Genomic DNA, 72,089 nt, shown 5'->3' on the forward strand with positions numbered 1-72,089 from the left:
GTCGCGGCTGATTTTTCGCTTACATACGCCAAGTGCTCCCTAAAGCAGAGGCGGGTGTCGATCCATACTCCGAGGTAGCGAATCGCACGCTTTGATTGCACCGTGTTTCCGTCGATTAGGATTGTGGCGGTCTCTACGATCTTTCGGCTACTAATCAGCACCGCTTCGGTTTTTTGTGCTGCCAGGCTCAGTCCCACGGAGCTCATCCAACGCATGATGGTCGCTATTGCAGAGTTCGCCCCATCTTCGGCCTGTCTGATGGTCGTACTCACCACTATGAGGGCCATATCGTCTGCGTATCCTATAAGTTGGCAACCAGCAGGCACAGCCAGCCTCAAGACGCCGTCGTACATGGCATTCCATTATGTTGGGCCTAGGACAGAGACTTGTGGTACTCCAGCCGAAACATTGTACGATTCGCAGCCCACGTCTGACCCATACACAAGTCGTCTGCCGTGGAAGTAGCTCCACACGATGGTGCGCAGGTAGGCAGGAACGCTGAACGACTGAAGGGCATCCAGAAAACGCCCCCAGTCCGCCGTGTTGAAAGCATTTTTCACGTCTAGCGTGACGACGAGGCAGTATTTCTTCGAGCCGCCTTTCCACCTCGAGCCCTTGATCGCCTGCGAGGCCGTGTCTACAACCCTGGCTATTGCGTCTGTGGTGGACAGGGCCTTCCGGAAACCGAATTGGTTCGTAGAGAGTCCGCCACCATCTTGAATCGCCTGCTGCAGCCTTGCCCAAAGTGTCGATAAGGCATATCGGCCTGTAGGCAGACACGTCGCTTGGAGGCTTGCCAGGCTTCGGGAGAAGCACCAGTTTCTGGAGCTTCCACCTTGCAGGGAAAGAGCCCTCTCGCAGGCACTGGGTGTAGACTTCGGTAAATAATTCTGTTCTCTCTGTCATCGCAAGTTTTATGGCGCAGTTTGGGATTCCGTCTGGGCCGGGTGCTTTGCCGTTTTTCAGCCTTTTTGCTGCCGCGCGTATCTCCTCCCGCTCAATAGGCTCCACTGCGAATGGGAGATTGCTGCTGATCCGTCGACTCACTATGTCTCCTCCAGTATGCGGGAACAGTCCTGCCACGATGTCTTTAAGCATTTCTGGATCCGTTGGTGGTCGCTGCTTCGAGGCATAAATGCGCTTGATCACGATTTTGTATGCCCTGCCCCATGGGTCATTTTCCGCCGAGTCGCATAGGTCAAGGAAACAACTCCGCTTGCTCGAGTGGATTGCTTTCTTGAGTGACTTCCTAGCCGCGCAGAAAGTTTCCCTCAGGATGGGCCAAGACGGGTCGCCGCTCTTTCTGGCACGCTGATACCGCCGCCTTGCAGCGAAGCAGGATTGCCGCTCTCCGGAGATCGCCTCATTCCACCAGAAGACCGGGCGGTGGGGGCCTGCGTAGGTCCTTCTTATGTTCATGCTGGCGTCGCATGCCGAGAGGACTGAGCTAGCCAAGCAATTTGCCATATTTTCAGCGCTGTCCACCTGAATTGTAGCTTCGTTTAGAGAGCTTTTGAAAAGGCTCTCTCTTAAGCTGCTGGTTTTGTGCGCTTTCTCTTGCGGGATTGGCACAGGCAGGATTTCTCTGGAGTCGAGAACGGTCAGTATGGCCTCGTGATCACTGGCGGTGTAGAAGTTGCCGACCTCCCAGGTGCGGTTTCGGCACAGAGAGCTACTGACGAACGTCAGGTCTATCACCGAACCTTATCCCGCGCGGTTGAAGGTATTTCTACCGCCACTGTTTAGCAGGGTTATGTCCAGTTGGGCGAACGCTTCCAGAACCGCTCTTCCCCTTGAGTTGGTGTAGGTGCTGCCCCAATCAACTGCCCAGGCGTTGAAATCACCGGCGATAAGGCAGGGTGTGTGCAAACGGGCGTCAGCTGCCAGCTCGTCGACTTTCTCGCAGAATGCATCAAACGAGAGACTCGGGGGAAAGTAGCAACTGTATACAAATATCTTGCCTATGTAATGCCTCGCAGCTTTCACTTTCGTCAGGGGTGGGATGATGGCGGCCTTGCCTGATCCGCTGCACACGCTGTTCCCGCTGGGTTTTTCCTGTATGGTTCGCTAACAAGGGCCACGTCGCTCTTCTGTTCCACTAGAGTCTGCAGCAGAAGGTCCTGGGCTGCCTCGCAGTGATTTAGATTTAGCTGTAAGAATCTAATCATGCTGCGTCCGGAAAAACAGCGCATTTGGTCCGCTCTTGGAAGCCGATGGGCAACGCTGGCTGCCGGCTACATGCGCTCTATTGGCTATGCCTTGGGCCTCGCATAGGCAGCAATTCCTAGACCTTCCGTAGATCCATCAAAACGTAGATTCCACTTGTGCATTACATTTGCAATTTTTGCATTTTGAACGGTTGTAGGGCAGGGCGAAGTGATCATCGATTTTCTTTTCACAGGGTCTAATGGGACTTCTCGCTGACCAAAATTCATAGGTAGCGACGATTGTAAGACCGGATAATCAATCTCTCGATAAGGATGCGTATAATTACTACCTTTGGAACTTGCTCTTCGCTGATTAGGCATGGTTCTAGGTAGTTGAGCTTCAGGGTGATTACTACTGTCACTGGCATCTAAACATGATGCTGATGCTTCGCTAACTGATAAAGCTGGTGTGTTGGGCTGCTCTGCACTGTCTATTGGGACTTGAATTACCGTTTTTGCAAAATTACGAGTCCATGCTCGGTGCCAATGACAAATGTTTTTGCTTCGCTTTTGGTGAACAGTTGCCTACTACGAGCTTTAGACATCTATCTTATTCTCACAAATTGAGAGAGATTACAAACATGATTTATGAAAAATGTGTTTACAGGGAGTACAGAAATATGTTTGCGTGTTGTCCAAAACCCAGGAACAAATTTTGCATATGTTTTCTGTTGGACTGTCTGCATTTGGACAGATTTTTGTAACGCACAGAAGGAGACGTTTCCGACCCCATAAATTATCTATATTCTTGATCAGCATGAGAAGCTGAGACCATATAGCCATGTCAGTCCGTCCTTCCGTCAGCAGCGGGTAATGCAGCGGCGAGTAAAGCAGTGGGCACAGCAGCGGCAGGCGCGGAAGCCGTGGTAACGGCAGTAGCGGACACAGTGACAGCGGTGGGCATAGCAGCAGCTGCGGGCGTGGAAGCGGCCGTCTTAGACGCAGAACGTGTGGCCTGCGTCCCAGCCGATGAAGTTTCACCAGGTTAGGCGGCAGGCGACAACAGCGCTGATTCTTCGCTGTCTCTTGTGGCGGTGCCCAAGAGAGCGTGCAGTCGCTTGCCCGCAGAGCTCACGTCATCTCCTTTTCGGTGATTCCCATTGTGGAGCTGGTCAGGACAATTTGACCTGAAATGATAAAAACTTGACAAAATTGGTGGCTTGTAAAGAAATATGTATATTTCTGAGTAGTTTTCAAACTTCTGAGATATTTTTTTTTTTTTTTTTAACGTTTAATATATATTTTTTGAATCTACTCTTAAATTAGAGCCTAACAACAAGTTTGAGATATTTTTCTTAACCTAGTACTTAAGATAAATCCTGGAGATATTGCAGGCGGCCCGAATCACTTGTTATTGGGTTGGTCTGTCATTTCTTTTAAGACGAGTTCTATTATTAGTTCGCGTAAGGGAATTGGCAAGAACATTTGGGTGTGCATCCAGTTTCGCAGAATACTTTAGTTGTTGACTACCTATTTCAGATTTTACGCTAGGTATATTAAGATCATTTTGAATGTAGTCGTAGTCACGGGGCCCCCGTGATTGATCTTCGACTGCGCTCTTTGTATAATATCGACATTGCTGGTACTTGCATTTCCCCATAGTACGGCTTCGTAAGTCCAGATGGGTTTCAGTATGGAGTTGTATAGGAGGACTTTATACTCCAGACGTAGAGGGGACCGAGCATTGATGATCCAATGTAGGCTACTCGCTTTCAGTTTAAGCTGTGACTTTTTGCTTCGATGTGCTTGCGCCAAGTTAGTCTTTTGTCTAGGTGGATGCCAAGGTAAGTGACATCCACGGCTTGAGGAACTGGTACGTTGTTTAGCATTAGAGCTGGACAGTTTCTTCTGTTAAGCGTAAATGTAACATGTTTGCGTTTCTGCTCGTTGACCCGGATACGCCAGGTTGCTAGCCATTCCTCTACCACCTTGAGGTGTTCCTCTAATTTTGCAGAGGCTTGTATTGGGCATTTGGATCTGCTGAGGATTGCCGTGTCATCGGCAAAAGTGGACGTTGTAAGTCCTAAACTCGTTGGTAAGCCTGCAGTGTACAGTAGGTAGAGCAATGAACCGAGTACACTGCCTTGCGGTACACCAGCTTTGATTTCAAAATCAGCCGAGACGAAGCCATTACATTTTACAGCGAATTGCCTATTGTAAAGGTAAGATTCCATGAGTTTGTGGGTGTACTGTGGCAGTTTTTGCCGGATTTTGAACATCAGACCCTCCAGCAAAACTCTATCGAAAGTATTCTTTTAGTTCGAATGTTGTTCGTATTTCGAATGTTATGCGATTGACTCGTTTAATTGTACAATGTTTTTCGCGGAAGCCGAACTGGTGTGAAGGGATTGTGTTCTCCGATGCCAGAAATGAGTTTAGTCGGATCTGCAGGACCTTTTCAAAAAGCTTCGAAGTAGCCAATTCTTATTATAGCGTTGAACAGTTTGCAGATGTATTGAATGGCAATGATAGGGAGTTCCAGGATCATTTTCGGTGTTATTAGGTCATGGCCAGGGGCTTTTTTTGGCTTTATGTGGTTTTTAATAACTGCAGTGATCTCGTCCGATTGGAGTTCCGAGTACTCACTATCCGTTAGTGTGCTCGAAGAGGGAAGTACAGATGAGTTTGATGTTGGATTTGGCTGGAAAACCATTTTAAGATGTGTGGCAAATACGGATGCCCTCTCTTTGTCACTGCGGGCCCATCCACCGGTTGGACTCCTTATCGGTGAAATTGTCTCTGAAGGAGCGCTTAAAGTTGGGTGGGCTTTCCATAGAGGATGTTTAGTGCTAGTTGGGCTGAGCTTTTCTATGTATTTTCTTTGAGCCCAGCTTTCCTCTTGTCTTAACGCCTTGGAGAGGTTGCGATTAGCATGCCTTAGGCGAAGTTTTGCTGCTGGTGAGCGAGTAATCTGCCATTCTCTTCTAAGACGTCGTTTTTCCGTTACTAATTGTTCTATCCGCCGGTTCGTAGGCCTGTCAACAGGTTTAGTGTAAGAAGAGGCAGGTGGAGTAGATACTTTTGCTGCAGCTGCCATCATAGACTCAAGTGCAGAGACGCACATATCAATGTCCTCTGCAGCATCCAGTTTCGGCGAACAGTCAATGTGGGCACTCATGTACATTTTAAATTTAAGCGAATTTGTTTTGTTGTTTGTAAGCCTATATGGGCGATCAAGTACTTGAGGTCTTGTTAATAGTGTGAATAGTACTGGAGAGTGATCGGAAGTTAAATCTAGCAGTGTATCCGCAGTGATCCGATTACGTGGAATCCTCTTGGTTACTGCGAAATCAATCAAGTCAGGCCCTTTCTGTGGATCTGTGGGCCAATAAGTAGGCCTACCCGGTGAGACGCAATCCATCTTATTGAGAGGGTTGACTATTGTGTTGTACAACTGCTTGCCTTTACGATACGAGTGTTTTATACGGTTTTTGATTAGGATACCAGTCCCGCCATGAGCTTTTCCGTCTGGATGGTTTGTTGCATAGAAGGTATATTTTGGTATTTGAAAATTATTTTTTGATGTTAAAAGTGTTTCCGAAATCAGCAAAACGTCGATTTCACTTGAGTCTAGGAATAGTTGCAGTTCATTTTTGTGCTTGGAGATGCCGTTAGCATTCCAAAGACATAGACGTAGGGAAGCCATTATTTATTCTTGATAAGCTTCTGACAAGATCGGTGCGCTAGGTTGCGGATTCTGTAGATGGTGGAGTGACGGGGTCTCTTTTGCGGGCTCCGTCTGTCCAGTTCGGAGCACACTAGCGAAGGATACACTAGGACTGTATGCAGCAGGCATGTTAGATGATCTAACAGACTTGGCGAAGAATACCTCCGGTGTAGTTTTAGAGGCGTTGACGGTGGCTTTTGGTCCAGCTGGGTGTTTGCGCCCGTTTAGGTGAGATTTAAGATCCTTAAAAACAGGACATCCTCTGTAGTTGGTTCCCTCCACAGTTACTGCATAATCTTAGAGCGACATTGTTTCTGTCCTTGGTGCAAATGCCATCTTTATGATGTTCGCCACAGCCAACACACACTGACATGAGATTGCAGTTGTTAGAGATGTGGTTGTATTCCTGGCAGTTTTTACACTGCGGTGGTTGGTGTCTCTTATGGGGCTCCTCTACGGTGATTCTTCTGTGCAATAGGAGCTGTAGGTTGTAGATTGGGTGCACTTCATTTGGCTTCGACCGCTTTGCATCTGGTTGGAGCTCGATTTTAAAGAGCGGCTGTGCGACTTTGTTCCTGTTGATGATGTTGACAACGGATTTGACCGCAAACCCTTTTTCGACCAACGTGTCTGCTATTTCTTGAGTAAGGACCGATGGCTCAATCCCCTTCAACACAACTTGGAGCCCTTTTACTGCTTTTTAGTTGGTAGGTATGAAAGTTGATGTTAGCATTACGGAGGTACTTTTCGATGATGCGGAAATTGTCCTCAGTTTGGGTTTGACATTTAATTTCTTTAATGTTACCCCTATTGAAAGGGGTTACAACAAAGTTATTTGCCCCTACTGTTTCCACTAGCTTCGAAATCAGGGCGCTGCAGTTGGCTCCACGGATGTATAAGGGGGGTGGTCTAGCCGATTTAACTTTATCTACAGCTCCGGCTTGATCATCTTGCTGATCGGCAAGAATTTTAAAACGATTCCCGCTAAGGGGTGCTACTCGTTCATTTGGTTTGGTTATTTTCGGCGTGTTGCCACTTTTTTTCTATTGCGGGCTTAGCTTCCGCTTAGTTATTTTAATATATCTATCCAGTCCAGTTTGGACAGAAGTCGTTGGGTTTACTATTGTGGCTGACTCAGGGCGACTTGTCGTTGACGGCTTGAGGCAGGTCAATACTTCGGCAGATGTTGCAGTAGTTGCTGTCAACGAGCTGACGGTGCTGGTCGGTGCTGGTCGGTGCAATCGGTGACCCAGTTATCGTTATTGATGGAGAAGCACACTGCTCTCTCCACGGTAAGTTGCTTTTGATTGCTGAGTGGCTGGCACTTTCGGTGTTATTGCTTACGTTAGCATTCAGTGGGGTCGGCCACACCACCGAAAAGTACGCGTTGTTGCGTTGTACCGAGAGTCGACGCTCACGTTGTTGTTGTACAATTGGTTCTTGTAGCTGTTGCTATTGGGGATCGAGAGAGCATTAATTAATTTGAGATATAATTCTGAGATATTAAACGTGAATAAATTAAGTTGAACTCGAGTGCGTCTACCTTAGTTTAGCGTCACCGAAAGAAGACCGATATTTCCCACATACGGGCTTAATACTAACAATCGATATATAAAAATACTAGATTAATACTAATAATCGATACTTAAACATACTGACAGCGATATATGTGTAAATATTTAACAGAACGATAATTCATAAATAACTGACATCTTACAGTTGCATCTTAAGTCACAATAATCGAGAATTAAAAAGACATCTGGATCAAATTAGAAAACAAAATCCCGTCTCAAATGAACAGAACGAGAATGACATGTGTGAAACTAATGTGGAGAGCAATACCTCAGTATGAAAGTATTAATGAAAATAATTCCAACATAGCTCAAACGGAAAGCCAAGGACTATACCCATGGAAACTGGAAGATGTTTGACTCAATTGGCACTCATTAGCGATCGTAAAGCTTTCACATGCTTTACACTCACATGTAAAACACTCGTAAACTTAAACACGTGCTAAGTATTAGGCACAGCGGAGTAAGTACTCAAACTGTCATATAGAGAAAAGATCTACATATTAAAGCTCACTTATTAAGCTCTTGAGTAAAACTTAATGCATTTGAGTGTTTTTATTTTAAACTAAACTCGTTTAGCTCACGTTTAATTCATTTCTAACTTGCTACATTTCTTTCGTTAAGGACCCAAAATGCCTCCACCAAATGAAACGCAGCTTCTACCGCTTGGACAACAACGGAATCAACTGCAATCTAATATTCAAAGCTTAAGAGCTAGAATCGATCTTGAAAATGACCCTATTATATTAGGTTGTCAGTCTCAAATTGTTGAGTCGTATTTTAAGCAGGCATTACAAGTTCTAACAAAAATTGAGAAGCTAGATCCAGCAGATGCGAATAGGGCAGAGATAGAAATTCTTTTTATCGAAACAAAGGGAATCATATTACGGCGCATTGGCGCAAGTAAAAAGGAAAAACCAGAAGAACTTAGTTTCTTTAATTCATCGACTTATCACGGGGGACATCATAATCGGCTTCCATCCCTCAAATAACCTAAATTCGACGGCAAATATGGGGAATTCAAAAAATTTATTACTTCATTTACAAATATGGGACATAAAAGACAACTCATTGTCCAATGTTGACAAATTTAACTATCTATTAAGTTGTCTATCTGGCCAAGCGCTAAGCGTAGTCTCGCCATTTCAAGTATCAGACCAAAATAGTCCAAAGGCGCTAGATCGCCTTAACGAGCAATGTGACAAGAAAGTTCTTATTTTCGTAGAACATATTTCAAGTTTATTTAACATTGCTAGCATGAAAAAGGCAGATACGGTTTCAGCTCTACGCGGATCATTGTTGTCTCTTGGGTCTTATGCTGTACTTATTCACATTGTTATGTCAAAAATTGATCTTGAATCCAAACAAGCATACGATCGGGTTCAAGAATACGATATTTTACCTGACTGTGCCGACTGTTATCACATTCTCAGTCAATACTGTCAGTAATTGGAAGGTAATGGTAATGCTCTACTTGATTCGTGCTTTGAGTTACTTTTATAACTGAAGAATTAGACAAAAGGCTTCAGCTTCCGTTTCGTTACGATCATTATGAGATTGCTGGAATCGGTGAAATACGTACACATATGAAACATTCCGTATCTACCAAAATTCGTTCAAGAATATCTCCAGATGAATGGAATATGGAGTTTATCGTGACTAAATCTATATCGCTACCTCACCTGAAAAGAGACTAGATATGTCAAATTGGGCCATTCCCAAAAGAAATTGAGTTAGCCGACCCATTCTTTAATAAGCCCGGAAAGGTAGATTTATTGCTTAGCGTAAAGGAGTTTTTTTAATCTACTTAAGACTGGTAAAATTAGTTTAGGAATTGGTCTTCCTCATCTAGTGGAAACTGCATTAGGATGGATCGTCGCTGAACCTCAATCAACTCAACACTACACTTGTAATTTAATGCAACAGCAAGAACTTAACATATTATTAGAAAGGTTTTGGAAAATGGTTGAAATGCATGGAATTCAAAATAAAGATATTTCGTTCATCTTAGAAGAACAAGCATGTGAAACTCACTTTCAGGTGCACACACAATTCCTGGATTCAGGGCGCATACAGGTTCAGGGGCCTTTCAAGGAATCGCCTGAGCAACTTGTAGACTCGTTGTCCTGTGCAAAAGACGTTTTCTTCAACTCGAAAGACGGCTTGCATCTCAACACCAATTAAAGGAAATGTACATAGATTTTTTTAGATGAATATCTTAAGTTGAATCACATGGAGATAGCTTCGTTAGATAATTCACCATTCTGTCCTTAGAACGCAGAGCTCATTAACTAAACTTCGCGTAGTGTTTGACGTTTCGTCTAAATCATCATTAAAAATATTATTAAAAAAAATTTTTTTGTTTGGTCCTCCTTTTTTTAAAAAAATAAATAATAAAAATATTCTTTTTTTGTTTTTTTTACGGTTGTAATACCCCTTTAAAAAAAAAAATATAAAAAAAATTTCTTCCCCCCCCTAGGAGAAAATATTTACAAAAAAATTTTGTGAAAAAAAAAAAAAAAAAAACATTTAAAATTTTTAAAAAATTTTTAAAAAAAAAAAAAAAAAAAATTTTTTAAAATTTCCGGCAATTATTTATTGTTCTTAAGGTGTATTCTGCTATTCGGGGCAGAGACAAATACAACAAATCAATAACCATAAAATTTGCTTCAGCAGATCTCGAGTTGAACAAATCGGACTTTTTATACAATACACTCATAGGGTGAAATGGTATATTAAAGTCTCCAAAATGTATGTAACAGGCAGAAGAAAGCTTCTCCGACTCTATAAAGTATATATATTCTTGATCAGGATCAACAGCCGAGTCGATCTAGCCGTCCGTCTGTCCGTTTGTCCGTCCGTCCGTCCGTCTGTATAAACACGCAGATCTCGGAGGCTATAAGAGCTAGAGACACCGAATTTGGTATGTATACTCATGTAGTATGTAAATGTATCACATAAAAGAATCACATAAAACTATTTTTTCTTAAAAAGTATAACAGCTAGAGACATCAAATTTGGTTCATATTTTCGTTTAGTTAGCGCGCAGAAACTAATTGTTCACACTTTTTGCCACGCCCCCTCCGCTCCCGGAATTTACATAAAACAGATTTTCTTAAAAACTATGACAGCTACCGACTTTAAATTTGGTATGTAGACTAGTTCAATAGACGCGCAGATATTGGCTATTTAAAAATTTTGCCACGCCCAATTCCGCCCCCGCAAATCAAACAAAACTGATTTTGTCAAAAACTAACAAAGCTAAAGTCAAAAAATTTAGTATGTACACTGGCTTAGTATGCGCGCAGAGTATACATCTTCTCATATTTTGCCACGTCGACTTTCGCCTCCATAATTTGTAAAAAACCGATTTCCTTCTGTAGTTTTTGATTTCGCATTCAAATTCGCCAGACTAACTATTTCTACCAAACTACCAAATCGGACAAGAAACATGCAAAATATGAGTATGAACGTGCATAAGGCCAGGATTGGCCGTTGGCTAGTAGCGGCGCTAGAGTGCTCGTGTGTTTGTGGAGTGAGCGAGATAGCACATAGTATGAGGCATGTAAAAACAATTTAATAGACATACATCTGGTTTTCGAAATTTAAAATATTTGTTTCACCTGGTGAAACCCAAGTCGGCGAGTCGACTTACTTCATTATATATATAAGATTAGATACCTATACAGATCGGCTCTGCTCAACCGCTGCTACTACGTGCATACACACAAGCGCAGCTCTATATAAACCATATGTGTATGCGTGCCGTGCTTTGTGAACTTATCTTTTCTTTATTACTAGAATTGCTTTACTTTCAGTTCTTCTAATAGTGTTATGGTTTACTAATCCTAATAATCCTTTCAGTTTATGTCGAAAAGAAATGTTACTGCGACCAGCAATCCATTCGATGGCCGTTATATACCCCGAACTGAGCATCTGGAGTGGATAAATGGAAAACTGAATTCAAATTATATGCATCTAAATGACTTGTGTTCCGGCCTATTTTTAGCTCTTTGATATCTTTAAATCTGATGAAGAAAGTGAAATGGGCAACCACTACGGATTTTGATCATATACAGAAATTCTGATTACTAAAGATGAGTTTCCATCGCACGTATGGGCAGAAGAATATTCCTGTACACTTGCTGATAAAGGGTACTCTTTAGGATCATTTGCGATTTGATCGTTGGGTTTACAAGTTCTTCTTGATAAAATTAACAATCATCTGCTGCAGTTAATTATGATACCCCGGCAAAAAGTACACGCACTCTCCCAGTGGAGATCGTAAGCTCAGTCGCAATGCGAAGCGGACTACAACACAATTCTCGCTTAAAATTACCTAATCGAAGATCTTGAAACCGGCTGCTACCATGCAACTTAGCGAGAGACCACAATTGAGAATCGCTTGAGTGCACCACCAGTTCAGCGCAAGCTAAGAGTCAGCAGATCATCAACGAGGACAAGCAAAAGATTTCCAAAACAAGTCGAAGACGGTTTCAATGAGGTTAAATTGCCTGAAATATGGAATAAGTCATAATAATCCGATTCCATATATATATCATTACATTCGACAAGCAATACTGATCAAGAGGTATCTAAACAGGTTAAGTCCACCGATGATACTGTGATAAATAAACTAAAGAAGGCCCAAAATACTAAAACGATTTGGTACAAGTAATTAAAACGCGCCGGAATTTAATTTTAACCTAGTTTTAAACACAATGATTTATTTACAGGCAAGTATTCACCCACGATATGTTTCGGGCTAAAGTAAAACTGGAGTTAAAAGTGCGGGTGGTCGGCGTAACCGTATTCGCTTTTGGAAAAACATTTCTACCACTCCCTCCCTGCTGTTCACTCAGTGGCGTGAACACTAATGATGACAAATCAAGGCAACATGAAATCGCTTCGAAGTGGTTAATAAAAGGATTAAGCCACTGATGGAAGATATACACGAATAGACCAAGCTAGATTTCATATTTCATATATTATCTAAATATCAATGTAAAAATCCTCTTTGAACCGAGTTGAGATCTTAACTATGTTTTATGCACAAGAGTCTATGGATTCCAAAAATTATTTAGTTTTTCCAAAATTAACAGTTGTGTAGAGCAATGCTTATAACAAACACCATTTTAGAATAAACTAACATTTAAGTGTGATTACATCAGCTACTTATTTTTGCACGTCCGCACTCTGTAACGTGAAGCTATACACTGATTTGTCCCTAATAAATGCCTGTATAAATGAGCGTAGTTGTCGGTATCTACCTTATTACTAAGTCTTATATTTGTCAGGGTATTTTTTATCTGCAGCATTTCGAAAGTGAACCGTTTGGTGTAATGTTTTTCTTCATTTACCATGTTTGCTGCAGTAAAATGGAAGGTGAATGTCCACCGCACGTTGGCCGCACAGTGCCATAAGTGCCGCTTTTTGTATATTGAAGTGTACCTATGTAATTTTCTTCAGTTTTCTGCATTATTCCCGTTGCATGGTATTTTATAAACTACATTGCTCTTGTCCATTGTATTAATCTTGCTTTTTGTCCTGTTGAATATACCTCCGTAACGTGTTGTTGGGTTTTGTGTGTTATACAGTGTTGTAGCGATCCACCACTACCACTCCACACAGCACCACCAGTACCACCACCATCACAGATGCATCTACATAAATCCAAAACCATTACCACTAACACATCGAAATCTATCCAAAAGCCACATCCACATCCACATCCATAGTGAGATGTAGAAAATTGTATCAAAGGCCGCTCGTTTCAGCTAAAGCTGGAGAGTCCAAGTCGAGTTTCTTGCCTAAGTCTTTTGTTTTTAGCATTGAGCGTGACTCGTTTTTTGCTATTTTCATTACCCCGTAAATGCGCTGTAAGAAAAGGGTATTTCAACTCCTGATTAGTCGATGCATTGTCATTCTTTTGTCGGTTTAGAGTAGATTAAAGGATCACATATAGAGTAAGTATTCAATTTTTATATCACTTCTTAAATAGGTTTTGATTAGCTTATAAGGAAGAACTTTTTGGTTCACGCAGAAAGCAAGCTAGAAACAAAAATATAAAGCTGATTAACAAAATATAAACTTTTTTATTTTCAAATATTTCTTATGGCTACCTTTGAAAGTGGCAACAGTTAGCAGCCCATTAAGGAGTTGTTAACTAATTTTATCCAAAATAGATACCATTACAATAAATGTAGTTTGAAGTAAATTGACAGTTAGGATAAGCTTTAATTTGGTACTCCCATTTAATTTGGTACTTTTTGGCTCTTCATAACGGTCGGACCTTATATTTATGCTACAGTAAAAGTTAAAACACTTGTAAAAACGATATTTTTCCAGAAACAAACATGATGAAATCCAATTAATGATACGGTCACAGAAGAGGCTGAATACCTTTAAGTACTAGATCGAGGGTAACTGATAGTCGATCATATTCAAATGTCACTTATATTTTTGGTGCGGCTTTTTGTGCACGAGACCGACCACTAAGGCAGCGCAGTGGCAGCGACGCTACCACACCCTTGACTGGATTGCAAAAAAACGAAGAATTGGAAGAAAAAAAAATTACGATCGCTGTCCGGTCCGGTCCATTCGCCGCTGCTGCTGCTGCTGTTGAGCTGCGCTGGCCAAGTTACTGTTGCTTTTGCCGTTGCGGCTGTAGCTCTGGCATTTTGTTGTTGCTTTTAGCCATTTCGCGCCAAAGCAGCAACAGCCACCGCCTTGTCCCACCTTATCCCGCCCGCTTGCCAATGGACAGCATTTGCTCCTTTTGTAATTGTGCAGTTGCTGCAGTCGTCGTCGCAGCCTTTGCTATTTTGATCGGCTGCGCCAGAAACTGCACTGAACCGAGGTGAGGTGGTGAGCCTTTGGTTCAATATCGGTCCGGTTTCGCATTTGGACTGGGCTGACTCTCTTGTGGGCTCGTGGTGGGCTCTTGGTGGGGTGATTCAAGTTTTCGCCTCGGATGGTCTGCTCTGTGTGGCCGTCCAGCAGTTGGCAGCTGCGGCGGGGCGTTAATGTGCTTTGGCTATTTTATTTATTCATGCCAAAGCGTCTAAGCTAGTAAATTGTATTGCCGTTCGGACTTGGGGACCTCAAAAAACTCGGGCTTGGCTACGGACATTGCGGACCTCCGGACGGCTCAAAGAGAAAAAAATGCATTGCAGGCCAGCAGCTTTTGCTTTTCTTTGGACCACAACAACGACTACGACGACGACGACATCAGATTGTCATTCTTGCTTGTTTTTTTTTTTCATTTGCTTCTTTTTTTTTTTTTTTTTTTAATTGAAAGTCGAGTGGCATAGCTGGATTGTACATATACACTAGACCTGTGGGGCATTTCAACTTTATTAGAAGGTTAAATTTATGTGGGAAGAAGTCAATAATTATCGATTGTGAGTAGTTTGCCCAAACAAACGAGTTATCATATTTCAATATTTACTATAGAGTATAAACTATATACTAAAGACTCTGTTATCTTGAATGATCGTAAGTGAAAAAAGTTGTAAGGATTCTAAAAATCTTGAATGGTCTTTAGATAGCCAAATAAAGTAAATTTTGTTTAATAGCTCAACAAATGAAATCAACAATCACAAGATCAAAAGTTTATTGAATCAAATCCAATATAATCAAAGCTCAGAAAGGTTTCTAACTCTGCACTAATTATTCACTTGGATTACATTAATTCTCTTAATTACTAATTGAAGTATAAAGATACTTTAATTTAAGTTTTGACTACTTTGAATGTAATCAAGAACGATCAATATAGATATTAAATTGGATTTACAAAGCTTTAAATTAAAAGTAATGTAAATGTGATGAGACTAAATGGATTTGACAATTTTAAGCCTTGCAGAAACTCTTCGAAAGCATTCCAAACTCATGAACTAAATTTATGATCACCATTCAATGAGCAAAGGATTACTTTTAAACTAATTCCAACCTCTTGTTTGTTTCTGATTGAACTGAACGTTAGAAAAACAAGAATACTTACATACGAATGATTAAGTAGATCTTTTGAATACAGTCATGAACATGTCTAAAATCTAGTTATATAGGTAAAAGGATACAGTTCATAACAAAATTTGGTTAAAAGAGATTAAGGTTAAGAGAGTTTAGGTCAAAAGGCAATTAGTCACCATAAGCCAGAAAGAACTCTAAAAAACTTATTGGAAAGTTTCGTTCTTACAAGAAGACTCGAAATGAACATTTCAAATATAAATATATATACGATTTTTGAAATTTCTATATTGATAAAACCTTGCCAAGTTAGATTGGTTGTGTAGATTAGAGTATTTCTGTTTTGTAGTAAGTTTAATTTAAAATGTTGTTGCTCTGTTTGCATTGATATTAATTTGTTGCTCTAATATTTTTCTTTTTTTCTTCTCAAAATTGGTTGACTTTCGGCTGACTTTGCCGCGGACTCCAGCTGCTGGCTTTGGATTCACTTTTTAATGACTGCGTGGAGCTGGATGTGGACTGGATCTGGACTTGGACCTGGTGTCCAGCTCCAGTTTCAGGTCTCCTTTTTTCTTCTCACTCACTTCTTCTTTCTCTCTCTCTCTCTCTCTCTCTGTGTTGGAGTTGCCGTTACACAATTGCGGATATGAATGAGTAATCCGTGGGCTTTGGCCTGATATATGTCCGTTTGATATACATATTCATGACAGAGGGGTTCAATGAGGGGCGGCCAATTGGACAGAGAATGGGTGCACACGTGTCGTATACGTAACGCAAAATTTGTCTGACGATTCTTATCGACCACGTGCTGTTGGCATAGTATGTTTGTTTGTATTTGAGTCGGTTGTTTTTTTTGTGGCTTGTGGTTATGTAACTGCCAAATGAGAGAGCTCCGTCGAGTCATTAAGCCAACTTAATATCGTGCAAATTTTTAACAGCTTCATGCTGTGAGTGTGTGTGTGTGTGTAAGTGCCAAGTACCAGGGCAATCACCCACGCGGCCATGTCCATCTGGTGATTCATGGTGTCACGGTGTCAGCTGCTGCTGATGATGATCGAACAACCCACTTTTTCAATTTCCCCTCCCCCCAGCCCCACACCTTTGGCTACCGACCACCAGAATTCGGTAGTCGTTAAAGTCACCGTCTGTGCAGACAATCTCATCCAATTCTCCATCGTGCTGTCGCATCGTAACAAAACCTCCATCCAAACAGATCTTGCACGCCTATAAAAAGCGGTCACAAAAACAGATCAACAGCGTTTTAAACTGCCGTCGGCATTTTTTATGGCGTTTTGGTTATACTTTTTAGTTGCTGTTATTGCTTTTAGTAAGTGGCAACAAGTGTGCGTACCTGTGTGTGTGTTTGTGTGTGTGCTTTTTTTGTGACTTTGCCTATGACAATTGAATAGCCTACGGCTAGAATAAACATATAGGTGGGTGAGGCATTCATTCATTCGATGGAAAGTGACATAACTTTCGTGTTAATTAGTCGAGTGCCTCCACTGAGATCGGTTTGTAGAGGTCCAACCAATGTCGATATGTAGCCGATCATTTGGTAGATCAAAGATTGACAGCTTTTATAGCATTCAGTAGCTTAATTTCAATGAAAACTCACCAAATTATGTTATAGTTTTGTAATTTTATGGCCATTCATGGATCTAACTGGCTGGCATTTCAAGATTTTGTGATAATCTGTTCTTCAATGAAGTTAGTTAAAACTGAAAACCTCATGGAATTCAGGCCACAATCATCTGGATGAATTATATGTGACGAATATACAGTTATAGCCAAAGGCTTTAAAATCTATGATCTGATCTATGTTTTCTTATGACTTGATGATTGGCAATGAAATTTAAAGTAACCCATGGAGAAGCAAAATATAAGTTTTTACCACGAATAGCTATAGATTAGCGTTAATTAGACCTGTTAAGTCTTGTAGATAAAATTGAGATAGCAGATTAGAATGATAAAAGAAGGATAGTAAGGGTCAAAAAGAAAGAGTTCGCAAACTAAAGGTGAGGTAATTAAGATAACTTCAAGGGGTTATTTAATAAAATGATCTCTCTAGAATATTTCTCTCATAAACTAAATGTATATATTAAATTAGGTAAGAAAATTAACTCCTTATATAATAAAGAAAAAAAAAAAAATTTAAAAAAAAAAAGGAAAATAAAAAAAAAAAAAAAAAAAAAAAAAAAAAAAATAATAAAAAAAAAATAAAAAAAAAAAAAAAAAAAAAAAAAAAAAAAAAAAAAAAAAAAAAAAAAGAGTAGATAAAAAAAAAAAAAAAAAAAAAATATAAAAAAAAAAAAAAAAAAAAAAAATTTAAATAAAAAAAAAAAAAAAAAAAAAATTTTTTTTTTATTAAAAAAAAAAAAAATAAAAAATTTTTTTTTAAATTTAATTTTAAAAAAAAAATTTAATAAAAAAAAAAAAAAAAAAAAAAAAAAAAAAAAAAAAAAAATTTATTTTAAAAATAATAAAAAAATATAATAAAAATAAAAATATTAAATAAAAAAATTAAAAAAAAAAAAAAAAAAAAAAAAAAAAAAAAAAAAAAAAAAAAAAAAACTCAATGTTAACACAATCTTTTATCTTTTTAATCATTTGATTATATTTTAATCTTCAAGAAAGAGGCGAATATATTTTTGGTATATTAAAGACCAACAATAGCCTAAAGAATGATGACAACATTTAATGTAAATATTTATAGCCGATGCTTCTTTTATATGCAGAAAGGAAGTAATTCCACATACATAGGTCATTTTTGATAACGAGATGATAGTAATATACACATGAAGATACCAAGGTCATGAAAAGGGATAATACAATATAAAGTTGCTCAAGTTACATCAATTTAAAGTCCTTCTCTCCCTTTGTAAATGAATTAGAGAAGAGTTTTGAATTTGCAAAAATGAACAATATGTATGTATCTAATGAAAATCAGCCTCAAAATAAAGTAAAACAAGTGCATACACATGAGCAGCATATGTATGTATGTATATACCTGTGTATGTATGTGTTTGTGAATAGTTTTGTTGCATGTTGCATATGTTTTTGATGTTGTTGTTGGTGTTATTGATTTATTTGTTGGTGCGACAGAAGTTGGCATCATTAAGTGCCGCCGCAGCCATTCTCTCTATTAAGTAGCAGACAAATTCTTGGCCTTCCCTGTCGGCGGCAGCGGCAGCAGCCACAACAAGCGGTCGACTTGGACACCTCAAGCTCATGGAGACGGACAGATAATTCTTGTTCACAATCTAAATGGCCGTCTTGACACACCTTAGAATTTGTGTGTTACAATTTGAAGTTGTCGACAATGGCGATGCCGATGCCGATGCTGTTAGGTGGTGCTGTTGCTGCTGTTGTTGCTCGTTGACCAACTGCAGCAAATTGTGAAAGTATCTATTCGATACAAGAGCTCTTGTGAGGGGCGCTGGCTAGTTGACTGGCTGCTTGAATGCCTGACGTTTGGCATCCCATGTGCCACACGACGTATGCTTAATTACAAACAAGAGCTTAAAGGAAACAATAAGATTCAAGCCGAGGCGAAATGCCTGCCAAAAAGCTTGTGAAGATTAGTCGCAGTGGGTCGCACAATTCGTTTCGCAATCGATTGCAGTTTGCAACAAGCCAAAACGACAACAACAACAACAACACACGAAACGAATGTGGCCGGCTCTTTGCTGCTCTGCTCTATATCACCGAAAAAACAACAACAAAAACTATACTAAAACTAGTTTAGGTGGGTCCAATGGATATTCTTTTACTGCGCGATTTTGTTGCATTTGCCGCCGAGACGAGCTTAAGTTTTTTTTTCTTCTTTTTTTTTTTTTTGTGCATTCTAATGGCCGCCCAATATGACTAAGCACACTCATCGCACTCCTGCGTCCAACAACGTGTATGCAAATCAAAACCAGTTTAAGCCACCACCAAACAGATATGCACACTATCTAGATATACACGAATATATATATATATATATATATATGTATATATGGATACCTACAAATATATAGCAGAAATATGGGTCGAGATCTGCAAAATGCAGCTGATCGAATTTTTGCATTAGGCGCAGCGGCAGCAGCAACAACAACTGCCATCCGGACAGGCAAATAGTGCTGCCTGCTGCTGCTGCCTGATTATCTCTCAAGGAAGGCATTCGAACAACTAACCAACTAACAACTGCAACTGCAGCCGGTACTGCGAATATCGAATGCTATCTATATCTTAGAAGCGGGCCGTATAACCAACATTTTGCTATTAGCCACAAAATAAAAAACGAAATGAAAAAAAAAAAAAAAAAAAATAATCTACAAACACACATACACTGAGAGATAAGAGTGGTGGCTAATGATTTGTTGGAGTATATAAACCGAGTTTGGGGAATGATTCTAGGTCTTAATGTCTGCAAATGAATCCTGAATGAATGTAAAACTGGTATATAGCAAATTCTTCTATTTGATTGAACAGTTTATTAGTCTTTCTATGATTCCTCCATGATTCTTATTACTTTGGCATTATTACACTTGGCTTAATATCGATTTAGTCAATTATCCTTTGGAATATCTTATAGTTCTAAAGGAATATATTTGCTACTGTCCTTGATACATGTATGTAGTTGGGTAACATTCTATTTTGATATCGTTTATTTAGTCTTTTTGTTTAGTGTATAGAGTAGACATATCTATATCTCAGTCTCGTCCAAGCAAACGCAAAGAAACGTAACGTAACGTATAATCTTTGAGGTAACAACGCGGTGGCTAAGTCTGAGGTCGAAGCGAGGCGCGGTGGTGGTGGTGCACAAAATCAAGAGTGTGTTTTAGCCATGGCAAGGCAACTAGGCAACAGGCAGGCAGCTGCTGCTGCTGCTGCTGATGAAATGCATTGTAAGCCACAGCCAACAACAGCAACAACAACAACAGAAACGGACAAACTATGCACGCCTTGCCGCGTACGTGGCGTTGTTGTTGCCTGTTTATTTCGGGACGGGGACGGCCCAATAGTCCAGTCCAGCTGAGGTCCATTCGAGCCCGTTCAATGCGATGCGAAGCGATGCTCGCAGGCCACTCAAACTGAACCTCAACTCGTCCGAGCCGTTGTGTCGTCGTCGTCGTCGTCGTCTTTGTCGTTGGTCGTTTGGCTAAAAGAAAATCTACATTTGTCCAAAATACCACGACGTCAACTGCGATGCAGTGTGTTGTGTGTTGCATAAAAGCAACGCTCCAAATTGCTAACTGAGCGATCCAGTTTAAATTGCAATTGCTCGTTAATGGGCACTAAAACGTGGCAGTGTGTCTATGTGTTTTTTTTTTTTTTTTTTTTATTTCATTTAAAACATTGCTAACATAATTACAAATAACATAACAAGGGAAAAAACATACGAAGTCGGGCATAATGAAAAAAGGATTACGGTTACTGCGGGACGACTTGTCGGTATTGCTTCGCAGACCGTGTGCTTCTTTAATTCGCCGACCTTTCCCTCTCCAACTGCCTTAGTTTCTTCATCACGTGTGCGACCATCATCCCGGGCGATCCAGGTTACACTGCGTCACCGGCTCGCCCATGACCCTCTCCAACCGGTGTCTTTCCTCGTCAAATCTTGGGCAGTGTTGCAGCACATGACTCGCATCTTCTATGATGCCAGCGCCGCACCATGTGCACTCGTCGGAGACATCGTGGTGGAACCTCTTCAGGTAACTCCTGAAGCACCCGTGGCCGCTCATGAGCTGAGTAAGGTAGTAGTCAACCTCACCATGCTTCCTCGACACCCATTGTGTGATGTCCGGGATTAGTGCATGGGTCCACCGTCCCTTGGGCGAGGAGTCCCACCTCTCTTGCCATCTACGCATGGAGTGCTGCCATGCCATGAGTCGTGCCTGTCCTCTTGGTTGGGTTATGTTGCTGCCACTTGATTGCCCTTATGCTACAAACGTGGCCGACGCAATTGCCGCACATTCATCGATGGGCATCATTCCAGCGATCACCAGAGCTGCGTCATCGGATATGGTGCGGAAAGCGCTACACACCCTAATAGCACTTAGACGATGAGTCGACTCGAGGCTCCTCCTGTAGCTCCTAACCTCCACACCTTTAATCCACGAAGGAACTGCGTACAGGGCAGTGGATTTTACTACGCTCGATAGTAGCAGGCGCCGTCCTTGCTTCGGGCCACGCGTATTCAGCAATATACGGGCTAGGGACCGGGCCGACGCAGCTGCCTTGTTACTGCAGTATTCTAAGTGCTCCTTGAAGGACAGTCTAGTGTCAAGCATGACACCTAGGTATTTAATGGCACGCTTGGATACCACGAGGGAGTCACCTACTCTGATTTTTGCGGTTTCGACGCGCTTCCGGCTGCTAATGAGCACCGCCTCGGTCTTTTGCGCTGCCAATTTAAGCCCTGCGGCCGATAGCCAGTGGCCAACTTTGGCTATCGCCACGCTACAACGCTCTTCGGCGACGTGAAGGTCCTTGGCCGAAACCACCAGAGCGACGTCGTCAGCAAACCCGACAATGTGTGTGTGCTGCTCGAACTCAAGGCGCAGGACTCCGTCGTACATGGTGTTCCATAACAAGGGGCCCAGGACGGATCCTTGTGGAACACCAGCCGATACCCCTATTTCTTCCAGGCCATCATCCGTTAAGTATCGGATTCTCCTGTCGCGAAAGTAGCTGCGCACGCAGTTCATCAAGTAGCTTGGGATATTGAATGTTGCCAGCGCGTCCAGTATGCGATCCCACCTTGCTGAGTTAAACGCGTTCTTCACGTCGAGCGTCACCACGATACAGTATTCTTTAATGCCGCCTTTCCATCTAGAGCCGTCGATTGCCTCAGCTGCCAAGTGAACCACACGGTTTATTGCGTCGATTGTGGATCTGGCCTTTCTGAATCCGAACTGGTGCTCGGATAAGCCCCCGCCTGCTAATATCGCCGACTCCAGTCTCGAGCAAAGCATCGACTCCAGCACCTTGCCAGCTGTATCCAACAGGCAAATGGGCCTATACGAGGATGCCTCGTCTGGTGGTTTTCCGGGCTTGGGCAACAACACAAGGTTTTGTAACTTCCACCTGGTGGGAAAGACTCCTTCTCTTATGCATTTTGAGTACAACTCCGTGAATACATGAGGGTGTATCGTTACTGCCAGTTTAAGTGCGATGTTGGGGATAGAGTCGGGACCCGGGGCTTTATTTGGCTTTTGACGCCTCACCGTCTCGATGACCTCAGCAAGCGAGCATTCTTCCACTTGAAGGTGTGTCCCCAAGGGAGACACATGCGATAACTCCGTGGCGTCGGGAAATAGGCTGCTGACGATGTCCGTGTACTCGTTTGACCACTGTCTGGTAGGCTTTGCCCCAAGGGTCTTGTTCTGCCGAATCACATAGCTCGAGGAAACATTCTCGCTTGCTATCCCTGATCGCCACCTTAAGGGCTTTCCTCCGCCTTCTGTACTCCAGACCGAAAGCCTCGAAGTTGAGCGAATGCCCTTAAGCAGAGATATGCTTAAGTTGGCAAAACCTTCAAGAAGAATACGGCCGCGGGCGTCAGTACGGGTGCTGCCCCACTCGGTGGCCCACGCGTTGAAATCCCCACCGATGATGAGACCTTGGCGTCCTCTTGCGTCGTTCGAGATGCTGTCTAGAATGCTTCCGAAACGCTCCAGTGACAGGCTGGGTGCAAGGTAGCAGCTGTACACCCAGTTTCTGCCGATCCGCGCTCTGACAAACCCGTCCGCAGATAGGACGTCCTGCATGACTAGCACGTTGCTACCGCAGCACCAAATTGCTGCTTTGCCGCACGCTGCCTTGGCCCAGCGACCACTTTCTCCTACTCTGTAGGGCTCACTCAGTAGAGCTATATCCGCCGACAACTCACGCACAGTCTGCTGAAGCAGGTCCTGAGCCGCTATGCAGTGATTCAGGTTCAACTGCAAGAACTTCAAATGGGGCTGAGTCATTTGGCGTCTTTCTGCATCCTCTGGGCACCACTGGATGGGCACGCGCGGCTACCCGCTATGTGGTTTAAGGGACTCAAGCCCATCTCGGCACATAAAAAGCACTTGGCGGCGGTCGAGCAGTCTGCAGACTTGTGACCAGGATTGCCACACCTGAAGCAGCAATTTGACCTATCAGTGTCGCTTGGGCAGTTTGCGGCGATGTGGCCAACACATAGGCAACGAAAACAGCGCGCAGGTTGCGCTTCTAGTTCCTTTATTCGGCAGCTATCCCATCCAATTCGAACTCTGCCCACCTCTAGGAGTTTTAATGCCACTGCCTCGGGAGCACAAACCACGGCTGACATCGTATTCCGAAAACTAGACCGGAAGCTTCTTACTCTAAGCGACGTCGCCTCGACTTTGGCTTGGTCAGCCAGCTTAGCCACTAATTCCTGGGGCGTCGCTTTCTCGTCCATGCCGTGAATGGCTACAGCCTTATGGCGGGTTAGAGCTTTCACACCTGCCTCCTCGCCAAGGACTTGACTGATCGCCTCCTTAAGGGACTGGGTTGTGTCCGCTGTGCATTTCCGGAGTTCCAGAAGAAGCCCATCTTTAGCGGTGCGTCGAACTCGCATTACGTGCTCACGGACGTGGTCCAGCTGCCCGTCAGTGCGCCTCGTCACGCGCTCTAAAACTTGGCTATAACTCAAGCCTTCGTTCGCCTGAATTAGTAGCGCCTCCGGGCGGGATTTCTGAAGTTTCCCACTGATTTTCGCTTTAGGCTTGCGGGAGGACCTCGAAGGGCCCACCTTTACCCATTCTTGCTTTGGGCATTTTGCTGTGCCCTAGGCTGCTCCACATCAGTCGGATGTAGCTGCTGGTGCTGCATGGCTTGTTGCTGTGATCCAATTTGACTGGATTGGCTCTGCTGATGGAGCTGTTGCTGCCCCTGCTGGTACTGCGCCGTCTGTAGCCGTGTAGACGACTTCTGTGGGTGTTGGCGATTCTTCTGTTGCGTCTTTTGCTGGTGTGGCCTCGCTTGGTGACGACCTGAGTCATCGAATGGTGACGTTTGACACAGCTTGTCCCGCTTAGACGGTGAATTCACCAGTTCGGTTTGCTGTTGCCTACTCACACGTTTAGGTGGAGACATGCTGCAAGTGGCACACGCCACTGGCAATTGCGAGATCGGCCCTTTGTCTTGAAGCAAGGCGATCACTGCTACGTGCAGTTCTCGCAGCCGAGCAACCTTCTCCCTAAACTCGTTAGTGATGCTGCGGTTAATTTTGCCACTAGCATCCTTATCTCTGCTATAATGGGTAGCAATTGAGGCCAGAATATGGCCCATTTCCTCCAACTCGTTGCAAGTAGGCCGCACCTGCCCCACCTTGCTTTTTTTAATGCAGGCCCCGTTATTGGCTGCCTCGCCATCGGTCCCCTCAGCCCCAACAGATGGGCTTCTAAGCCTTTTCGGCGTTGCCTCGTGAGCATCCACTACTAGGGCAGCGTCTGGTGTTGCCACAGGCACCGACGGGGCGGGTGCAAGAGGTCTTGCCACCTGCTGCCGCTGCGGTGGCGGCGTCCGCTTCATCATTGACTCGGCCGCGCGTTCTAGAGGCAATTTCCCTCGCAGGACAAGAATTTCCTCTTGCCGCAACGCTGGGAGTTATGCCGCTCCAACTCGGCGGCGACACCAACAACTACCCCTATTGACGCAGCCCGACAATAGACAAGGAACAGTAAACAAAGCTATGTATTCAATGAAACTACTATGGAAAACAAATTATGGCCAAACTATACAAATTTAATTTCGTTTAAATAAATAAATAAATAAATAAATATGGAATAAAAAAACGATATAGAGAAATTTCCAAAGGTGGGAGTCGAACCTAGGAATTTTGCACCAGCGGCTAAGACTCACATCCAACGCCAAGCAGACCGTTTGCCGCCGCGCCCTCAGAACTCTGCTAGTATCCGAATGTCTGTTACGGCGAATAACAGAGACAGCCAGGAAGTATGCAGAAGAATTTATTAAGGGCAGAGCGTGGGTTACGATCAGCTGATTGAGGCGAGCCAGACAGGTGCTGGTAACTCAGCTGATTAGATTTATATCTATGTGTGGCAAACCTGGCAGCAGCTGGTATTTTTTCTGCACAACACAACTAATGAGCGTGAAAAAGTCCACCTCACCAATACCACTTGAGCTGCAAATGGGCGGGCAAAGAAAAAGGCCCCCCGCTACCCTCCAGCAGGCCCAGGAACACCGACCCAGCGACCGGGGGAAAAAAGACTGAAGATCGGAATCCCAGCAAGCAGCGACGGAACGGCAGACCAATGGGTATACGTGAGTAGACACTTGCAATTGACACCGGCGATACCAAAAGTTCCTAAATTTCAGGAGGGAAAAACGTTCAGACTTGAAAAACACAGACGAAGGCAAGTAAACGCGTCCGCACTTTTTCTCTTTTCTCCTCCCTGTCTGTGTCTATGTGTGTAGGTTGTGTGTGTGTGTGTGTGTGTGTGTGTGTGTATGCAACTAAAGTCACTTTGAAATCAAAAATATATATTCAAGCATCGCATGACCGGCGTGTGGCATGCGAGGCGTATGCGCAACGAACCAAGATTGCCACACAGTGGGTCAATCAATGATGGCAAGGAATTTAGATCACTGCTTATCATTTCATTCATTTAATTCTTTTTCTATTCCTCTCAATTATATTTAGTTTAAAGTTACAACTAAACTAATTCGTTAGAGTTCTTCTTAATTAATTATTAAACTCCTTCTCTTTGTAGAATGGATCCTTGGATTTCATCTCCAGTTATTGCACCATAATCATACATTTTTGGTTCTAAACTAAGACTTTGTTGAATCTAGACAACGTTTTTAATTCAATAAACTTCTATATAAACGTATTCTTCTGCTGGTAGGTCAAAAAATTATCTTTTTACCAATTTCCATTTGAATTACAATGGCAATAACTATTTTGCTGATCAATTCACCGTACTTAGAATCAATTGGCATTTTTGGATATGTTAACGAAAATGAGTTGCCCTCGGGCCTGGGATAAATGCGGAATGGAAACAAAACACTTGGAATGATCTGAAGTTCCCTTGGGGCTAGTAAAAACTAAACTGAGAATATATCTCTTTTAGGCTGTAGAAGATTGAAATTGAAAAGACTTGGCTGATTAATATTTTATATGAGACGGGGCAAAACTTTTCAATCTTTATCTCATTACACCTTCTGCATTTCCTGTGTGTTTGTGTGTGTGTGTGTGAGCCTTCCCACAGAGAACAGATTGCCCTCCAGCTAACAGTACACACATTTGTAGCATTGCAATGCTAACAGCAGTAGAAGCAGCATCAACAACAGCAACAGCAATACCAACTGCAGCAATAACAATGCTTACAACATGACAACATATTTTACAATTACGAAACAATTCTGCCCACTGGTAAAATAGAGAGAAGAAAAAAAAGCACACAAAATCTGGCAGAGCTCTTCAGCCTGATGGCTGAACAAAAGAATCCAATACCAGAGCAGACGAATAGGCGTAGACATCGGGCCAGAATCATGATGGAGACCTCCACACACTCCGAGAACGAAACCAGATCAAAGCTTATGGCAAAACACTCGTCGATGTTGTTGTCGTCGTCGATGTACACGTCGTGCCGCATATTGAAATCCCCCCCGCCCCCGTCCGCAATAATAGTAATAATAATAATAATAATAACAACAACTATTAAAACATCGAACATCGAGAAGCAATTACATACAACGGCAGCAATATTGTTGCGGTGCTTGGTAAAGCGATCAAAAGTCGCTAAAAGCAACGCACAGTGACGGCGTTATTATTGATTTAAACATCAAGATAAATTACAATGAAGTCTCCCTCAGACTGAGACCAGTCAAGAGTCACCACCGCCACCACCAGAGGCATCACTACCACCGCCTCCGCCGCCACCATCCACAACGATCCCCTTGTACCATTAGCAACTTTGGCTGAATCTCTTTGATGTAGCTACTAACGATTTGGTATACCCTAAAAAAGGGTATAGATGACTTAGAAAAGAGAGAGCAACAAAATAATATGTCCCAGAATCTGTTTCGATCGTACAGTTGTCCGAAAGTCTATATATCGTATTAGTATTTATTTGGCAAAATCTTCAATTGGTTTTATTTTCACTTTCCCCAAAGGTAAATTCTTAATTGATTCTAAGATTGATTGTATATCGTAGATTTATACATTGTGCTTCGAATATCGTATATTTATATTGAATGCTTCAAATAGCTCAAGTTCATAAGCATATATTTAAGTATATATTGTATGTCATCTAATTTCTAGAGTGTAAATGTTTCGGCCAAGTTAAGGAATCGTTTTTCCTTTAGCTTTTTGTGGCTGCCGTTTTTTTTTTATTGTTGTAATTGTGGTAATTGTTGTTGTTGGAGCTTTTTTTTTTTGTTTTTTGGCTTTGTTTTTGGGCGCTACAAATTTCCAAACCCACTAGGCACATTTGAGTTAAGGCACGATCGCAAAAACCCCCCAAAAAAAGCAAAAAAAAAAAAAAAACGTTAGCAATTGTAACATCAACATGAGATGTGCCCGAACCTTAGCCCGAGCCTGGGCCTGTGCCTGCAAGGAGCAGCGTGCCTGTTTTTTTTTTGTTGTGTTTTTGTTTTTGGTGTTTTTGTTTCTCTGCTACTTTGACTTGTCGCTCGTTCCAAAACGTCGAATGCGTCTAATTTCTTGACTTTCTTTTTGGGTTCTCTTGAATGTCGTGCCATGGCCTGTCGCTGTCTCTGTCCGTGTCTTGGTCTCTGTCTCTGAATCTGACTTCGACTCTGACTCTGACTATGGCTCCAGCTCCAGCTTCAGTCTGGCTGCCGCATTGTCGTTTAAATCGTACCAACACAGGCGACATAAAAATAATGAAGTGTGCGGGTGTGGTCGGACTCGCTCTCTAGAGCTCTAAAGCTTCAGCTGAGGCCGGCTGGCCCCGTCTCGGCCCGGCCCGGCACGGCCTGGTTGGGGTCTGGTCTGGACTGATCGGGTTTGGCGGTGACGCTGACTGGCGATCTGGCGAATGTCGAAGTCATAGCCAGCGACGTTTTTGCAGATTGTTGAGTCGTGTTTAGCCCAAGCGTTTGCCAGAAACGGTCTAACCCAATGAACAATTTGCTAGCTCAGAAGGAAAATTGCTCGCTGAATATGGTTTTCTTTTTAATAAAGGCTTAAAGTTTATAATGCCCTCATTAATGTCATTATTTTAGTTATTAATTAAAGAATCAATTCATTAGTAAATTTGAATTAGCTTAAAATCTATATTTCTGTATTATTCATCTACAAAAGGCTCTTAAATGAAAGATATATTTCTTTTAAAAGTATACAAATTTACGATATGTTGAGTTCTTATTAACAATAAAGGATATACGGCATCTGAATGTCTTAAGAGAGATACATATCTCAAGGAAGAATTCATTTCAGGTTGACATTGAAAACTTTTCTCAAATTTACGATATAATGAACATTTTTACCCATATTCGGTCTTTTTGGCTACTCAAGTAGATCTAAAAAAACAAATAGGACTTAGCCAGAAAAAGCTTATAAGGACGAAATCGTCCTTTCTCTTTTTGCTAATATTAGAAGCACTTGAAACGGCTTTACGATATACGATATTCAGCATGTTTGATTTATGTATACACAAAACTAATGGGTAACAAATGTTTATTCAATTTCGAAGAATTTATAATCTATTCTGCATTAAAAAATATTCAACGGTTGGCTACGCTATAACGTTGACTTAAGAGCCAAAGCAGCAACAACAATAATAACAACAACAACAACAACAACAACGACAACAAGAACAACAGCAACAACATGAAATCGTACGCGATCAAGTTTGCCTCTCAGTCCAATCAAATACATACCAGACTAAAACCCAGAGCCAGTCCAAAAGCCAGACTCAGGCAGGCAGAGCCAGAGCCAGAGCCAGAGCTACCCACCTATAAAAGCCATGTGCATATATATTTCAATGAGAATGAGAGAAAGACGAGGTGATAGAGAGAAGGAAGGAGACACCAACACAACGTCAACGAAGCGCCGCACTCTTGACTGACTGAGCTAAAGCTAAAGCTGGAGCTCGATCTGTAGCTGTAGCTGAAATTGTAAGGCTGGTATCCTATGGCTACAAGAAGGAAAAAAAAAGCAAAACGAAGCCTATATAACTCGGCTGATATCGCAAAGTCTATGCGGGAAATTTTCACTTGAATATTCGACACACTTTGGGCATAGGCCCAGACCTCGCGCTCACAGCTGGAAGTCGCCGTCTTTAGTGAACGAATGTCTCAGGATTTTCTGGGAGGGGCGCCAAAGCTTTTGCTGTCGTTGCGGTTCTTGAGGCTATGCATCATCATCATCATCGTCGTCGTCGTCGTCGTCGTCCGTGTGTCTGTCGTCCCTGGTCTATAGTCGTCGTCTCATGGCAACATGTTGCAATATGCGAGAGCTCTGCATGTATAAAATATTATGCAACATTGTGGCAACAGACACAGGCCAGACGACACTTGGCTAAAAGGCTCGTTGTTGTTGTTATAGTTGAGGCTGTTGTTGTTGTTGCTGCTGCTGTTGGTTATTAGAGTGCTCAAATGTTGACAGTATTTAAACCTAATTGAATTACTATGAAATCGAAAACGAAATCGAGGATATGTGTGTACATATCCAATTGACATCCTCTGAGAATTTTCATTCGCATGCGGCTCCCTACACTGTCAGAAAAGAAGTTGCAGATTCTAAGGAAAAGTAGTTAATCTTCTTTATCTTCAGTTCATTATGAGCTCTAACACTAACACTAATACCAATAGTTGATCCTACTAACTCAATTTAATGTATAGGCTATGAATTTGATCAAAATTTGGGGGTTTGAGTCAAACTATATAAAATAAAATAGTTTATGATATGAATATGTGAATACAATTAAGTATAATTCAAACCGAACAACTGCCTGAAAGTACTCAAATAAGTTTTGTCCTTGCAATAAGGTCAAACTGATGACTCACTGTTGCCACTTTACTCAACATACAAACATATTCAAAAAAGGTCAAAGGGGAAGTCACACAGAAAGGATAGAGAAAATGTTCTAGACAAAAGCATATTAAACTAGAGATTAAGAATCACCCAAAACGTTTAAAGAACTATCTCGTTCTGAGTTGTATGTTGAATGTTGTCATTACTCACACAATGTTCTAGTCTGAAATTGCATTCTTTAACCCAAATGATACATTTTTCTCACTGTATGCTCCCATTTGGCCATATCCCATAAATCTTCTCCAGTAAAACGTAAGAAAACAAAAATAAAAACGAACCCACAGCTTGAATTTATAGAGTTCAGAGATTGTGAAATAGTTAGTATTTGCCAAGTAGCGCCATGAAAAATAGCAATAGCATAAAAATCTTGAAAAATTAAAATGACTAGTGCCGTGGCACGATCAAGACCTAGAGCTAGAGCCCCAAAGAGCTGGTGTAGTTGGGTAGGCAACAGCAGCAGCCGCCACCCGCCATAACAATGGAGCTGGAGGATAGAGGAGATGCTGCTGATCATGGTGGAGACCCAAAAGAGACCCGAAGTCAGTAGTCAGCATTAGGGCGTCTGCAGTTCAACGTTCAAGTGGCATAGTACGCCCTAGAAAAATGAATTGATTCGATTGTCTTGCTGACTCGAGTTCATTGTTTGAGTCGGCGTATTTTTTTCTTATTTTTTGGTTTTGGTTTTGTTATCTGCAACTTCTGCAAAAATCACAGTCAGTCGCAGTTGAATGGCGCCCCCAAAAGTAGAAAAAAAAATCTGTTGATGATACAATCGCGTTTTTGACTTTGAAAAGTCAGCCTCAAGTCGCTCGTCAGCACTATTGCGCGGCTCTAGTCATCCATTGTTCGATAGCTATAGACGACGACGACGATTCGCAGTAAGTAAGTTGATTGTTATGCTTTATTAGATGGCAAATGCACTTTAAGAAAATGCACTGCAATTTTTATTACTCAACTTAAAAGTTATTGGCAGTTCCATTCCGAGTTCTAGTCGAGTCTTTAGCAGTAAAAGAAATCATGGTATTTGGGTGTCGGTTGCAACTTGCATTGGGTAAAACGTAGATTCTTCGGGTTCTCTTGGTCCTCCACCTGGGAGAACTTATTCTCTTGCAGCCAATTCATCATTACAAGAAGGTTACTCCAGTTGGCCTCCATTTCTCCTACAACCTTAAGGTCGTTTGGTTTGCGTTGTATGTAACCGCGTACATTCAATTGGGATGCCTTTTGAGCTATACGAGGCAATAGATCTTCATCATCCTGCACATTCAGTTCGAAAACGGTTTTGTAAATTAAATTTTCATTCGATCGGTTGGCAACTTTCGACAACATTGTGGTTAAAACAAAACTAGAGAAATATTTACGCCAATATACATATATTTTTTGAAAATTGAAATATATCTTTTGACATTGAAGGCAATGTGTCTTGATCTACATGAAATATTTGAAAACAAAATAATCTTTTAAACAAAAAGTTCAACCTATTAATAATATATTTGAATATGGCGGATAGAAAAAGTAGTTGTTAATAGTTAAATCTCAGTTTCTACCAAACGTTTTTGAACCGGAACCTCTCAATTTACATCAAGTGAACGTAATTATGTTTTATTTATGTAAACCATATGAAAATTACTTGATTTTGATTTAGGAAACGAGTGCAATTTCATACGAAAAATTGCAAAATAATTGCATTTTAAATGAAAAATGAAATTGCATCAGTATAGGCCATACCTTCAAGCCAATTTACATGTTGTTACAGATATAGACCTGTTTATAACTTTACCTCCTACTGAGCATCAAACAGGCCATAAACATTTAGTTGCCAACACGAAATACTTAAAAAACGAAATCATTAAAAATGTAGGCAAAAAAGATTTTCGCTCAGTGTGAGGGAGAGGCAGTGACTAAAAGCGAGGGGGGGCAAGACTCGTGCTACCAACAGCTTGTAAAGCCATTGTTCAACACTATTTGTAGGCTTCAATCTCTTAATTAAATATGCGGCCAACTGCAACTGCAACTGAAACTGCAACTACAGCTGAGGCAGATGGCCCAACAACCAACTGACTATACGAATTAGACTCCAACTTGGACATGGCATCGTTTAGTGTCGAAATTGTGCAAGTTTTGATTTTCTTTTAGATGTAACGTACAAAGCCTTCACTTAGCCGATGGGCAGCAAAAATTATTGTACCTAATTAGAATGTGCCCCATGGTTGGGCGGCATAAATTTCTGTAACTAAATATCTATAACCACGACACCACAAAGGCTTACCAACCATTGCATTCGGCAACTATACGTTATTGTGTGAGGTCTATCTTGGTGTTAACACGATTCATCTGCGGGACTCTTAATGCGGCTAGCAAGACAATCGGCTGGGGTGGTTCTTTGATGAATGTGTTTCACCCACTCACACGTCAGCAACTTTAAATAAAGTCCCTGTGCTGAAACTCAAAATAGAATAGAGAGAGAAGAATAGAAGAAAATAGTCCTAGTGTTGGCTGTATAGGTGTATTTACAGCCGCGCTCTCTACCCACCCTACCATGATTTTCCTTTCAGCGCTAGGGGAAAATCCCAGAACAAACATCCTTATTCACATTAGATTGCCCAAAAAGAAAGTTCAGAAAATTACCTCATTATAAAAATCATTATTATTCACTTAAATTAACGTATTCTCACAATCATTCATTTATTAGAATCTAATGTTTCATTCTGTAGTATTCTGAGAACAAAGTTAACTCACACTAAAAAAAACCAAAACCATTCCATAATATATATATAAGAAAATTTACAATTTCATAAATGATCAACAAATAATTTGTAATTACTAAAATAATATATATAGCTCGAAACTTTAACGCATATCGATTTATATTCAAAGATAATTAAATCAATATCCAAAAAAAATATTCTAAATACTCGGCATAATTTCATGAACATTAACTTCTTTTTTTTTTTTTTTTTTTAAACTTCGACCCACTGTGCAAAAGCAAAACGCAACGTTTACATATGCAGCGTATAAAAATTAACCGTTCAATTTTTTTAACTCTTCACATACAAAATGTTTTAATAAAACAATTATGCATATTTATTCACTCTTGCCTTTTTCTCTTTTGATACTTTTCACCTTTCAGTGCATTCTCTTTTTTCTTTTCTTTACGCATGATTTTATTTGAAACACATTAGAAGCATATAAAAATATATGGAGGGGCAAACGGAGGGAGATAAGCAACGACAATTGTTTTCGCTTTTGTCTTTGCATTGAATACTCTTGCTTAACGTCTCCGACTTCGCTTTATATTTTGGTAACAAAAAAAATGTAGTAGAAAAAACTCACCCTTGTAGCGTCCGACGAAGGCCTTCGAGGAATTTCTGTAGAGGCTATAGATTTAATTTAAATTTTTTTTTGTATTAATTATGCTCACATTTGTTCGTTTCGTTACCAAGTAAAGCAATTGCTCATGCTTGTTGTTTAAAAATTTGTTTTTCTTTTATATTTTCACTTTCTTTTTCCCCTGTTATATTTTTTTTTTTTGACCTTTCAATTTTGCATTAGATTTTATTTTTTCATTTTTTTGTTTTTGCTCATTTTTTTTTTCATTTTTAGTGTATGTTACCTCGCGACTAAAAAAAAATTTTGGTTTTGCACAATGTGGCTCGAAATGTTGCTTTGCGTTTCCTTCTTTGTATACTTTTTTTTTTTTTCACTTGCTTAACTCCCTTTTGCTTTTTTTTTTTTTTTCTTATTACAAATTATTACTTGTACACTAACTAGCTTTCGATTATAGTATATTACCTAGGTTTAAACAAAAGAAGCTAAAAATTTTCGTATTCACTACGGTTTTCTGGCTTCAAACCTTTTTTACTTGATTTTCACTCTGGCTAGACTTTTTTCACTATTTAACTCGGATACAATTTATTCTTTGGGCTGCGTGTCTTCGCTATTTTCACTTTTCACCGCTTGCCGCGTGTCGTATCGAAATTTGACTGATCAGATGGTCGCCAATGTAATTGCTTCGTCCCCTTTGGTGAATAACTTCTTCGCTGCTTGCACTATCCAACATAAATGTCTTGGAATTCTGGCTTTGGATATCATTGACACCAAAATTTGGGCTTTACGTTTGTCTAACAAAAAAAAATTATATACACATACATGATAAAATGTGAATGTCGTTAATGCGTTTTTTTTTTTCTTTTCTTTAGAGCTGTATAATTACCTTCTTCTTAATCAAAGCAATACATTTTAATTTCCTTTTTTTCTTTTCCATCATGAACGAACATACCGGGACTTTGAAAATCTGCGTGCAAAATTTTATTTGCAAAAATGAAAAAATTTTAATGATTCAAAGAAAAATTAGCACTTACTCAAGAAATATATCTTTAAATAGAGAACACCAACATCAATGGTTTCTTTTTTTTCAATTCAAGCCCAGGAAGGATGGCTTGTATTTACTCGGATTTAAAATTTACTTGGGTTATTTTAACCACAAAAAAAAATGAAATATTAAATTTTTTTCCACTTCCTGCAAAGGACTGTTCCGCTCGGTTGCCAATTTGAAAAGAATTTATCAAGATAGTTCGCCTATGCTCTATGCCTAGCTTTGATCTTCGTTTAGACCCGAAGTCAATTGTCAAAGTGACATTATCCGCTATTAACATAATGGGAAAAAGAAATGTACCACTGTGGTGAACTTTCTTTCTGCAATCAAGCAGTGCATTCGCGGGTCTTTTAAATGCTGCCTTCCTTTCTTTTCCTCCCCTTTTTTTTCTTTTGAGCTGCAAGTTTTACTCAAGGCCCCTCCACAACCACAGATGAATTCTAGAGTTTTCTCGGGGAATTAGTCTGAAAACCTCATTGTTTAATATCCTTGCCATGATATGTTCCTTGTAATTTTCCTTGAAGGTCTTCTAAAACATAATAACAATTCCCTAAACATTCCCTGACTCTAGATTTCACCCATTGAGGATTGAATTTCGCATTCGTATTTTTCTGAAAATTACTCTGGCTGAAGTTTCTTCTGAATACTTCTTGCCCTATCCTAAAATGAATTTGTCGAGTGCGCAAGTTATACTGCTTGGCGTTTTTATCTGCTGCTGATGCAATTTGCTGTTTTATTTCTTTTCTCAACAACTGCAATTGATCGTCTTTCCTAAGGGGATTAAGTGATTCATCTAATAAATTGAACTTACTTAGTAGACTATAATGAGACCCATGTGTGATCATATCAAAGCCAAAAACTGCATGATATGGAGAACAATTAATGCTCACATGATGACCATTCCGCAGAGCACAACTAATTGCTGGAATATGTTCATCCCACTCTCTATGATCATCGTTAAGATAAGCTCTAATCGCTGCTATGATTGATCGATTCACCCGTTCTGAGGCGTTGGCTTGAGGTGAATACAACGCTGTATATACATGCTTAATACCAAGCTTCGTTAGCCACGCGTTAAATTCGACCGCTTTGAATTGTGCTCCGTTATCGCTCACTAGGATTTCCGGAATACCAAACATAAAGAAAATATGATCCTGAAGAAACTCCTGTATTAAACGAGATGTCAACTTCTTCAACGGACAAAGCCAATGAAATTTGGAAAAGTGATCCAAAACTATTACCAACCCAATATGCCCTCGCTTACTGCGTGGATATGGACCGAGCAGGTCTATGTATAACCTTTGAAAAGGACGCATTGAAACTGCTGGCTTTCCCAACGGCGGTTTTAAAATGTAATTCGGGGCTTTGGTAGACTTGCAAATATCACAGTTACGTACATAATCTCTCACTTGTGACACCATGCCTGGCCAATAAAAAAATCTCCTTATTAATTCTAGGGTCTTAGCCATTCCTCCATGTGCTGATATAACACTATTATGAGCACTGCCTATGACTTCAGTCGTCAAACCAGATGGAATCCACAGTTTCCATCTCGATTCTTGATTTTCTAAATTTCCATCATCATGTTCAGTTCGTATATAGACAAAACCATCTTCTACTCGTATATCTGGATATTCTCCCAGACTATCTAAAAACTTTTTCTTCAAATTCTGATATTCACTATCACTAAAACAGTTGGAATTTAAATCAACACCAGGATAAACTTCTTCTAGTGCACTTATTTCGTCTGAAAACATTCTCGAAAGCGCATCAGGTACGACATTGTCCCGACCTGTTCTATGGCTTATCGTGAACTTGTAACTTTGCAATTTCATGGCCCATCTAGCCAACCGTCCCTTCAAATTAGGTTGCTTCATCAGCCACAAAAGGCTCGCATGATCCGTAATCAATTCAAACTCCTGCATCTCAATATAGCATCTAAACCTGTCGATTGCTTCTAATGCTGCTAAACATTCCCGCTCCGTTACACTGTAGTTTCGTTGAGCTGAACTCAGTTTCTTGGACATAAATACAATTGGTTTTTCTTCTCCTTCATCTGACATTTGAACTAACGTAGCGCCTATGCCGACATCGCTCGCACCGCAATGCACATAGAACTTCCGTTCAAAGTTCGGGTTCTGCAAAACTGGAGCTGAAGTCAACGCAGACTTAAGCTTTTCAAAGGATTTCTGAGCTTGCTCGTTCCAGACAAATTTCCTTTTCGACGACAGAAGCTCGGTGATTGAAAAACTAATATCTGAAAAGTTAGGTATAAATCGTCTATACCATCCGACTACTCCCATAAACGCTCTTACTTGTTTAACTGTTTTCGGAATTGGCCATGACTGAATCGGGTGTTTTTGATGTGTCAGTTGGAATTCCTCCATTGCCTACTATATATCCTAAAAATGCAACTTTTGTGACACAAAATTTGCTCTTTGCCACATTTAAAGTCACATTCGCCATTCGAAATTGCTCAGCTAGCTTGGCTAACACAATAAGATGTTCCTCAAAGCTTTCTGATACTACACATAAATCGTCTAAGTATCCAAAAGTACAATATTTTAATTCAGGGGGTATTATTTCGTCCATTAGTCTACACATTGTTTGCGCGGCATTACACAAACCAAATGGCATAACCACAAAATGATACAATGGACGACCGGGTACTGTAAATGCTGTGATTGCTCTTGATTCCTCACTCAAACCAATTTGCCAAAAAGCATCCTTCAAATCTATCTTGGAGATGATGTTAGCTTTTGGTAGTCTTGCGAAAATTCCATTGATGCTGGGCAGTGGGTATGCATCTTTCTTTGTAACCTCGTTAATACGTCGTGCATCTAAGCATAAACAAACTTTTCCCGGTTTAATCACCAAACGCATGGGCGAACTCCAAGGACTATTTGACTTCTCAATAACTCCTAGCTCTAACATTCTATCGATCTCCTGAAACATAACTTTTTCAACCGCCGGTGAAACTGGGTAAAATCGCTGTTTAATCGGGGTGGCATTGCCTACCTCTATATGATGTTGCAGAAGCTTTGTTCTTCCGAGGCCTTGCCTTTCAAAGTCTGGAAATAGACTAATGATTCCGCCTAAACGTTTTTCTTCTTCTGCTGTCAGCGGAAACTTTTCCTCACCGTCTTTCTCTGGTAATCTAGGCACGTTGCTATTTGAAGTTTCAATCGAGGAAATTACACCCGGGGCCAATTTGAAAGCTTTCCAAAAATCTGTCCCTAATACTACCCTATGCTTAATCGAAGGGTTTATAAAGAAATTAATGTCCTTCATCTGCTCCCTATATTTTACGTTCAGTTGTATGGATCCAATAACTGTTTGTGGCTGTCCATCAGCCGTTTTTACTGACGAATTAATTTTGCGAAATTTTGAATTGTGCGACCAGTCTATTTTAGCCAGGTCTGCTCCAATGCAACTAATATTTGCCCCTGTGTCTAATAAGCCTAATTCTAAAAATTGTAAAAATGAAATTGAAGCATAAAATCGGCCATCTACGGCTTCATTAATTACTGAACAAATTAACCTTCTTTTGGTATTTCGTACAGCTTTCCAAAAGTTACGCATACGCAAGGTTGAGCGCTTTGGTGCTCTCTTGACGCATGCGACATTACTATCATCAGAAAATTTTCTTTCGCGGACTCTTGCATATTCTTTTAAACGTATATGGTATGGTTTAATTGGATGTAACTTAATATTCTTTCTATTTGTTTGTAACTCTGAAATGTTTTCTTGCTTTTCTTGTTCAGTGTAATTACGATTTAATCTTTTGTGAGCAACATTTACTAAGGTTCCGTCCGCTTGTTGCCATACGGTGTTCCCTTCCGATAGTTTTCCGTCCGATTTGAACATTTTATGCACTGCGGCTTGTATACTCCTTTTGTTCCGCAGCCGTAACAAAAGATAATCCGATCTTCTAGGCACATGTCCCAGCGATGTCCTTCTACGTCACAGTTCCAACAAACCAAAGAATTCGCCACTCGCTGAACTGCATCTACCTCTTTCACCGAAAACTCGTCTTCTGACTGTTCTGTGGCGTCTAGTACTGCAGCTACGGATTTGTAAACGGGTTTAGAAAAATTAACACTCTTGATCGGACGCTTAATTAGTGTCTCTCCCAATAGATTTTCTCTTCTTTGTACTAACTGTCGTAGATGTGACACCGAAACAACTGATATATATAACAATGCTTCACGCACTTCCGGTATCAGGTTACGCTGCAACTGCTGCACTAGTCTATCCTCTTCCAATGGAACCGAAAGCCTACTAACAATGGATATTACATCCTCATAAAAATTATCAAATGATTCTCCAATCTTTTGCTTCCTACTTCTTATTTCTTCAAAAATTAAATCATCATCCTTGTTATCACGATATTGTCTTTTGAGTTTGTCACAAAAATCTGTCCATTCTACTTGCGTGATCTCTTTCCGGTATCTCCAATACCAATCTCGGGCTTTTCCAGTTAGGAGAATATGTAGGTTCTTACAGACTACTGAAAAGTCTCCATCTAAACTATCCATAGTTAATGCACGCACTCTGTACAAGAATTCTTGCACGGTACTGCCTTTTTGTGATCCCTCGAACTTTATACCCCAACTCTGGATAATCTGTGTAACCTTTTCGCTCCTAATACTTGATGTAGAAATCGGCGAATTTCTGGGTGAAGATTGTGCTCTAGCCTGCGTATTTACTTCTTGTATGCTGGCTGCTGCTTTATTCGTCTGCAAACTCTCAAACTTCTGATTTATAAGATTCTCTATTCTTTCAAACAATCTTTCGTAGTCGACCGCTGGTGCCGATGTACTAGCTGTGGCGTTGACTCTAGTCTGATGTCTCTCAAAATTTTCTGGTTGAGCGCGTTGTACTCTTCGCTTAGGAGGTCTTCCCTGTCTTTTCGCTTTTCGTAGTGGTTCTACCTCTTCTGATGAATTCATCACCGTATTTTGCGGACTAGTGTCATCAGGTATGGCTGACTGTTCTGGACCAGATAAAAGGTGTGCTTGCCTCTGCTGTCGCGTAGTATGGACTTTAGGAACTGCTCCTCGTTTTTGACTGGCTGATAACTCAGTTCTAACTCGTACATCTCTAAGGTGGCATAAAGACTTGCATACCGGACACTCTTGATTTGTCGAAACATAAGTAATTATACAATTTCTATGAAATGAGTGCATACACTTTGTCGTTGCCCTTTCGTGTACGTCTGAAATAACTTGTGAACAAATGCTACACACTTGTGATGAGGATGATCGTGGTGCCTCCTCGTACTCTCTATCACTGTGTACTACTGACATTTTTAAATATTCGATAGCGTTATCAATTCAACCAAATGTTAATCAAATTCTTATTTTTTTTTTTTTAATTTTTTTGAATAATAATTTTGAATAATTTTTCTTTTCGGGTTACTCTAAGTGAATTCAGGTGTAATAATTTACTTTATCACTAGGGACTACTCTTGAAATCTGCGTTAGGGATGCTATTTTCTTAGCAACAGGAAATAGAAATTTACATAAGTACACTCATATTTTGGGTAGTGTCTTTCTTTTTAAGCGGTTGGGTTAGGGTCACTTGACTCTACATCCCATAGTTCCATTCTGCACCTATGCACCTACATAAATGAATTTAAAAAGGGATTCGTTACCTGTCTTAATATAGTCTCTCGCTATGCCAATTATGATCTGGGGTTGGCTGATTAAACCATTAATGTTCTCACCAATGTCCTGACCACTCACAATTAAGCTGCTACGGGCTATACTAAAAGGGATAACAAAACTAGACTGACTAGTCTATGTACTCTCTACAATAATACTAGCGGTTGCATTATCCTCGGATGATGTTTCAGCCATTTGTCACAATCATAATTCCAGGTAATGCGTATTCTATTAAAGCAAGAGGTACAGAGTCTAGGCTACCATCATGCCTTCGTCTACTCAACACTTTTCAAACCAGAGTCTAGCTCTCGGTCACATGCCAAAAGTTAGTAGTTTCTGCTGTTTTGACAGTTATTGTTTGACTTGGGTTCATGTTGACAGTTAGCTTTAAAGTATTCGGAACAATTAGTAACCTAGTTGAATATCCGGACCAGATCTCTGGGCATCGCCGGAGACGGTAATTCCAATAATAGTTAACTTTACGATTTTAATTGTTGATAGTATAGAATAAAAGATTAGATTGCACAAAGAAATTAAAAGAAGAAAAGGGGTCAATCTACCAAATGAATTATCTACCTGAGAAAAGCTTAAGGAGATAATTATCAAATTAGAATCGGGCCCCACGTTGGGCGCCAAAAATTACTGTAACGTACAAAGCCTTCACTTAGCCGATGGGCAGCAAAAATTATTGTACCTAATTAGAATGTGCCCCATGGTTGGGCGGCATAAATTTCTGTAACTAAATATCTATAACCACGACACCACAAAGGCTTACCAACCATTGCATTCGGCAACTATACGTTATTGTGTGAGGTCTATCTTGGTGTTAATACGATTCATCTGCGGGACTCTTAATGCGGCTAGCAAGACAATCGGCTGGGGTGGTTCTTTGATGAATGTGTTTCACCCACTCACACGTCAGCAACTTTAAATAAAGTCCCTGTGCTGAAACTCAAAATAGAATAGAGAGAGAAGAATAGAAGAAAATAGTCCTAGTGTTGGCTGTATAGGTGTATTTACAGCCGCGCTCTCTACCCACCCTACCATGATTTTCCTTTCAGCGCTAGGGGAAAATCCCAGAACAAACATCCTTATTCACATTAGATTGCCCAAAAAGAAAGTTCAGAAAATTACCTCATTATAAAAATCATTATTATTCACTTAAATTAACGTATTCTCACAATCATTCATTTATTAGAATCTAATGTTTCATTCTGTAGTATTCTGAGAACAAAGTTAACTCACACTAAAAAAAACCAAAACCATTCCATAATATATATATAAGAAAATTTACAATTTCATAATTATCAACAATTTAATTTGTAATTACTAAAATAATATATATAGCTCGAAACTTTAACGCATATCGATTTATATTCAAAGATAATTAAATCAATATCCAAAAAAAATATTCTAAATACTCGGCATAATTTCATGAACATTAACTTCTCTTTTTTTTTTTTTTTTTTTAAACTTCGACCCACTGTGCAAAAGCAAAACGCAACGCTTACATATGCAGCGTATAAAAATTAACCGTTTAATTTTTTTAACTCTTCAATGTTTTAATAAAACAATTATGCATATTTATTCACTCTTGCCTTTTTCTCTTTTGATAATTTTCACCTTTCAGTGCATTCTCTTTTTTTCTTTTCTTTACGCATGATTTTATTTGAAACACATTAGAAGCATATAAAAATATATGGAGGGGCAAACGGAGTGGAGATAAGCAACGACAATTGTTTTCGCTTTTGTCTTTGCATTGAATACTCTTGCTTAACGTCTCCGACTTCGCTTTATATTTTGGTAACAAAAAAAATGTAGTAGAAAAAAACTCACCCTTGTAGCGTCCGACGAAGGCCTTCGAGGAATTGCTGTAAAGGCTATAGATTTAATTTAATTTTTTTTTTTGTATTAATTATGCTCACATTTGTTCGTTTCGTTACCAAGTAAAGCAATTGCTCATGCTTGTTGTTTAAAAATTTTTTTTTCTTTTATATTTTCACTTTCTTTTTCCTCTGTTATAGATTTTTTTTTTTTTTGACCTTTCAATTTTGCATTAGATTTTATTTTTTCATTTTTTTGTTTTTTGCTCATTTTTTTTTTCATTTTTTAGTGTACTAAAAATTTTGGTTTTGCACAATGTGGCTCGAAATGTTGCTTTGCGTTTCCTTCTTTGTATACTTTTTTTTTTCACTTGCTTAACTCTCTTTTTTTTTTTTTTTTTCTTATTACAAATTATTACTTGTACACTAACTAGCTTTCGATTATAGTATATTACCTAGGTTTAAACAAAAGAAGAAGTTAAAAATTTTCGTTTTCACTACGGTTTTCTGGCTTAAAACCTTTTTTACTTGATTTTCACTCTGGCTAGACTTTTTTCACTATTTAACTCGGATACAATTTATTCTTTGGGCTGCGTGTCTTCGCTATTTTCACTTTTCACCGCTTGCCGCGTGTCGTATCGAAATTTGACTGATCAGATGGTCGCCAATGTAATTGCTTCGTCCCCTTTAGTGAATAACTTCTTCGCTGCTTGCACTATCCAACATAAATGTCTTGGAATTCTGGCTTTGGATATCATTGACACCAAAATTTGGGCTTTACGTTTGTCTAACAAAAAAAAATTATATACACATACATGATAAATTGTGAATGTCGTTAATGCGTTTTTTTTTTCTTTTCTTTAGAGCTGTATAATTACCTTCTTCTTAATCAAAGCAATACATTTTAATTTCCTTTTTTTCTTTTCCATCATGAACGAACATACCGGGACTTTGAAAATCTGAGTGCAAAATTTTATTTGCAAAAATGACAAAATTTTAATGATTCAAAGAAAAATTAGCACTTACTCAAGAAATATATCTTTAAATAGAGAACACCAACATCAATGGTTTCTTTTTTTTTTTCAATTCAAGCCCAGGAAGGATGGCTTGTATTTACTCGGATTTAAAATTTACTTGGGTTATTTTAACCACAAAACAAAATGAAATATTAAATTTTTTTTCCACTTCCTGCAAAGGACTGTTCCGCTCGGTTGCCAATTTGAAAAGAATTTATCAAGATAGTTCGCCTATGCTCTATGCCTAGCTTTGATCTTCGTTTAGACCCGAAGTCAATTGTCAAAGTGACATTATCCGCTATTAACATAATGGAAAAAAGAAATGTACCACTGTGGTGAACTTTCTTTCTGCAATCAAGCAGTGCATTCGCGGGTCTTTTAAATGCTGCCTTCCTTTCTTTTTTCCCCCTTTTTTTTCTTTTGAGATGCAAGTTTTACTCAAGGCACCTCCACATAGACTGGTGTTTCTGTTTTGTCTGCGGATAATCACAGCTCGGCACAACAAGAAATTAAATCAGCCAATGTTATCGCATTAATAAGCCCCCTGGTTTTCATATTTTTTGTTTTTTTTTTTATCTGTTTTTGGCTTCGATATTGGTCTCTCTGAGAGTTTCCGAGCAACGGCTACTCAATTATTAAATTTGCAATTTCCGTAGCTGAACTTTTGGGTCAGTAGACTGATTTAAATCAAACATATAATTGAGCCTCTTGAGCAGAAAGAACCAAAACGAACAAGAATCGACAAATATTTTTGACGGCAATAAAGAGTAACACAAATATGGCCAAAAAAAAAGAGAGGGGGGAAAAAAGTGCCTTTTGGGTGAGGCTTCAGCTCCAACTATATATGTATATATGTATGTGTGTGTGTGTATAGGTAGGCACATCTAAGGCTTTCGATTCAGCTTCTCTAAGTGGCTTTCCATGACATTTTATTGACACTTTGTTGTGTTCCGTTGAACTGGAAGACCTGTTTTGCTGTTTCAGTTTTCAGTTTCAGTTTCTCAGTTGAACTGAGTCAACTTATTTAACACATTTTGACGAAGATGTCTATGCCAGAAATGACGTGTCATTGGGTCTTTGGCTCCCACATAAAGATGCACATGGCACAAATCCTCCACATCCGAACAGAGAGCGATGTTGATAAGCACATTTTCAACTAGTGTGCGGGAGGGAGGGTAGAGGATGAGAGCTGAGAGAAAAGTAAAGAGTATTAATAAGCCTGACATTTGAGCAGAGCATCCCCAACCCCAACCCCAACCACATTGACTTTTCTGAAGTACTTACTTTGAAGCCTCAAGTCTCAGTTTGTGTGTAGGCGTCAAAAAATAATTATTAGATGGAATATGTGTGTGTGTGTGTGTGTGTGCGCTCAAATGTGGAAATGTTGTGACTCTATGCGAGGCTTAATGCCGAAGATGTTAGATAAATATATCAGATTACTTGTTTTGGGTTATTGAAAACAACAAATAAATCATAAGACGATTTAGCCAAACATTCATCAATTGATGCTTTGTATAAACTTGGCCAGGAAGATGACAAACAAACTTGAAGGCGAAGCTTTGTTGTCAATTATATTTAAGTTGTAAACATTAGGAATTTTTTAAATAAGCCCGCTCCTCGTCTCAGTGAATTTCCCCGATAACCGAATTTGGGCACACTAAAAGGGTATAATACGCTAAGGCGGGGTACGGGCACACTCGCTTGAATATAGTCAATAAGACCGCATGTGCACTTAATTTGAAAATAAATAAAATCCGGAAATATAAAATCATATCCAAGGATATAATTACTTTAAAAAGTAGAGAGTTTACAAATCAGGTGTGGAGTTTGCCCTAAAGAACGTATTTTCATGAAATATACCGAGATTATTAAATTAAACAAAACCGCATTGTTTGAGTTGCTAGCGGCCAAGGAAGTACCTTGCGACAAAGAAGCGTCAATTTACCAATTGCGAGCATTGGTAAAACAAGTCATGGCACAGAATCAGTCTGGAGAGAGTGATGTACCCGAAGAGCAGGCAGTCAGCCCAGCAGTGTCTGCAAATGTGCTTGCCGGACAACTTGTGGATGTTGGTCCGGAGCCTCTTATTGAGCAGCGCGGCGTGGGAAATATTGAGCAGCCAAGTACATCGGATCAAGTGGGTGCTAACCAGTCGCCGACGATGTCTCGTGAGACCTCTGTAGGACCAGACGCGAACGTGCATGTTCGTGAAAGCGCACAAGCGAGCGAAACCGACGAATTGTCTTCGATTCTTAGTAGCATCGATTTGTATACAGCACGTAAAAACCTGGCGGAGCTAAAAACACGTGTTATGGAGCTGGAGGAGAACTTAGGCGGACCGGAATATAATTGCCGCATGAACTTGAAAGATGTCGAAACTACTGTACCTAAATTCTCTGGTGATGGTGATCTGTCCATTTACGTATGGATTCGTGAGCTGGAGAAAGCAGCAAGAATGTATGTACTGAGTGATGCCCAATGTTGGTCGTTGGGCAACCGACTGCTGGAGGGATCTGCTAAAGCATACATGACATATGAAAAGACTACAACCTGGAGCGAGCTGAAGGATGCCCTTGTGAAGGTATTTGGCCTACAAATAACAAACTACGAGATTGCTAACCAGATGAGGAAGCGCTCAATTGGCAAAGGAGAGTCACTCTTGCAGTATTTCATCATTATGCGAAATATTGCTCAGCAGGGCAATTTTGAAGACACCGATGTGGTCAAATACATTGTTGACGGACTACAAGATCGAACCGGATTGTCAGCTCCTTTGTATTATTGTACTTCTCTGAATGAACTGCGAGAGAAGATGATGCGTTTTCAATCAGTTCAGCCACCAGCCAAAAACTACGTTCCTCAGGCTCGTCAGACTTCAGACCGTTTGCAGGCCATTACGCCTGCTGCAAAGGATAAGAGATGTTTCAATTGCCGCCAGATTGGTCACTTAATGTTTGACTGTCCACGCCCGGAGAGACCAAAAGGAAGTTGCTATCGGTGCTTCAAAGTGGGCCATCAGTACCGGAATTGTCCAATGCGAACCCAGATCGCCGCCATGAGCTCTAGTGAAGACCCGGACACCATTGATGATAAGTCATTTATTCAATTAGTAAGTTTAAGAATATCTTGTAAAGAGGGATGCACTGATGTTAATAATATTTTTGCCCTATTAGATTCCGGAAGCCCAGTAAATTTGCCAGTAGAGCGTTGATGCCGCATTTAGATTGCGATAAATTAGTTAAAAGTTCTTTTCATGGACTGAGCGGTGGCTCTATTCTGACTTTTGGAACAGTCAAATGTTTAGTTCTGTTTTGCAAAAAATATGAAATTCAATTTTTAGTTATTCCCGATAATATTATGCCGACGCAACTACTTCTTGGTAGAGACGCCTTGAATAAAATAGGTCTTAAGTTCTCATTGATTGAAAATGTAAGAAAGTATGAAAAGAATTCTGCATCATTAAAGAGTACCATTGCTTTTGTTTACAAATCCTTCTGTGCATCCCTGTTTACTAAATATCCTAAGCATAATACCATTAGTAATAACACCACTGATCTAGATAATAATTGTAATAACCCTAATGTAAACACGAATGCATCCCCGTTTCGAGAATGGCTAACAGAGTTGCAAACTGTTTGTGCAACGCTGTCAGATACCGGGAATACTACTGTTGGCAGTGAATTTGGATTAGGCGCGATGCGTGAGTGCCGAGACATTGTGCATGAGCATTACATTGACCGATTTTCAATTAATTACGGGTTGCCTAAATATATGATGAGAATATGTCTGACAGATACAACACCATTTCATAGTAGTCCTAGAAGGTTATCATATTATGAAAGAGGAATCGTTTCTAAAACGGTTAGTGAGTTGTTAGCCAATAATGTAATCCGACCAAGCAACTCCCCCTATGCGTCCGCCATCGTCCTAGTGCGAAAAAAGGATGGCAATATACGAATGTGCGTTGATTATCGAGGTTTAAATAAGAAGACTGTGAGGGATAATTTTCCATTGCCTTTGATAGAAGATTGCCTAGAATACCTGGAGAGCAAGACCGTTTTCTCCGTCATAGATTTGAAAAGTGGCTTGTACCATGTAGGCATGGAAGAGGATTCAATTAAATACACAGCATTCGTTACACCCGATGGGCAGTTCGAATATCTGAGAATGCCTTTTGGTCTAAAGAACGGACCAGCTGTATTTCAGAGATTTATATCGAACATACTTAGTGATATGATTAGAGATCGAGAACTTGTAGTATATATGGACGACATTATTCTTGCCACCCGCACCGTAGATCAGCATCTTAAGTTGTTAGCAAAACTGTTAGATCGTTTTATTCAGTACAATTTAGAGCTCAATTTGAAGAAAAGCATTTTCCTACAGAAGAGCATAGATTATTTAGGATATGAATTCAGTGAAAAGGGAATTTTACCAAATAATACACATTTAAAAGCTATTCAAGAATACCCAGAACCACTTAACAGCGAAGCGTTACACTCGTGCTTAGGCTTATTCTTGTGAACCGCATATTACTTTTGAGGAAAGTTGCGTAAAACCGTGTGAGATAGACGCGTGTGAGATAAAACCGTTTGAGACAAAACCGTGTGAGATAGACCTGTGTGAGAAAAACCCGTGTGAGAAAAACCCGTGTGAGAAAAACCCGTGTAAGATAGACCCGTTTGAGAAAAACCCGTGTAAGATAGACCCGTTTGAGAAAAACCCGTGTAAGATAGACCCGTGTGAGATAAACCCGTGTAAAATAGAACCATGTGCTCCTTTAGGGAAGAATTATTTAGGACCGTTTGGGACAAACCCGTGTGTTCATTTAGCGAAGAGTTGTTTCAGACCGTGTGAGCTATGTTTAGAAAGAAGTCGGCTAAAACTGGTTAAGAATAAACCTTGCGTTTCTTTAAATGAAAGTTCTGTTGATCCGAGATTGAGTAACCAAATCGAAAGAAGTGACCAGCTCGATCGAAATGAGTCGGCAAACCTGGTTGGTGTAGTGGGTGCGTCTCCGCAAGATGTTGATTTATTATTGCAGTCAGAACAAATAAGAGATCCGGATATCCGTAAACTAAGAGAAAAGTTAGAAAAAGCCAATGATGTTGGATTTGAGTTAATAGATGGTATAGTGTACAAAAGAAATGCTAAGGAAAGACTGTGTTTGTATGCACCGGCTCGCATGCAAGGGGAATTAATAAGAAGGTGTCAGGAGAAACTAGGTCACTTAGGCGTTGAGAAATGTGTAAACAATTTGAAAGAAAAGTACTGGTTCCCATTAATGAATCCAAAGGTTGAGTCGTTTATAAAAGATTGTCTGCCGTGTATTCTACATAGTGTTCCAAGAACTATACATAATAGAACCTTGCATAGTATTCCGAAAAGTCCGATTCCATTTGATACTATCCATGTTGACCACTTTGGTCCCTTACCGAGTGTTACATCAAAAAGAAAGCACCTTTTGGTAGTGATTGACGCATTTACAAAGTTTGTCAAATTGTATCCCGTAAATTCCACTAGTACCAAAGAAGTAACCGCCGCGTTAGAAAAATATTTTGATTATTATAGACGACCAAGAAGAGTTATATCCGACAGAGGTACGTGTTTTACGTCGTTTGAGTTTGCTGAGTTTGTAGAAAATCGAAATATTGACCACATTAAAGTAGCGACTGCTGCCCCTCAAGCCAATGGGCAGGTCGAACGTGTCAACCATGTGTTGACCCCAATGTTGGGAAAGCTGTCAGAACCTTTAGCCCAAGCCGATTGGTATAAATTAGTTAATCGTGTCGAGTTCGCTATTAATAACTCAGTGCAGTGTAGTACCGGTAAAACTCCGTCAATGTTGTTGTTTGGTTGCGATCAGCGAGGCCCCTTAGTAGACGAATTAACCGAGTATCTTGACGAGAAATTTAGTTCAGAAAACCCCTGTAACCTTGAGGCCACTAGGCAAGAGGCAAGTGCGAAAATTCAATTATCGCAGGAGCGCAATGAAAAGCGGTACGCCTTAAGGCATAGGGCACCATTATCCTATAGAGTCAATGATTTTGTTGCCATTCGCAATGTAGATGTCACTCCCGGGTCGTGCAAAAAGTTCGCTCCTAAATACCGTGGTCCTTATAAAATAAATCGAGTTCTTCCAAATGACCGTTACGAAGTCACCGATATTGACGATTGTCAACTTACTCAATTGCCCTACAAAGGTATCTTAGAATCAGCCCGACGCAAGCCGTGGATGCATGCGTGTGATAAAACTGTGAGTTTCTGTTTGTAATATGTATCTGATAAGCAGTATTTATATGTATGTTGTATGTATTGTATATATGTATATTGTATGTTGTATGTTTGTTGAATTGTATGATCGAGGTCGATCAAATGTCAGGATTGGCCGAATGTAAATATTAGGAATATTTTAAATAAGCCCGCTCCTCGTCTCAGTGAATTTCCCCGATAACCGAATTTGGGCACACTAAAAGGGTATAATACGCTAAGGCGGGGGTACGGGCACACTCGCTTGAATATAGTCAATAAGACCGCATGTGCACTTAATTTGAAAATAAATAAAATCCGGAAATATAAAATCATATATATAATACTTTAAAAAGTAGAGAGTTTACAAATCAGGTGTGGAGTTTGCCCTAAAGAACGTATTTTCATGAAATATACCGAGATTATTAAATTAAACAAAACCGCATTGTTTGAGTTGCTAGCGGCCAAGGAAGTACCTTGCGACAAAGAAGCGTCAATTTACCAATTGCGAGCATTGGTAAAACAAGTCATGGCACAGAATCAGTCTGGAGAGAGTGATGTACCCGAAGAGCAGGCAGTCAGCCCAGCAGTGTCTGCAAATGTGCTTGCCGGACAACTTGTGGATGTTGGTCCGGAGCCTCTTATTGAGCAGCGCGGCGTGGGAAATATTGAGCAGCCAAGTACATCGGATCAAGTGGGTGCTAACCAGTCGCCGACGATGTCTCGTGAGACCTCTGTAGGACCAGACGCGAACGTGCATGTTCGTGAAAGCGCACAAGCGAGCGAAACCGACGAATTGTCTTCGATTCTTAGTAGCATCGATTTGTATACAGCACGTAAAAACCTGGCGGAGCTAAAAACACGTGTTATGGAGCTGGAGGAGAACTTAGGCGGACCGGAATATAATTGCCGCATGAACTTGAAAGATGTCGAAACTACTGTACCTAAATTCTCTGGTGATGGTGATCTGTCCATTTACGTATGGATTCGTGAGCTGGAGAAAGCAGCAAGAATGTATGTACTGAGTGATGCCCAATGTTGGTCGTTGGGCAACCGACTGCTGGAGGGATCTGCTAAAGCATACATGACATATGAAAAGACTACAACCTGGAGCGAGCTGAAGGATGCCCTTGTGAAGGTATTTGGCCTACAAATAACAAACTACGAGATTGCTAACCAGATGAGGAAGCGCTCAATTGGCAAAGGAGAGTCACTCTTGCAGTATTTCATCATTATGCGAAATATTGCTCAGCAGGGCAATTTTGAAGACACCGATGTGGTCAAATACATTGTTGACGGACTACAAGATCGAACCGGATTGTCAGCTCCTTTGTATTATTGTACTTCTCTGAATGAACTGCGAGAGAAGATGATGCGTTTTCAATCAGTTCAGCCACCAGCCAAAAACTACGTTCCTCAGGCTCGTCAGACTTCAGACCGTTTGCAGGCCATTACGCCTGCTGCAAAGGATAAGAGATGTTTCAATTGCCGCCAGATTGGTCACTTAATGTTTGACTGTCCACGCCCGGAGAGACCAAAAAGGAAGTTGCTATCGGTGCTTCAAAGTGGGCCATCAGTACCGGAATTGTCCAATGCGAACCCAGATCGCCGCCATGAGCTCTAGTGAAGACCCGGACACCATTGATGATAAGTCATTTATTCAATTAGTAAGTTTAAGAATATCTTGTAAAGAGGGATGCACTGATGTTAATAATATTTTTGCCCTATTAGATTCCGGAAGCCCAGTAAATTTGCCAGTAGAGCGTTGATGCCGCATTTAGATTGCGATAAATTAGTTAAAAGTTCTTTTCATGGACTGAGCGGTGGCTCTATTCTGACTTTTGGAACAGTCAAATGTTTAGTTCTGTTTTGCAAAAAATATGAAATTCAATTTTTAGTTATTCCCGATAATATTATGCCGACGCAACTACTTCTTGGTAGAGACGCCTTGAATAAAATAGGTCTTAAGTTCTCATTGATTGAAAATGTAAGAAAGTATGAAAAGAATTCTGCATCATTAAAGAGTACCATTGCTTTTGTTTACAAATCCTTCTGTGCATCCCTGTTTACTAAATATCCTAAGCATAATACCATTAGTAATAACACCACTGATCTAGATAGTAATTGTAATAACCCTAATGTAAACACGAATGCATCCCCGTTTCGAGAATGGCTAACAGAGTTGCAAACTGTTTGTGCAACGCTGTCAGATACCGGGAATACTACTGTTGGCAGTGAATTTGGATTAGGCGCGATGCGTGAGTGCCGAGACATTGTGCATGAGCATTACATTGACCGATTTTCAATTAATTACGGGTTGCCTAAATATATGATGAGAATATGTCTGACAGATACAACACCATTTCATAGTAGTCCTAGAAGGTTATCATATTATGAAAGAGGAATCGTTTCTAAAACGGTTAGTGAGTTGTTAGCCAATAATGTAATCCGACCAAGCAACTCCCCCTATGCGTCCGCCATCGTCCTAGTGCGAAAAAAGGATGGCAATATACGAATGTGCGTTGATTATCGAGGTTTAAATAAGAAGACTGTGAGGGATAATTTTCCATTGCCTTTGATAGAAGATTGCCTAGAATACCTGGAGAGCAAGACCGTTTTCTCCGTCATAGATTTGAAAAGTGGCTTTTACCATGTAGGCATGGAAGAGGATTCAATTAAATACACAGCATTCGTTACACCCGATGGGCAGTTCGAATATCTGAGAATGCCTTTTGGTCTAAAGAACGGACCAGCTGTATTTCAGAGATTTATATCGAACATACTTAGTGATATGATTAGAGATCGAGAACTTGTAGTATATATGGACGACATTATTCTTGCCACCCGCACCGTAGATCAGCATCTTAAGTTGTTAGCAAAACTGTTAGATCGTTTTATTCAGTACAATTTAGAGCTCAATTTGAAGAAAAGCATTTTCCTACAGAAGAGCATAGATTATTTAGGATATGAAGTCAGTGAAAAGGGAATTTTACCAAATAATACACATTTAAAAGCTATTCAAGAATACCCAGAACCACTTAACAGCAAAGCGTTACACTCGTGCTTAGGCTTATTCTCTTATTTTCCCAAATTTGTTCCGAATTTCTCCAGCATAGCTAAACCGTTAACTGAGTTGCTTAAACAAGGTGGTCCATTTCCGATGAACAAAACCGCTAAAAATGTATTTCTTACATTAAGATCCGCCTTATCCAGTCCGCCCATATTAGCTATCTTTAACCCTAACTACGAAACTGAGTTGCATACTGACGCCAGTTCAAATGGTTTCGGTGCCTCTTTGATGCAAAGACAGACTGATGGCAAAATGCATCCAGTCTCTTATTATTCCCGAAAGGCGACAGCCGCCGAGTCCCGTTATCACAGTTTTGAGCTTGAAACTTTGGCCATAATATATGCCGTGCGCCGATTTCGCGTTTATTTAGAACACAGACCATTTTTGATCGTTACCGATTGTAATTCATTGGTCCAAACCTTGAGTAAAAAATCAATAAATCCCCGCATTGCGCGGTGGTCGTTGGAATTGGAAAACTTTGATTATACCATTGCTCACAGACCCGGTTCAAACATGGGCCATGTAGATGCATTAAGTCGGCAAACCGAGTTGTTAGAGAATATTGTAGAAGGTGATTTTGATCCTTGCGATTTATTAGTGAAGAGAGACCAGAATGCCCCAATTGAACCTTGTGAACCGCATATTACTTTTGAGGAAAGTTGCGTAAAACCGTGTGAGATAGACCCGTGTGAGATAAAACCGTTTGAGACAAAACCGTGTGAGATAGACCTGGGTGAGAAAAACCCGTGTGAGAAAAACCCGTGTTAGATAGACCCGTTTGAGAAAAACCCGTGTAAGATAGACCCGTTTGAGAAAAACCCGTGTAAGATAGACCCGTGTGAGATTAACCCGTGTAAAATAGAACCATGTGCTCCTTTAGGGAAGAATTATTTAGGACCGTTCGGGACAAACCCGTGTGTTCATTTAGCGAAGAGTTGTTTCAGACCGTGTGAGCTATGTTTAGAAAGAAGTCGGCTAAAACTGGTTAAGAATAAACCTTGCGTTTCTTTAAATGAAAGTTCTGTTGATCCGAGATTGAGTAACCAAATCGAAAGAAGTGACCAGCTCGATCGAAATGAGTCGGCAAACCTGGTTGGTGTAGTGGGTGCGTCTCCGCAAGATGTTGATTTATTATTGCAGTCAGAACAAATAAGAGATCCGGATATCCGTAAACTAAGAGAAAAGTTAGAAAAATCCAATGATGTTGGATTTGAGTTAATAGATGGTATAGTGTACAAAAGAAATGCTAAGGAAAGACTGTGTTTGTATGCACCGGCTCGCATGCAAGGGGAATTAATAAGAAGGTGTCACGAGAAACTAGGTCATTTAGGCGTTGAGAAATGTGTAAACAATTTGAAAGAAAAGTACTGGTTCCCATTAATGAATCCAAAGGTTGAGTCGTTTATAAAAGATTGTCTGCCGTGTATTCTACATAGTGTTCCAAGAACTATACATAATAGAACCTTGCATAGTATTCCGAAAAGTCCGATTCCATTTGATACTATTCATGTTGACCACTTAGGTCCCTTACCGAGTGTTACATCAAAAAGAAAGCACCTTTTGGTAGTGATTGACGCATTTACAAAGTTTGTCAAATTGTATCCCGTAAATTCCACTAGTACCAAAGAAGTAACCGCCGCGTTAGAAAAATATTTTGATTATTATAGCCGACCAAGAAGAGTTATATCCGACAGAGGTACGTGTTTTACGTCGTTTGAGTTTGCTGAGTTTGTAGAAAATCGAAATATTGACCACATTAAAGTAGCGACTGCTGCCCCTCAAGCCAATGGGCAGGTCGAACGTGTGAACCGTGTGTTGACCCCAATGTTGGGAAAGCTGTCAGAACCTTTAGCCCAAGCCGATTGGTATAAATTAGTTAATCGTGTCGAGTTCGCTATTAATAACTCAGTGCAGTGTAGTACCGGTAAAACTCCGTCAATGTTGTTGTTTGGTTGCGATCAGCGAGGCCCCTTAGTAGACGAATTAACCGAGTATCTTGACGAGAAATTTAGTTCAGAAAACCCCTGTAACCTTGAGGCCACTAGGCAAGAGGCAAGTGCGAAAATTCAATTATCGCAGGAGCGCAATGAAAAGCGGTACGCCTTAAGGCATAGGGCACCATTATCCTATAGAGTCAATGATTTTGTTGCCATTCGCAATGTAGATGTCACTCCCGGGTCGTGCAAAAAGTTCGCTCCTAAATACCGTGGTCCTTATAAAATAAATCGAGTTCTTCCAAATGACCGTTACGAAGTCACCGATATTGACGATTGTCAACTTACTCAATTGCCCTACAAAGGTATCTTAGAATCAGCCCGACTCAAGCCGTGGATGCATGCGTGTGATAAAACTGTGAGTTTCTGTTTGTAATATGTATCTGATAAGCAGTATTTATATGTATATTGTATGTATTGTATATATGTATATTGTATGTTTTATGTTTGTTGAATTGTATGATCGAGGTCGATCAAATGTCAGGATTGGCCGAATGTAAACATTAGGAGTATTTTAAATAAGCCCGCTCCTCGTCTCAGTGAATTTCCCCGATAACCGAATTTCGGCACACTAAAAGGGTATAATACGCTAAGGCGGGGTACGGGCACACTCTCTTGAATATAGTCAATAAGACCGCATGTGCACTTAATTTGAAAATAAATAAAATCCGGAAATATAAAATCAATCCCAAGGGATTAATTACTTTAAAAAGTAGAGAGTTTACAAAGTATAAAAATTTAGTTTAATTTTTAATAATTTTAATGATAATTTTCTAAGAAGCTCAACAGTTGAAGTAAACAAAGATGATCAAAGATGATCTTCAGCCTATATAAAATATATTATCCAACATTAAGGACTCGTTTATATGTAAGTACATATATGTAGGGTGGACCTTATTATACTCAACATTTTTTATTTCTCTAGAAACTACTGAACTTGCCCCTTGGTGATTGAAATGAAAATCATTTGATGATAATATGCGAATTTGAGGACAGATAAAAACCAACAGTATTAAAAAAAAAACTATAAAGAATCTAAATAAAACAACAAAACATAATAGTTTAGTAATAACAATAAAAATGAAGCAAGTAAGTCGACTCGTCGACTCGGGTATACCATACACCAGGTGAAACAAATTTTTTTAAATTTCGAAAACCAAATGTACATGTTTCATAGTATGTGCTATCTCGCTCACTCTACGAACACACGAGCACTCTAGCGCCGCTACTAGCCAACGGCCAATTCTGGCCTTGTGGACCGCGTAGTAAAATACGTTCATACGCATATTTTGCATGTTTCTTGTCCGATTTCAATAGAATGTAGAAATAGATAAGATTAATTAGTCTGCCGAATTTGAATGCGATAGTCAAAAAAATACAGGAGGAAATCTGTTTTTTCTTAATTATGGAGGCGGAAGTGGGCGTGGCAAAATATGAAAATATATATACTCTGCGCGCATACTAAGCCAGTATACATACTAAATTTGGTGACTTTAGCTTTGTTCGTTTTTGATAAAATCAGTTTTGTTTAATTTGCGGGGGCAAAAAGTGGGCGTGGCAAAATTTTTAAATACCCAGTTTCTGCGCGTCTATTAAACTAGTCCGCATACCAAATTTGATGTTTCTAGCTATTATACTTTTTAAGAAAAACAGTTTTATGTGATTCCTGGGGGCGTAAGGGGGCGTGGCAAAAAGTTTGAACAACGTATTTCTGCGCACCAACTAAACGGGTATACAAACTAAATTTGATGTCTCTAGCTGTTATACTTTTTAAAAAAAATAGTTTTATGTGATTCCTGGGGGCGTAAGGGGGCGTGGCCGAAATTCCAATTAACTCTGAACATGTGCATACTACACGAGTATACATACCAAATTTGGTGGCTCTAGCTCTTATAGTCTCCGAGATCTGCGTGTTCATACGGACGGACGGACGGACGGACGGACGGACGGACAGACGGACATGGCTAGATCGACTCGGCTATTCATCCTGATCAAGAATATATATACTTTATAGGGTCGGAGAAGCTTCCTTCTGCCTGTTACATACATTTTGGCGACTTTAATATACCATTTCACCCTATGGGTGTATGGTATAATAAGTTGGGAATGTCCATAAACAAAGAGTATTCAAACCAAGTTTGTTTCCTTCAGATTATATTCTTACGTTTTATGATATTTACAGAGAAAAAAGACAAAATATGAACATAAAGAAAACATTCAAATTGATTTATAACGATTCGCTAAAATGCGCCATCAAGACATAATTGTCTAATTGCCCAATGCATTGAGCATTGATGATAGGCACCTGTGTCTTTCAGTCTCTCTGTCCGAAAGGTGTTGCAGCCTCCTTGGCCAGGTAGAATGGAATGGCCAATGGTTTGATACAATTAATCGATCTGATTGAAGAATAAAAGTCAACTCAATTTGATTAGGTTGACTGCCATATTAAATTGATGATTGATTTTTGTTTTTCTAGTTTTACTACCTCGAGTTGTAAATGGTCTGAAAAATGTAATTCTCTAGTATTTCCACTATAAACAAACTTAAAATTAACTATCCCCTGTTTTATGTGTCGTTTAAAAGTACATATTGTCCTAGCACTGTCTTCGGATAGGTCAGCAGACGGAATCCCTTGACACCAAAAAAGGTGTCAATAATTGGGACAAAAGAATATATAACATATATCTGTATATATATGCTTGTGTATTTGACAAAACCAGTTTCAAAATAGAGTATTGGATTTTTACTTTGACACTTGTTGATGAGAATACAAAAGGGTATACAGCCTTCGTCACGAACTTAGAGATAAGTCATTCGACTTTCTGGTTTTTAATATCACTTAGTAAAAGGATGCAACGCCCATTAGTTGATCTAAAGGATAGCAATTGCTTTTCTTTAAGATAGTGCAAAATCAAATTATATGTCAATTTCTTTTTCCTTTTCTTGTTCCTTTCAAAAATATCTTCTTTTAAAGGCCACAGATACTGTTTATAAAAAAAACTAAATTCGGTTGATAATCGTAAATGATCAGCTTCATCAGCTAAAAAGTTTCACTTTCAACATAAACATGATGTATATAGCCACATTTTACATTCAATTAGTTGCATTTAACGTTTGTGCTGAAAACATCTAATCAAGTTTAATAGTTAATCAATTAGCCAAGTTATTATAAATAGAGATGGCTTAGTCATTGCTAGCCCGGAGGGGGCCAGCCGAAATGTGACCCAAGTGTTCGGGCTCCGCCTCAGAATATGGCCTGTTTTTTCCATTTAGTTGAATGGAATATGATAGACTATGTTTAGTTTGAGTGCCTAAATTGCAATAATTAAATATGTATGAAGTAAGCACTAAAGCTAATAACAGCTGCCGCCACAGAAGCCTTTTTGCACAGCTGAAAAAAACTAAAAAAAAAAAAACAAAAAATTAATAATCCACTCTTAAGTAAGAAAACTAAATCTATTTCAAGACGCCATGCCCAAAGCCAAATGCAATACTTGGGTTTGGAAATGGGTTTGTTGGGGTCTGACTCTGGACTGCAGTTGGCCACACACATACATACAAACACACACACACACAAACACACAGCTAGGTGTATCTAGATACAGTTCAGTTTGGGGGCAGCTCCTAAACGATGACGAGAAGGTCAAACCCCGCACGTTTCATGGCTCATAGCGCACCTATCGTATAATTAGAAACGAACAACGACGACAACACGACGACAAAAACAACAACAACAACAATAGTATCTATGTATGTGTGAGTGAGAATGTGAGTGTGTGTGGCCGTCTCTAACTCCAACTGTGGGGCTACGCAGCAAACGACTGTTAAATGAGCCAATTGTAGAATGCTTTGTGCATAAGCGAGAGCTCGAGATACAGATACAAATACAGATAACTCAACTATGTACATAACAAACAAAACTCACTTAGAACCAAGGGAGCCGAAGAATGTTGAGTCTAATGATGACTATTGAATGCCCTCACAGAAATACAGACAGTTTTTGTAATACACTTTGAACTAAAGGCCTTATGGCCTAAACTGAAAGAAAGGACTATTAGAAACTCAGCACTACGAGTCATGGAGGATCTGAGAATCTGCTCATTTTTGATCATTTAATAAAAAAGAGAAGTCGTGGGGTGGAAGAAATCATTCATCTTAAATTTTAGACGTTGTGGGAAGAGTCTTCTAGTTTATAAGACACTAGAAAGTAAATGTAAGACTTTTGTACACTTTTTTGAATAACAAATAAACCCATTTAAGAATATTGCAATGAATCTGGACCTAAACACGATTCAGGACACTCTTAAGCATGTCCTTCAAGAATACCTGCCTGTTTTTTAGAGAGTTTACACATTTCTATATATCTTTTCAGCTGTCATTCTTGTTATTGTTCAATGATTCGTATTCACTTGGCCAAAGAATAGAAAAAACACATTAAGATGTTACCTATTTGTAGTAACTTATAGTAAATCCAACAGTTTAATATATTTACAGCTTCAACAAATAAAAAACTAGACATTCAGTTGGCATCGGAATGATTATAGTGTAGGGGATCAAGAGCAACTCCAGCAAGAGGTGCAGAGGCGTTTAAAAGTGTTGGCATCAGACTAGACCCAGGCTAGTCTATGTACTTGTATGTATTTATATACATATATATGTATATAGAAGACGAGATGGTCATTAACACGTCACAGTCCGATTCCGATTGCGACTCCGACGATTTCGATGGCGATAGCGATGGCGATCGGCCATGCAAACAAGGCAAAACTCGCTATGCGTTGCGAAGCGTCGCGCTCTCTGATACGTCGACAACATCGTTGGCGTCGCTTGACTATATATATATATTTTCACTTTCGATGTATTTCACTTTTTCTTTCGTTTTCATTCGCTGCGCGATTCGAAAAACGTTTAAACAAAAAAAAAAAGCAGCAACAACAACGACAACAACAACCACATAAACATCAGCAACAACTTCAACTGGCGGGCGGGTCTTCTGCGTATACACGAAACACCAACAAGAACGACAGCAACACAAAAAAGAAAAATAAAAATAAAAAATAAATGTTTACGAGCATTTCATGTTTTATTTTTTAAGCCAATTATGTGCAGCAGCTGCCGTTGAAGGGAACTCGAGGAAGAGAGAGAGAGACAGACAGAGAGTGAGATGAGGGAAGGAGGGCTAATAAGAGGTGTTAAGACTCCTAAATGTTGCTGGTTGTCGCTCGATGTTGTTGCCGCTTGTAGATGTTGCCGGTTGACTGGCTTCATTTCTCGATTTCATTTTAAATTCATGCATAAATTTATCAAATTGTTAGTTGGTTGGATGGTATAGAAACTAAGCAAAGTTTATTTAGTTGTTTGCCATTGTCATTTTGTATTTGTTAGTGTCTAATTGTATAAACATTTTCATTATGCATCGTGCCCTCGTTTATGCAAATTTCATTGAGATGAGGTACAAAACCATTTTGTTATTGTACAACAGCTAATTATGATATACCAACTCGCATATAGCTACATATCTGGAGAATGTACCGATTGCAGGCGTAAGTTCGTGTTGTACCCTTACTCCAAGGAGTCTATTCATTGTGATCAGCATTGCGAAATGTAAACTAGGCTTAGAATGACACGATGAGAATCTGATAACCAATTAGTTAGTTAGTTGCAAATGTCCTAGAAGATCAGGAAGTTTACAACTTCGTTATTTTCACATTAATGACAACAACAAAAAAGTCCTTAAAAGAATAGAGATTCGTTACTTCGACTCATATATATTTCTATATAGTTTGAATGTGAAGAAATCCTGGGTAAATATTTATTTATTACAAACAAAAGTTCAGATAAATAATTTACAAATTTTGATAAATGAAACTTTTTGTTTCTATCTGACTTAATCACTTGGCATCCTGTTTATTTCCAAAATCTTATAAAATTTACATACATGTTTAATATTCTGAAATTCCTGTCAAAGTCATCTAAAGGAAAACTTGATAGTTCTTAAATAGATATTTCTACCTTTTTGTGCTTCCTTTAAATTAGTCGACGTATTTGTGGAGAGATCCTTGAGACAAAACAAACCTTTTTTATATTATCACATTATATTTTTAAGACTTCTGAAACGTAAAAAATATATTTAATTAATCAGGGAATATTAGGGTTCTATCATATTCAATTTCGATTAGCAATGCGTACTAGTATAGTATATAAATTAAAATAAATACATAGTATTTACGTTAACTATCACAAAATAAAGTTAAAGAGAACTTTCTTTGTATTTTATAAACATTTTAAATTCAATTCATCCTAGATAAATCCTAATAAATCCTAGTAGATCTCATGACTTCATATGCATACATCAGTAGAAATGTTAGGGGAAAAATATAAATGTTTCAAAATTATCTTTCTACAAAAAATTGTGTAAATTATAAACTTCTAAAAATAATTCAAATCAAAGGCCAGACTTTACTTATATTCTATCAACTGCAATTAAACATACTTTAGGGTATAAAACTATCGGTGTTAATTCCATTTGAAACTAACTCTATCTATGGCCAAACAGGAAACTTTTTCGAGCGTAACTAACTATTGCATATAATTATGATTTGCATTGACAAGGTTTTTAAAAATCGATTTTAAGTTAGTTAGAATGTTGTGTGAGATCAAATGAAATCACCTTAGTTGCACTCATTTGATGTAATAATTGGCTCGAAAAATAGAAAATCACACAATTTATTGAAAGAAATATGTCGAATTAGATGTTGTAACTATAAATAATTTTATAATATTAGAGATTTGCCAAAAGGTCTCTGATCATATTTATCAGAGTTGACTTAGTTTCTATAAAATAACCCAGATATAACTACTAATTAAACTGACGATCATCTTGAACTCATTAACAAATCCTTTCCAAACGACTTAACTCTATGTATCTAAATCTCTCGGCACTTGGGCATTATCAAACCATCAATCAAGGCAAGACAACAAGGCGCTTCCTTGCAACCTCCACATCACTAACAACAACAACAACAGCAACAACATGACGAGGAAAACAGTGTTGTGTAAAGGGGAGGGAGGGGGAAAAAAAGCCATTAAGGAAAAATAGAAAAATAGTTGTGAACTCATTGACTCAAATAAATAACAGCCATGGCACGCGGCAGCGGCAGAGGCAGAGGCAGGCGGCCTCACGAGCTCCACTTGGACTCTTCACTCGAGAAGAAGAAGAAGAAAAAAGATGATGGTAGATCATCAGCAACAATAACAACCAAACAGCAAACAGCTACAATAATAAGACTGAAGCGGAACGAAACGAAACGCGAGATTTGCAAATATCTAAGCCATAAAGCTGCCAAGTGTTGGATGATGTTGGATGTTAGATGATGATGATGAGGAGGACGACGCTAGTCAGTCAGTCAGTCAGTTAGTCAGTCAAAATGGACAAACGACCTGTGGCATAGCCTGGATGGTACCTGTTGCTCTAGCTCTGACGCTGACTCTGACTCTGACTCTTACCTGCTGGCAGCTACCTTGCCGCGTAACGGTAAAATTTCTACAAGGGAATGTGCTTTCATTTTGAAGTGTTGTGTATTTGCAACGGCCAAGTCCATGGACATGAACTGTACTCAAACTCATGCAACAACAAACAGCTGAATGTGCTTTTGGAGAGGCCGAAAAATCAAAGCAATCGTTGAAGCTAAGCTACTGTTAGACAGCCACGGACGACGACGACGACAATGATGATGATGATCATAATGACGATGATGATGATGGTGGTGATGGCCAAGGCACTGCTCCAACCAAAAGGCAACTACAGCAGCTGGCATTCAGGCAGTTAGTCACTTCACAAAGTCATTTTTGATTTGATCGATTTCGTGCAGCAAGAGCAGTAGAAAAATAAAACCCAACCGCAGACATAAAGTGGACATGGACATGGAGGTCTTTACATACATTGAGATGAAGCTGAAGATAGCAATGTGGCAGTAGCAGTGGCAGCAGCAGCAGCAGCAGCAGCAGTGGCCATTGGCATTGACTCGTGCCACACGGCACTCGACAACCGAGTAGAAGAAGTAGGACACAAAGACCCTTCTCCTTTTTGGCATGGACGACGATTCATAGAGTATGTATGTATGTTTGTATGTGTGCATTTAGTAGAATCAGCTAACGTATATCGTCGTATGTTAATCACCGCATTGCAATGGGTGAAAGACCATTGGTGAAAGACTTTCCATCACCATTCTGTACCATTCTCTTCTCTGTCTCTCTTGATGACGTAGGTCTCTTAATTACGTACAAGTACGTGTGTTCTCTATCTGGTGATGGTCAAGCAACATGTTGCCGCCTTGAGCTGCTGGCTGCGACTGTTGCCTATGACTCAAAAACGCTCACTTTTTTCTTTTTTTGTGGACTCCAAGTGGATGGCAAACGAACGGCAACGATCGTTTGTTTGAGTAAGTGAGTGAGCTCGGCTTCTTCGAGTCGTCGTTGTCATGAACGTATGGCCGGGGCGGAAGATCTCCACCCAGTTTTCGGATGCAAGCTTAGCTTTTTGGAATGTTGTCTGGACGCCGACGACGCTGCTCGCTGCAGTCCCACTATTTTTCATTGAGTAAAACAGCCTTTGCTCGGCAGATCGGTGCAGGATGCAACTCTGCTGACGTCGGCGCTGCCAATTCTGCCGCTGCTGCTGCTGCGTCGATCTTGTTTGCCCCTCATTTACCGTTTGAGCATCGACGAAACTTGTCTAGGCAGCAGCTGAGTGAGTGAGTGAGGTTCGTACGATCGTCAGGCGATCGAGCTCGTATTGTGTGGATCGCTCTACATTAAGAAAGAAGTGTATTAGCTTCGATTTATTGCATCGTCTCCGCTAGCCTAGCCAGCCTAGACTTCCTCAACACTCTGTTGCTGCGCTGTCGCTGCTCTTGCTCTGGGACTGAGACTCTAGTGCTCTATTGTGGATCGTGTGTTTTTGTTTCTTATGTTTTTGTGATGTTGTTGATGTTGTTGTCGTTTTTCTTCGGTTTGGAGTCATCGCTGCCTAGTTGTGTATTTATTCAGAGCACCTATACATGGATATACTGGTGGAAAGACGTTGCGCTGCGCGTCTATTTTGCGTTTATTATTAGGAAATCGAAAACGCTTTTGGCTTTGGCTCCGACTCTGACTCTAAGCCTGGGTCTAAAGCATCGACTCTGCCGCCTATCATCAGTCCGTGAGACGGTCTCAAAGCTATTGGTCGTGTTGTCGCTGGTCTCTCGGTCCACAATACAAAACCCCTCACAAAAGAGATACTACATTTCTGGGCGAACACAAAAACCACAACAACATAACGTCCGCGCGGGCGCGTAATGATAACGGTAAAATATTCAAATCTAACGCCAATTAAGGTGAAGTGATTAAAGTGCAAAGTAAACTCAAAAAGGATCTTCAACTCGTGAATGTGTGCCCAATAGAACAATTCCATTAACTCCTTATCTAACCCAACCAATTCCTAACGAAAAGCTCCTAAATTCTGTTCACCTAAGTAGATCAAATCGAATGATCGCATGTCCAGTATATAGATGGATTATATACGGCATACGTCTGGCATGCATTGTATATGGATCGGTGCTAAATCAATGATAACTACATACTTAAATGCAATTAATGCAAATTGTGACAGCGCGTAAATGCGAAACTGTATTAAGAGACAGGCACACATCGGAGCCATGTGCACGGGTTGATCATCATTATGGGCAGGCATTAAAAGACAATCCATAATGAAATTATAGAAAATAAATATAATATGAACAGCTCATAGCCTCACCTGAGACACGGAAAAGAGATAGCCAGAGTGTGTCAGAGGAAGAACGAACCAGAAACTGGGAAGTGCTCGGACTGTGGATTGATGTCAACCAAGTGGAATTGAAAACTGGGCTCCAATCAGACTTAATTAATACATATGATAAACTAAATTAGTAACTGGAATCATAAATCAAAGTTTAATGTGAAAAGTGTACAAAAAACAACTTAGAAAAAGGTGCAGAATAAAAACGTTCAACAAATCTATTTAAAATAACAACGAATTTTACGGAATTTCAACCAAATTAAAGCTAAATCAAAGACATAAAAATCAATAAAAATTTAAATAAATATAATCAAAAATTAATAACTGAAAATCAATAAAAAATAAAAACTTAATAGAACTTTTTGAAAAAAATAATATTTAACTATTTAAATAGTGAATTTACTTGGCATCTGTAATACAAATACTAAAATTTAAGTAACTACACAAAATTTGAAAATAAAAATAACTGAAAGTTATTAAATCTTACTATAAAATATAAGACGAAACTTTTGATTTTGTTTTAAATTACTAAATACAAAAATCAAAGACAAAAATCAAATATTAAACATTAAAAACTGAAATAAAAACTCCTAAAATAATGAAAAATAGAACAAATTTTGATAAAAATTTGAATTAAATAACTGTAGAATATGAAATATCATATCATCTATGATATAAACAATAGAAAATCAGATAATAAATTAAGGAAAAGAAAAAGTTTAGTTTATTTAAGTGAAAATTGTATAAAATTCAATATATATATATGTAGTGTATAGAATTTGGATCCAATTGGCGAGTAAAGTTCGATTCGATTCGATTTCCCACGCGACCGTCGGCTAGTGTTGTTAATGTTGTTGTTGGCTGGATTGCAGGATGACTTACGCTCGACAGTGCCAACAACAACAACAGCCTCCACAAACAAGATCTACTTTGTATAGCCAATGCCATATAAGTTATCGACATCCGTAAAAAATCATAAGAAAAAAAGAAAGAAAAAAAAAAGAGGCAAGCAAAAATCGCTTCAGCAACGGTGTTCAAATGGTGATTTCTTCCTGCCGGCCAACGGATATCCGTGCGGATTTTATAGCAGCAACACAACCAACAACTCCGACAACAACAACAACAACAACAACAACTAGTTGTGCAATTAGAGCACAAGCAGAGTTAGGAGAAGTTGGCAAATTGATGCACCACGACCACCACCACCAACAACTACAACTACAGCAGCAACATCATCTCCAGCACACGTCTTCAAGCATGTAAGTAATGTAATGTAATGGGAACCTCCAATCGTCCAATCGTCCGATCGTCCGATCGTTCAATCAGTCAGGATCGCAGGTCCATTATAATATTAAAGTTAATGTCATTCGACAGGCAAAACCGTTTCCATCTCTGTATATAACCGTAATCGTAACCGTAACATATTCGCTTGCCGCGTTTCAAGGCTTCTTCTCGCCATTGTAATTGATGAATGAATGAAATTGAAGTTCGAGCAATGACGCAGCACAATTTTTGGCGATCGGTGAAGGGGGTATGTGACGGGGAGGGGAGGCACAAATAAAGTTGTCTATCTAACAGATACTTTTTAATTTAGCAATCAAAAGAAAAGAAACGAAAAAAAGTTACAATTATATAACTATATTTGAAATGCACGCACTTTTTAACAGCCCCCCCCCCTCCTCCCCCTACCATACCCACCACCAACATTTGGTAACAATATAAATTATTTCAGTTGGAGATCTCTTCTAAAGTTGCGTTTTATTTTCGAAAGTGATTAATAGCTTTGACATGTTACTTTTACGCTAATTGAGCGATCAAAATCGAATTTTGCTAAATGTGGCAGCAGCAGCAGCAGCCTTCAGTCCCGGTGAAGGGTGAAAGGGTATCCCAAAAACACAAAGAAAGAGGGAAAGAAAAGAAAAAGAAGAAATAACAACTAAACTGTCCAATTATGCGTTTATTCGAATGTATCCCATAGATACATAGATGCATGGTATAGTGGGCATATTTTTCAGGCATTGAAGCGATTAGTAGCGCCTTTCGATTTTCCTTCATTTTTCGAAAAACACTTTTTGGGCGCGTCTTTCAACCAACAACAACAACAACAACTCCAACTTGTGGGGAGCAGAGGCAAATTAAGCAGGTTGATTTAATTTTAAATAGAAGTCGATGGGTGTGCGGTGGCAGATGGGCGTAGAAGAAGCTTCATACAAAACACAGGAACCAAAAAAATGGAAATGGATCATTAATTAAACGTTTTTTTCTACTACTTTTGGAGGTTAGTGAGTGGCTCCAGCAAATGGACAGGTTGATAGAGCGAATAATGAAGCTTGAAGTAGACATCATTAGCCGCAGAACATAAAACAAATTGAATTGAAGACAAGACAAGAATTGAATGTACATTTTGAGGAGCGTTTCTTAGATACAATTGCACAACTGCGTTGGGTTTTTTTTTTTTTTTTTTTGAGTGATTTATCTGACAAAGAAGAACGCAAATTTTTAAATTAATTTCAAGAAACAATCCTTGAAAAGTTCATTAGATTATTTTACACAGCTTTTAAATTAAAAGTCAACTAAATATTTTCATATCATGGTCATCTTTTATTGGCTTAAAGGGAAGTTCAATTAGTTAGTAAGTTAAAGATTAAGTTACTCATAAGATTGCGATTGAGTTCGGTTTAGTATCATCACATTTTGGTATTGATTTCACATTAATCTACATATAAATAATAACTTTAACACATGAAATGAGTAGTTAGAATAGTTCTTCACAAAGTTTTGTCTTGTTTTCTTTAAGGTCTATTATATTTTTTTTATGATATCTTAAATTTGATCTCAATTAGTTAGTACTTAATTAATGACATAAAAATGACTTTCTTATTGTGAATTTTTTAAAGTAAAGTTGGAGAGAGTCTTCTTCATAGTATTGATAATCATAATTAGGCAGAATAGTGAGACTTTATCCTAACCTCATAATAAAACAGGATATTGAGAATTTATCCTATCCTCATAAAAGTGTTTGCTTTCCCTAAGGATTTGTATGGATATTGCGACTCTTTTGATTTTTATTGAAATCTTTTAAATGGCGGATCGAATTTGATTTGCCTTGTAAAAAAGATAAAATTTCTATCTATAAGTAAATATAATAAAATAATCTCCCCGTCTATTTAGTTTATGGAAGGTGCTTAGATTAAGACACTGTGTTACATGCGACCTTCAGGGGCAAAAACACTTAAAGAAAGACCTACTAACATGAGATTTATTATATGTTATGTTTGTGCATGCTAATTCAGATAATGGATGCAGATCCATTAAAAACAAACACACCGATAATGAGTTTAATTGAGCTATTTAAAGAAGCATTTAGAATATTTCCTTATTACAATTCTCATAGGACCTAAACCACACCTAAGTACCTCAGAATATCTTTTGAATTATATGTTCATATCTCTGTGTGCCACCTGCAAACATTTTCCGAGAAAAGTTTGCAATTAGTCCGAAAATTTCTCATTTCATGGTCTCGGACTCATCAAAAAAATACTTTCGAATAAATTCCCAGAGACCTCTGAAAAGGAAAAAATAAAAAATCGCACATTTACAAGATGCCGCTTGGGCCGATTGAGTGAGAGAGAAAATTATGACATTTCATCACTTCAACTACCGAAAAAAACCGAAATTTGTTTACAACATTAAAATGCCAATTACGGTGTGAGTAGTAGAGGAAATAAGTGAAATGCTGTAGATAATCTGCAAAATGATGACCATGACTCCTAAATATGGACGGAAAATCTAACTGCCGTCGGGCGCCAATTGCAATTGAGGGGGGTGGTGAGGGGAAGAGAAGGTGAGAGGTGAACGTGGTGAGCCCCACGATGCCCACTGGCACAACGTAATCCAAGGTAGTTAATTGCGCCTTAAACCGGAAGCGATGGCTTTGATTGCGTTACACATTTTTTTCTTGTGTGCTGGAATGTTCGCTGATTTTTTTTCAATTTCAAACTTTATTTTCGTTGTGTGAGCCAAGATGCTCATGATGATGATCACAATGATGATCGAGATGATGATGATGATGATGATGATGATGATGATGATGATGATGGCTCCAATTCCAATTCGAGTCCAAGCGAGTCAGCGATAACCGCAATCGCTTTTCGAAAATCTAAAAAACAAATCACTTTAGGCTATGCCAAACCAAAACTTTGAATGCTACAAATCAAGACAAAGGCTTTATGCCTTGGCATACGCTTAATCCACATTCATCATAGACACGAGAAGGGAGGAGAGGGCGCTTTCGACGATGATGGTGATGGGACTGGGGATGGGAATGGTGATGGCGGAGGCAATTGGCGGCCTCGCAATGAAAGTTGCGAGTTCGTCGAGCAATTACAATTACAACGCTGCCCGAAATACGCAAATCGATTAAATGAAAAGCATTTTGCAGCACAGGGAAAAAGCAGCGACAAGCAGCACTCTATTAATGCCTCTATATAGTACATATAGATCTCGATGTCGCTGCCTCGCCCGACTTATGTAAGCTGCAATTTGCAATGCAACAACGTTATTTCTCGTTCGTTGCAATTCAGGAGATGAGTTGTATTTGAACTGGAACAAGGGGGACAAAGAAAAGCGCACAGTGGGTAGTTTATGAACTAAAACTCTCAATCTCAAACCTATGTATATATCCCGAATATAAAATGTTGCCTTATTTTCTGCTTCCATCCCTGGAAATCGAAAGGAGTCAACTCATTTGTTGTTCTGCAATGATAAATTCGGGAAAATGGATCGCTGTACATATATTTCTTGGTACGATATAATGAAGACAGTTTCGGATTTATGGCCAGCTATATAAAATCATTAACTGTAAATGGTGATAAAATGAAAGTCGTTAAATCTTTTATATCAATCTGGGCGAAATACAAGTTGATCAGTATAGAAAGGCTTTTCAAACTCGCCAAACACTTTTATTTTGAATGCCTTGAAAAAGAAGGCTGGAGATCCTCTTTGAACATTAACTCCATGCCATTCACATGTCGTTGGGAGATTTTGCCTTTGGTAATCTTTACCAATTATTTTCTAAAGCTACCTTCCATTTATTTTTGAAATCTTTTTATATTCTGTCTATTATTGATTTTCAAAAGTAATCAAACAATTGGTTTTCTGTCTACTTTATTTTTGGCATATTTTATTTTTAATCATCAACCACTTTACAACTTAATAACTCCCGTGAGCAAAATGTTTAATTATTGATTAGGTTGGAAAGTTTATTTCAATGTTTTTCTATCAGTCTTAATTTTAAATATTTTAAAGTGAGGTTTTATGAAATCGTTGGAGAAACTAAGGTTTCCATGAACTAAGTAAGAATCGAGAATCTCTTATGTCTCCAGATCCATCTAAATTTGATTCTTCTGGTAAGAAGAAAGTAATTAGTTGTTAAACTAATATATATCTAAACTATATGCCTAATGTGATCTTCATGCTAATAAGTATATCAAAGTGAAAGCACTTTGCATCCATTTTCTCCTGGAAGTAGGTGGAAGAACTTATTTAAGTCCAATGTCTTACCTTAATTAGAGCTAATCAATAGTTTTTCATCTCTCTAATGGAATGTCATTCTAATCTGTCAATGATCTGATACAAATACTTCTGAAATGAGATTTTATTTAACATCTTACTAACCTTTTATGATGACCTACTTATAAAATAGATCTGTAACCCTTTCTTAATCGGATCACACTCTAAACGAACATTTGCAACTTGTAAAAATTTCCATAGGAAACTTCAAACCACATCCTTAACTGCCAAACTCCATTAATTCATTTCTCTTCAGGCCTATTTTTATTAAATTGAAGGGCTTCAAAATTCCATCTCAAGAAAATTATGCTCCCATTTTATGTTTTTTTGGTCTAAAATTAATTTCATCAATCCATCATCTCTCCTAACTATCATTGACGCCCTTCTTTGCCCACATACTCCCGACCACAGCAGAGAGGGGCCCCCCAGAAAGAAAAAAAAGAAGACCGCAAATGAGGCACTTTCATGTCAACCCACCATTTAACCCACAAAAAAACAAACACACGCGAGTTATGCCATTAGCAACACTTCCTATAACAGCCGACCCAAGAGGTCTACACTCCACATTAATGTAAACATAAACAATACCATTCCATTAAACAGTAGAGTGTCATTCAAGATAGAGTGACAGTTTCCCTCACAAACATAGAGTGTCACAAGATAAGTGACAGTTTCCCTAAATAAAAAGGGACAAAAAAAAAGGGAGTGACCAGAAGAAAACATTATAAACATTTAGATGTAAGCCAAACCAGAATATGATTTGATTCAATAAAGCAGTCTTGATTTAACACTCAACCAGAACAGACTCAATCTTAATTGGCGCAGTCGGTACTCGAGTTCACAGCTAAAATATTGTGGAAACTTTGACATATTAACCCTTTCGATCCCAGCGTTGCCTGTGAGCAACATCAGCTGTTTAAGTCTGTTCTTTCGCAGTGATAACGGTGCTTTCAAGTATGTTCCCAAAATATGTGAAAAAAAAAATACGTTTAAAGATCAGTTGGCAAAGTTATTTTCAATAAGCTGCAGGTGCATCGAATAAAAATTTCATGTGAAATTTAGAAGAGTTTGTAAAGGAACTGTTATACATATCTAAAACATATATTACAGACAAAGTTCGTTTACAATATTATTAGATATAGACTAAACTTAACGGAGCTGAAGTTAAATTTGATAATCATAAATAAACAATCAGGCGAGTAATTTTCAAAGTTCAATGTTGCTTGTGGGCAACCTTGGGCCATTGTGGTTATATTTATTTAGTTATTTAGTTATGAGACCGAAAGAGAAAGGTTTGTCGGATGAAGATGTTGCGAGTATTTTCAACTTCGATTGGGATGCCTCAACTGACGAAGAAAGTGATAATGATATGGATGACATTTCCGCAGTGCTGGAGAAGAATTTGGAAGGAATCGTGGAAAGAGGGGAAACTTTAGAGGTTGACCTTCTAGAAAATTTGATTACGGAAGAATGTAAGGCGAAATCTTGTTTTGTTGTGGATAACTGCTTTGAAAAAGCTGACCCCAATAAACTAAAGTGGAGAAACAAGCCATTTGTGCCTCCAGATATAAGTTGGGAAGACAGTGCTGAGAAAGACGCCGATTTGAAGACGCCAGAAGCATATTTCTGCACATTTTTTGATAGGAAAGTTATTGATTTGATAGCAAATCAAACAGATTTGTTTGCAATGCAAGAACACGGCTTAGAACTGAAATGCACTGGTGATGATATCAAACGCTATATTGGTATTTTGTTGTACTTGGGTGTTCTAAAATTACCGCAACTCAAAATGGCATGTTGTACGTTGGTGAAGGCACGTGACCAGCTTATGGCTTGGGCCTATCTTCGGATGTTGTCTTATACCTGGCAAAAGGTCTTCCCAAGAACCAAAATTTCAAGCTCTACTTTGATAATTGGTTTACGTCAGTTAGCCTTCTGATCTCATTGAAGGAAATGGGTATATTTGCAACAGGAGCTGTACGTAAAAACCGCATAAGCAATTGTCAACTACTATCAGATGCTGAGTTAAAAAAAGCATGGAAGGGGAGCTTTTGATGTAAAATGCGAAATTAA

At 39.5% G+C, this 72,089-nt stretch overlaps 1 protein-coding gene and 2 long non-coding RNA genes across 4 annotated transcripts; 1 reads left to right on the forward strand and 2 right to left on the reverse strand.

The window, feature by feature from the left end:
- The first annotated feature begins 11,053 nt into the window (after positions 1 to 11,053).
- Positions 11,054 to 12,607, forward strand: LOC137578661 (uncharacterized). 2 transcript variants are annotated; one of them, XR_011032738.1, is made up of 3 exons: positions 11,187 to 11,201; positions 11,310 to 12,119; positions 12,182 to 12,607. It is a non-coding gene; the product is annotated as an uncharacterized lncRNA (long non-coding RNA). The 2 variants fall into 2 exon arrangements; XR_011032737.1 differs by having other exon boundaries at positions 11,054 to 12,119.
- A 10,760-nt stretch (positions 12,608 to 23,367) lies between these two features.
- On the reverse strand, positions 23,368 to 23,985 carry LOC137578669 (uncharacterized). Its single transcript, XM_068292241.1, has one exon. The coding sequence runs from the start codon at positions 23,983 to 23,985 to the stop codon at positions 23,368 to 23,370; it is 618 nt and encodes a 205-aa protein (XP_068148342.1).
- Positions 23,986 to 42,690: 18,705 nt separating this feature from the next.
- On the reverse strand, positions 42,691 to 43,215 carry LOC137578660 (uncharacterized). Its single transcript, XR_011032736.1, has 3 exons — positions 43,178 to 43,215; positions 42,819 to 43,086; positions 42,691 to 42,754 (listed from the first exon to the last, which is right to left on the reverse strand). It is a non-coding gene; the product is annotated as an uncharacterized lncRNA (long non-coding RNA).
- Between the last annotated feature and the right edge of the window lie 28,874 nt (positions 43,216 to 72,089).

Source organism: Drosophila tropicalis, unplaced genomic scaffold, assembly GCF_018151085.1.
Source record: "Drosophila tropicalis isolate 14030-0801.00 unplaced genomic scaffold, ASM1815108v1 contig_629, whole genome shotgun sequence".
Taxonomy (NCBI): Eukaryota; Metazoa; Arthropoda; class Insecta; order Diptera; family Drosophilidae; genus Drosophila; species Drosophila tropicalis.

Excerpts from the sequence above, each read along its gene's own strand:
- LOC137578669 (XM_068292241.1), bottom strand. The coding sequence starts at position 23,985 with ATGCGAGTTCGACGCACCGCTAAAGATGGGCTTCTTCTGGAACTCCGG.